The sequence below is a fragment of the Nymphaea colorata genome, chromosome 12 (genome assembly GCF_008831285.2).
Source record: "Nymphaea colorata isolate Beijing-Zhang1983 chromosome 12, ASM883128v2, whole genome shotgun sequence".
Taxonomy (NCBI): domain Eukaryota; kingdom Viridiplantae; phylum Streptophyta; class Magnoliopsida; order Nymphaeales; family Nymphaeaceae; genus Nymphaea; species Nymphaea colorata.
This window is the reverse complement of record NC_045149.1, coordinates 1,578,046-1,650,134: the sequence shown is the minus strand read 5'-3', so window position 1 is coordinate 1,650,134 and position 72,089 is coordinate 1,578,046. Positions and strand designations below refer to the sequence as shown.

Here is a 72,089-nt window from a genome sequence, read left to right as displayed (position 1 = left end):
GTTCTATCAAACTGCCCATCTGTCTGGTGATGGAATGTTGTGCTCAAATTAAGCTTAGTACCCAATGTTTTTTTACTGTTGCTCCTAAAAACCTAGATGTAAAACATAGATCTCGATCTATAATAATAAAGTTTGGTACCCTGTACAACCTCACTATATCAATAATATACAACTCTGTAGGGCTTTCTAGTAGTAGACTAATCTTAATTGACAAAAAATGCTTAATTTTTAAGTGGACCAACAATCACCACATAGCATCATGTTGTCTTCTAATGTGAGACAAACCTACTATAAAATGCATCATGTTATCTTACCATTTCTACAACACAATGTCTATCTTCTATGACAATCCACCCAATGTTGATATTCTACTTTGATCTGGTGGCAATTTAAATATTTTTTCACATATTTTGTAGCTTCACAAATCATTCTAGACCACTAATGATTGTGTTTCATATCTCAAACATCTTCATACTGCCAGGGTGTGGAAAATTTAGATATATGAGCTTCATCTGGTAACTATCATTTCATATCTTCATCTCTAAGTTCCCGCAATCTTTGTTGAAACCACAAAGAACCATCATCATCCTGATACCAAGGGAAATCTGTCTTCTTACTCTCTTCTATATTCTGACTAAGTATTCTTAGCATACTTACTTTGTTCCCATCACTTAGGTGAGATTGCCTTGCTATTACATCGTGCAACAATGTCTATGAGTGATTTAACATATTGCATGTGTTAGCGTATGGGGATCGGGTCTGTTCAGACCCGATCCATTCTCCTTATATCCACACGCCTAAAGTTACTAGGCGGTGGCTCTCTTGTAATATTTTATAATTTTATGTACAAATCTGTTGTAACCAATTAGGGTTATTCTTTTAATTAAAAGATCAAGGAACGCAGGGTCGTGTAAGGCCGGCTGCTCCCTTTCCTCCATCGTCTTCTTTCATCCTCTTCTCTCAATATATCTGTTTTGCATACGGAGAGACGAGTACTTTGTGAAGATTCTTACATGGTATCAGAGCCAGGTTGCATCGTCCTCCGCTGAGTGATTTCAGTTTGATGTGATTAGCCCTAATCTGCCTTAAATTCTTTCTTTTCTGGCGTGGTCATCCCTCTTTTCAGTTTCTGCCCTAAATCTTGCATGATTTGCCCTAATCCTTGTGCCCTAATTTTCTCATCGTTTTGCCCTAATTTCTGTCGTTGCCCTAAATCAATTATGGATCAGCCGACTCCCTCTCTTCTATCTTCTAGCTTTCTCTCCCAACTTATTTCTCAAAAGTTGAATCATAGTAACTATTTGACTTGGAAACGTCAAATAGTCCCTTTTATTAAAAGTCATAGACTCTATGGGCATATCGATGGGAACACTCCAGCACCTCCTATGTATATTGACCGTGAAGTGAAGAAGACCGTAGTGGGAGATCAAGCTACTGGGGCTGCGGCTGTGAGTGAAATCAGATTTGAATATGAAACCATTACTGAAAATAGTCCTGAGTATGAAGTTTGGCTGGAAGTTTGGCTGGCTCACGACCAGTCCCTTGTTGCCTATATTACTTCTACTTTGTCAGAGGAAGTATTAGGAGGTATTGATGATGATTTAATAGCCTTAGAGTTGTGGTCTACCCTTGCCACCACGTATTCTCAAGTATCCGAAGCACGTTTTCTGCAGTTAAGAAGGCAATTTCAGGACATCAAGCATGAGACACGTACTGTCTTGGAATATTTGAAAAATTAAAAGTGTAAGTGATCAACTTGCTGCCATTGGACATCCCGTCAGCGGCAAGGACAAAGTGCAACAAGCCTTGAGTGGACTGGGAACAGATTTTGATATTTTTTGCACAGCCTTGGAAGTCCTACCTGTTCTTCCATCTTTCCAAGATCTCAAGGCTAAGTTATTCCAACACGAAGCTAGTCGTGTTCAGCGACAGAATTTGATTCCTTCCAACAGTCACAATGTACTGATCACAGGGACACATGCATTGCAAGGGAATTGCACTCGTACTTGGATTCCTCAGGCAGGAATGGGAAGAGGGATTCTCCCAACACCACAGGGCATGAACACTACTTCTGCCACATCTAGAAGGGTTCCGACTTGTTTCTATTGCAACAAGAGGGGGCATGTAAAGTCAGAATGTTGGCACAATCTGCAGAACAAAAATAATCAGATTAGATGTGAGAACAAGGCAGCAGCGGGGTCAGCTTCATCATCATCTGGATCTAATGTTTCAGCAGACGTACAACAACTCCTCATGACAGCCCTGTCTAAGCTTCATTTGAAACAAAACGAGCAAGGAGAATGGTATGTGGACTCTGGAGCAGCAGCTCATGTTACTGGTGACGCAGGTAATCTCTCTAGTGCTCTCCCTTATTTAGATAAAGGCTCAGTTGTCACGGGAGATGGTTCCCATCACACAATATCACACATTGAAAATATATAAATTTCTATGGGCTCTTCTTCGATTCCATTAAAGAATGTTCTTGTTGTTCCGTGTCAAGAAAAATATTATCTCAGTGTCCAAGCTTATTGATGATACTCAATCCTCTGTTGAATTCACACCCTCTTCTATTTATGTCAAGGATGCTCGAACCAAGAAGACATTCGCTGAGGGCACTCGCAAAGGAGATATGTATGTCCTTGAAGGAGCTCCACAGATGTCAAAATCTCACCCTTCCAATTCATGTTTTCCAAGTCACAGTGAAGTCAATGTCACAGAGTATAATAAGCCATCCATTTGGCATGGTCGGTTAGCTCATTGTAGTCAATCTTTTGTTCGAAATCTTGTTGCAGTCGGGCTCTTAGATAAGTCCAGTCTGAGTTCTGTCAGTGAGTCCAGCATGTGCTCGAGTTGTCATATCTGTAAGAGCCATGCCCTTCCCTTTCAATTAATAAATAAAAGACCTTCAAAGGTTTTTGACACCATATATTCTGATGTTTGGGGGACTGCTCCAGTTCCTTCTTCTTCTGGGAGTAGATACTATGTCATTTTTGTTGATTCATATTCCCAATATACTTGGATCCATTTCATGAAACACAAATCAGAACTTTTTTGCTTATTCACTCAATTTCATGCCTTGGTGCGAAATAAATACTCCAGTAATATTGTGCATTTTCAATGTGATGGTAGTGGTGAATTTATTTCTAATGAATTTACTGAGTACTTACTAGATAATGGGATCACTAGACAAATTTCATGTCCGCATATACCTCAGCAAAACGGAATTGCTGAAAGGAAACATAGGCATATTGTTGAAAGTGCACTCAGCATGATGCATGAAACAGACTTACCTATGACATTGTGGACCGAGGCTTTCCATACGGCTGTACATGTTATAAATCGATTGCCATTGGCTTTGCTTGATGGAAAATCACCATTTTTTCTTTTACACAAGAACAGCCACGTTATGAGGAGTTGCGTGTTTTTGGATGTGTGTGCTATGTGCATGTTGATGTTTCCTTGCGAAACAAATTTTAAGATCGTGCTGTTTTATGTAGATTTATAGGGTATACAGAAAATTACAAGGGTTATAGGTGTTGCAACCCTAAAACTGGGCGTGTACATATTTCACGGCATGTTGTCTTTGATGAAAACAGGTTACAGGATCCCAAGGCTACTTCTGTGACACTCAAGGACAAAAATGAAGTTTATGATACTTGGCTTCATGCTGAAATCTTAAGACAAGGGGCAGAAAAGTTGATTGAGCACAATGAGCAAGTTGTTAATGAGCCCGAGACATCTGTAAGTAGTTCCTTGAGCAGCACTACTTCTTTGGACAGCATGCCTTCATCTTTTCAGCCCAATGAGCCACCTATACATAATCGGTTCTCAGGCCTGGTGTATTCTAGGCAATCAGTTCCTACTGCAGTTCCACGCCAATCACAACGCGTGCGACATCCTATTGATAGATGGGTGAGCTATAACAATTTTTCTTTGGATTTTCAGCTGTTTATGACAGAAGTCAGCAAAAAGGTGGAACCAACATCTTATCACAATGCGAGTAAGGAAAAATGTTGGGTTGAAGCTATGAACGAGGAAATGGCAGCCTTGCATGAATGTCAGACTTGGCAGATTGTCCCTCGTCCAGCTGATAAGAATGTTGTGGGATCCAAATGGGTTTATAAACTGAAATATAAACCAGATGGTAGCATTGATCGGTATAAAGCACGACTTGTGGCGCGCGGTTTCACTTAGCAATATGGGGAAGATTATGATGAAACATTCAATCCAGTCATCAAGATGGGAACAATCCATGTGATTATTTCTCTTGCAGTCTCGTATGGATGGCCTCTCTATCAGTTAGATGTCAAAAATGCTTTTCTTCATGGAATTCTTAAGGAAGAGGTATACATGGAGCAACCTCCCGGCTACACTACTCATGATTCTCAAAAATGGGTTTGCAAATTACACAAGTCTCTATATGGGTTGAAGCGAGCTTCTAGGTCATGGTTTGATCGTTTTTCTCATCATATACAACAAGTTGGTTTTCTCCAAAGCTCTCTCGATCACTCTTTGTTTATTTATCGCACTGGAGAAGCTACCACCTGGTTACTTATCTATGTTGATGATATTGTTATAACTGGGAATTCGTCTTCAAGAATTCAAGATGATGGATCTGAGAGAATTACGATACTTTTTGGGTGTTGAACTTGACAGGACAAATGATAGTTTGACTCTTACACAGTATACCCTTGATGTTTTGGACAGGGCAGGTATGACTAATTGCAAACACATCACTACCCCCAGTGTTCTGAATACTAAATTGACTGCATCTGATGGAACTGCTGCATATTCCAATCCCACATTTTATCGCAGCATTGTTGGTATGTTACAATACTTTACCTTTACTTGCCCAAACATAGTATATGCTATAAATCAGATCTCTCAGTTCATGCATGCACCCACTGAAGGACATATGGATGCCGCTAAGCGGATCCTACGGTATCTCAAAGCTACTCTTGGAGATGGACTAGTCTACACGAAATGTTCCAATGTTTCTCTTGGACATAGCATATATACATATACTGATGCCGACTGGGCAGGCGATCCCGATGACCGACGATCAGTTTCAGGTTTCTGTCTCTTTCTTGATTCTAATCTCATTTGTTGGAGCAGTAAAAAGCAGCGTGCTGTTGCACGATCTAGCACTGAGGCAGAGTATAGAGCAATGGCTGCAGGGACGGCTGAAGCATCATGGTTACGTCATTTACTTGGGGAGCTCAATCTTCCTATTGTTCGGTCATCATTACTATGTGACAATCAAAGTGCAATAAAAATTACTTTCAATCCCATTTTGCATAATCACACCAAACATATAGAGATTGATCAACATTTCATTCGTCAGAAGGTTGAAGAAGCCGAGATCTTGCCTACTTATATATCCACCAATGAACAGATAGCTGATCTTTTTACCAAAGATCTCACAGGGCAGCATTTTTGGGATTTGAAGAACAAGTTGTGCATGATCAAATCTCATGCACAACTTGAGGGGAGCTGTTAGCGTATGGAGATCGAGTTTGGTCAGACCCGATCCATTCTCCTTATATCCACACGCCTAAAGTTACTAGGCGGTGGCTCTCTTGTAATATTTTATAATTTTATGTACAAATCTGTTGTAACCTATTAGGGTTATTCTTTTAATTAAAAGATCAAGGAACGCAGGGTCGTTTAAGGCCGGCTTGCTCCCTTTCCTCCATCGTCTTCTTTCATCCTCTTCTCTCAATATATCTCTTTTGCATACTGAGAGACGAGTACTTTGTGAAGATTCTTACAGCATGTTGTCATCTCAATGTGTCTACTCAAAGCATCAACTACTACATTTGCCATTCATTGATGATATGATATTTTGAAGTCATAATATATAAATGTTTAATCTACCTTTTCTATCTTAGATTTAGGTTGTTCTAGGAGAATATGTATTTCAGTGACTTGTAGTCTGTTAATATTTCAAATATTATTCTATAAAAGTAGTTTCTCTACATTTTTAGTGCAAATATGACCACTCCCTATTCTAGATCATTGGCAAAATAATGCTTCTTTTGATTCTTCAATTGCCTAGATGCATAGATCACCACCTACCTATGTTGCATTGGTACACAACCATAGCAGGTTTCTGACGCATCAGTGTATAACAAAATCTTGAATTCCAAATGAAAACATCAGGATAGGTAAGGAGGTAAGTCTTTTAGAGTTTAGATACTGATCTCACACTCACTATTCCATATGAACTTCTCTCCCATCATCATAGCTTGATCATAAGCATAGCAATTTTTAAAAATCGTATATAAACCTGCGATAATAGCCTACTAATACAACTAAGCTTCAAACCTCAGTCATATCCCATAGTGTTCTCCAATCCTGCATGGCTAACAACTTTGCAGGATCCACCAAAATACCATCCTTTGACATGACATGGTCAAGAAAATTTACATGTTCTAGCCAAAACTCACATTTCGAGTGCTTGGCATACAACTTATGCTTGTGTAATGTTTCCAATACACTCCTTAGATGGTCCATGTGTTTTGCCTTGCTACCTGAATACACCAAAATGCCATCAATAAAAACAATAACAAATCGATCTAAGTATTCTCAAAATACCCAATTTATTAAGTCCATAAATTTCATGGGAGCATTGGTCAATCAAAAAGGCATAACCTTAAATTTGTAGTGCCCATATCTAGTTCGAAAAATCATCTTATCTGCATTTTCCTTATGAAACAAAAGCTGATGATAGCCTATCCTTAGATCAATCTTACATAACCCTTCACAGTTTTGTGCTGATCGAACAAGCCACTAAATTGAAGTGAAAATTTATTCTATATGGTAACATAGTTCAATATGTAGTAACCAAAGCATGTATATGGTTCCATCATTTTCCTCAATAAACAACATAGGTGCTCCCCAAAATGATACATTGTGTCGTATGAAACCTTTATCTAAGAGCTCATATAGTTGCTTCTTCAATTCTTCTGGCTTGGTCAACGCCATATGATTTGGTGTTTTAGAGATAGGGGTTGCTCCTGTAACAACTCTATCTTAAACTCAACTTTGATTGTTGGAGGCAACCTTGGCAACTCTTAAGGAAACACATCAAGATACTCACTTACAATGGCTACATCTTCAAATTTCAATGACATGACATAGTCTCACTGATCAAAACATTGAGCAAGAATATAACGCTCCCTTTTTCCAATAGTTGTTTGGCCTTTATGGTAGACACCATTTTCTTTCTTGTCTAACTAACTTTTCGATCTTGGACTTCTATAAGTTGCAGCCTATGTTAGCATAATGTGTATAAAATCAATCATATCCAAAATAACATCAAACCCACTAAGGCTTATGTTCACTAACTATGTAGGCAAGTGATGCTCGAGAATCTCTTTATCCACATCGCATAAGTACTGACTACAAGTATCTTAGGCATGCATAGGATTGACCACCTTCAAAATATAGGGTATCGCCCTCACAAGCACTTACAATAAAGTGGTGAATTGACTTGAGATAAAAGAATGAATTGTCCCTACAACAAAAACACTAGAGCAATAAGGGAATGCACAAGCAATGTACGTTCCAATGAGATCATGGATCTATAGCTCCTCCATGGTAGTCACGTATATATGTTCAAGAGTCTTCTGTACTCTTAAGGGATCGGCCTTGAGCTTCTTTAATTCGTTTTCTCGCAATCGAGGATCATCTTTGATAAAGTGTTCCATCTGGCACAGTGTAAACACAATTCGGTCTCCCGATAGCATGGCTTTTTGGGGTGCACTCACGAGCAGATGAGACATTTAGGTGGTAGAGTTGAAGTTGTCATTGCTTTGTATGTGGTATCACTCATTGTAGTCTTGTTCTGCTTGCATGCTTAATCATCTTGCTTTCCATGAGGCCTTGTCCTTCCCATGAAACCACTTTGCTTAGTCCACATTTGACTGCTTTACATGTGTTAACTCGACTTCTAATGGTAATCTTTTTGTATCCAGGCCCTATCCTCTTCCATGTGCCTCGCCATTGTGACAGCCACATCCAAATCATGAGGTCTTTTGGACATCACCATGCTTTGTAGGCCATCTCCCAGCCTATGGACAAATTTGTCAACATGGGCCTCATCGCTAGTGTAGACATGTGGATGGTACATCTACAAGTGTTACTACTTTGTTATGTACTCCTCCAAGTGTTAATACTTTGTTATGTACATCTCCAAACGTTAATACTTTGTTATATACTCCTCCAAGTCCACATTTGACAGTTGTACATGTGTTAACTCGACTTCTTATGGTGATCTTTTTGTATCCAGGCCCTATCCTCTTCCATGTGCCTTGCCATTGTGACAGCCACATCCAAATCATGATGTCTTTTGGACATCACCATGCTTTGTAGGCCATCTCACAGCCTATGCACAAATTTGTCAACCTGGGCCTCATCGCTAGAGTAGACATGTGGATGGTACATCTCCAAGTGTTGATACTTTGTTATGTACTCCTCCAAGTCCACGTTATTTTGCTGCAACTCCAAAAAATCTTGTATCTTCTTGTTACTTACATGCACTAGAAAATAGGTACTAAAGAAGGCATCTTGAAACTACTTCCATGAGATTGGCCATTGATTGTGAATTGGATCTCATGAGTTGATTGCCACCTTTGCTTTGCAATTACCTTCAGTAAATATGAGTCATAATTCACATTGTCTTCTTTTGGCTTCTTAAAAAGCTCCAAGCTGTGTTCCACCTCTTTGCTTCACTTCTCCACTGCATTCAGGTTGCCATCCCTAGTAAAATGGTGGCTTTGTCAACATGAACTATTTATAAGACACTTGAGTCAGCTTCTCTTTGGGCGGTGCACTAGACTCTCCAATGAGTGGTCCTTGACTTGTTTGATTGCTCACCATTGTCTGAAGTCTGAACTAAGGAGGTGAAGATCTAAAAGGGGAAGCAGTTGGAGACTTGGTGTAGATCAACATGCCGATGAGCGTTGATCGAAGAGAATGTCCTGGTGACTCAATACAATCTATGAAGTGCCAAGGGCAAGGGAGTGGCCCAGTTCGATGAGATGGGCACATCCCATGGTCAGGAGGACCTGGCTGAAGTTGTGAACAAGCTGGTTGCCAATGTAGCCACTCAAGAGGAAGCGTCGGGCAGTGCAGCCGAGTCCTTCGAGGATTTGAGGGACGAAATGAAGACCATGCGGGAATAGATGGCCGACCTTATGGCCACAAATCGGTCACTTGTTGATACAGTGACCACAATCCAAGCTAAAGTCAAGGAACTTCAGGCAAAGAACCACACGCTACAACGACAAGTTTTTATAGGTGGAGGTGACGATCGACCAACAAGGGTCAACATTCAATGGCCAGCAAAATATAACAAAAATAGGGATAATCGAGTGATGACAACTTTTTGTTTCAAGTGAAATACTACTTGGACCTTCAGAGCATTGTGGGAGATGACCTTCAGGTCAAGACCGCCGCCATGTTACTTGAGGGAGACACTGTTGCTTGGTGGAGAAGGAAACGACTTGACATTCAAAAGGGGATCTGTAAAATAAACACTTTCGATGACTTTCAGCGAGAATTGAGGAATTACTTCATGCCCCCGAATGCAATACGACGTGCCTATCGGATGGTCGGTGAATTGAAACACACAGGATCTTTGCGAGACTACATGAGGACCTACCAAAGGCTCATGTTGGATGTACCAGATATGCCAAAATAAAATAAATTTGACTGGTTTATTTTGGGACTTCAGCCATGGGCACAATCTGAAGTGGAAAGAGGTAATCCAAAGACCTTGGAGGATGCTTATGTGACAGATGAGCGCCTGGCTGACACCCAGCGCAAGAGCTACATTAATACCTTCAAACCATCAAAGAAGCTTGACCATGGAGGAAAGAAGGAGGATCGACAGGATCATAAAGGTGAATCATCGACTCAGCATCAAGTCGAGAAGAAACCTTTCTTTCGTAAGAACATTACCAAAATAAAATGGTAACTTGTTGGTTTTGCAAAGAGAGGAATCATAAAAAACAACGAGCACGTTAATGTTGTAGTTGCAGAGGCCAATGCTAAAGGAGCGTCGCGCATGGGCGTTCAGATGCACAATGCTGTACAAAGTCGAGTTGCATCAAATATGATGGTAAATACATAATTGATGTGCTTGGATATTACTATGAAGGGTAAGTCTATTACGGCCATGGTAGACTTTGGGGAAACGCACAACTTCATTTCGAAAGAAGAGGAGGAGAGATTGGAATTGAAGCTTGAGCCTAGACAGAGAACCTTGAAGACGGTGAACTCTGTGGCCAGGCCCATCCTGGGAGAAACAAAGGGTGTAGCCATCTACATTGAGAGTTGAGCTGACACTACAAACTTCTCAGTTGTTCCTCTAGATGACTTCAAAGTAATCCTTGGTATAGAGTTCCTTCGAAGCCAGAATGTTATGATGTTGCCAAAGTTCAACCATTGACATTGATGGAACCAGATTGTACACACACAATTCATTGTTATTCTACTAGTGGTAAGTCACATTCTATGTTGCTTGCTATGCAACTAAAGAAGGGTGTAAGACATGGAGAACAGACGTTTCCTGTGTCTATCTACACAGAGGAAGAAGCCAAGTCTATTTCCATCCCACCGGCCCTAACTCCTTTGTTGAAAGAGTTTCAGGAAGTAATGCCACCTGAACTGCCAAGGCAATTATCACCGAGATGGGAAGTTGATCATCAGATTGAACTAGTCACTGGAGCTAAACCCCCAGCCATGGTTCCTTATCGTATGGGACTGGCTGAATTGAAGGAACTGTGAAGACAACTCAATGAGATGTTAGAGACAGCCTCATTCGACCATCAAAAGGCATCGTTTGAAGTGCTAGTGTTATTCCAAACGAAATAAGATGGCTCAAAGCATCTATGTATAGACTGCCATGCATTGAACAAGGTAACAGTCAAGAACAAGTACCCGTTACCACTTATCCTGACTTGCCAATAACCTGATCGAAAGTCCAATTTGGAAACAAGTGACAAAAGCATCTTTGATTGCTGAATAAGAACACAGCTTGGGCTTGGACGCAGTCTACTCAGGATACTTTTGAAGGATTAAAGAGAGCTCTTGTGAAAGAGCAGTTGCCCGACTACTTGAAGCCTTTTGAGGTTCATACTAATGCTTTTGACTCTGTATCGATGGAGTATTGATGCAGGAGGGTCATCCAATCGCTTATGAGAGCCAAAAGTTGAAGGAAGCGAAAAGGTGCTATATTGTGCAAGAATGTGAAATGACTGCAATCGTGCACTACCTTCACGTATGGCGACATTATCTACTAGGAACGCAGTTCATTGTAAAGACTGATAATGTAGCTATAAGCTACTTCCACACGCAAAAGAAGTTATCTCCGAAGCAAGCCTATTGGCAAGAATTCTTGGCCGAGTTTGACTTTTCTTTAGAGTACAAGGTGGAGAAGACCAATGTCGTTGCTGATGCATTGAATCGAAAGGCAGAACTTGCAGCAACTCGGGCAGAGTCCTCTAAAGTATGACTTGAGGGTGCTCTTCTCGATCGCTTTCGCAAAGGGATGCGGCAGGACCCGACGACACAACACTTGGTGGCCTTAACTGGAGTAGGGAAGACTTGAAGTGGCTATGAGACAGACTCCTCCTCACCAAAGGTGGGCATGTATTCGTGCCATGATGGGGCAACCTTCGACCTGTCCATCCTGGCCAGGAGCAGACCTTACTCCTTGAACATGGATATTATTGGCCACAAATGTGGGACGATGTCGAGGCCTACGTGAAGACGTGCCTCATCTGCCAGCAAGATAAGGGAACAAATCAGAAGCTTTCTGACCTACTAGAACCATCGCTTGTTCCAGAACGCTCGTGGGAAAGCCTCTCCATGGACTTCATCGTGAGGTACCAAAAGTAGATGGCTATAGCTCTATCCTTGTCGTTGTTGATAGGTTTTCAAAGTATGCTACATTTATCCCGACTTCAAAGGAATGTCCCATAGAGAAGACGGTGGAGTTCTTCGTGAAGAACATAGCCAAGTATTGGGGTGTGCCGAACAGCATTGTGAGTGAGCATGATGCTCACTAAACGGGTAAGTTTTGGCATGAAGTATTTCATTACATGCTCAGCTCAGACTTGTTGTTTTACAAGTTTCCACCCACAGATATATGGCTAGACGGAGCGTATCAATGTTTTGTTGGAACAGTACTTGCGACACTTCGTCAGCGCAAACTAGTACTTGCGGCACTTCGTCAGCACAAACCAGAAAAATTGGGTGAAGCTGCTCGACGTCGCCCAATTCTGCTACAACTTGCGAAAAAGCGAGTCTTCTGGGCACAGTCCATTTGGAATAGCTACGAGACAACAACCTCTGATGCCACATACTCTTGCTGCTCAGGTAAAAGGAAGGCCTACATTTGCCTACCAGTTTCAGGAACAGACAGAACTCACCAAGGCATTCTTGCATAAGGCTGCCAATAAGATGAAAAAGTGGGCTGACAAAGATCGAAGACCGGCCAAATTTTGAGTTGGAGACCAAGTCATCATGAAGCTACAACCTGCCTAGGAGCATGCATTTCGGTTGAAGTCACGCTACCTAGAAGAAGTCCATGCCTACCAAGATGCAGTTGGCACCGATGACAGTACATGATTTGATGGGGGGAGCATGTTTCCTTGTGTCTAGAGTCTGTACAATTCTTTGCTTGCTATATATTTCCTTTGCTTATGTTGAGTCTTTGCTATGCTTGTTCACTTGTAAGGAAGTACCCTCCCACCGGTCTAAGTGTCTTGTTTGGGGATTCAGTGTTTTGGGTGGTCGGCATTTGAGTCTTTGTATGCGGGTTCGACCAACCCTATGTAAGCAAGTTGAGATTATTCTCCTTTCTTACCTCCCTCGTGATGTACAAGTTTTTCAAGATGAATACATTGTGACTTTTCTTTATTCACACTCTGTTTTCTTTATGCACTTTGCTTTTTGAAATGATCTTTACGCCCCTTTAGATAGTTTGAAGGCTGACGGCAAATAGGTTTTTGAAGTGCTGCATGGACTGAAAGAGTCAGCCCATGACACAAGGAGTCCCCAAGTAAAATGGCCATTTTACCATCATAGTCGGATGTGGCTGGCAGGCAGTGGCCATGGCTAGTTTGCAGACATGACCAGCCAACACATGGCCGCATCTGGCTGCATGTTGTTAGCATGGTAATTGTGCCCGGTGCACAGTCTGGCCTATGACGACCACTGCGTGGGATTTTTTTCAAAAGTTTTATTTTAAATTTTATTTTTTGAAAAAGAAAACTGTATTGTCGAAAAGACATAGGTAGTTTGGTAATTATTTTAAGTATTTTGAACAAGTGTATTTTAGAAATTGACTATATTTTATGTAGCAAGGGTATTTTGAGTATTTTAAAGTGAAAACATTGGGTATTTTAGCAAATGTATGGTGTATTAGGTTCTGTGCCATCAAAGATCTGGCTTATGAATTTTGTATCTTGATTAGGAGCTTTGGAACTAACTTTGGGATTTTGGATCTGCATGTGAATATTTGGATTCTAGAACACATTCAAAAGTGTTGTTTGGATGTGAAATGTAACAGCTAACGAATTACTTACATGAGTTTGTTGGTGGATCCAGATCTAACCTACAAGCTCTCATGTGTGATAAGTGAACCCCGATACATTGGGACAACTTTGGCGTCCAAGTGTAAAACAAAAAAAAAGGTTGGAAAAAGATGAAAGAGAGAAGGAAGCCTGAGGGAGAAAAAGGAGGTAGAAGAAGAGGAGGAGGAAGAGGAGATGGACAATGTGTAATAAGAGCGAGCGGATGAAGGAGGAGCGGGGAAGGTAGCAGTGAGTCTAACTCGTGTATGTCTCTTCCTCCTCCTCCTGCGTCTGCCACCGCCACTGCCACGTGTGCCGGTGCTTTGGCTGGCCTTTGCTTGTTCAGTGCCGTCGTCTCCCTCATCGCTGTCATTGATTCCTGTTACACCTTGGCATCTCATCTGCAGTGAACGTCATGCAGTCATGTAACACCCTCTTACACATTTCACACAAAGACAGAGGCTCACCCACCCACCCAGCACTATTTTGTGTTGTTTCTTTTTTTATCATAAATCTTCCTCATCCTTTTTCCCCCAAAAATCCTCTTCTCTCTCTCTCTCTCTCTCATCCTCGGTCGTTTGCCCATTCTCCACTTCCCTCCGGGCCACTTGCCCATTCTCCACTACCCTCCGGGCCACTGTCATTTTATGAGTGAGTCTTAGCCTGGTCCCGAAACACTGATCTTTCCTCTAGTTAGAACCTGTAGTAACCACAGAGGATTCAATCTGTGCTTAGGTGGGGTTGGACAGCTCGAGCCTTGTCCACTATACCTTGATATGGATGGGCTAGTTTTGCTGCATTCCATTCTTGACTTTGTTCTCAAGTGGCCCGCAACCCAATCCATCTTTTTGATGGTGTGGGACAAAAAAAAAAGAATTGGGAAAAAATTTTCACCGTCATTTCTTTGATGGGAAACATTTTTCATTCGTGAAGGTGGGAGAACATGCGATGGAGGGAGAACATGCAACGAAGACATCTACTTTTGTACTTAAAAACTTATCTACGATGTTGGCATGCCACCTCTTTGAAATCTCCAAATTAATCCAACAATCCAAGGCGTTGTGCTTCTTGATCAATTCCCATGTGGTACTTCAACATAATGGGCACTCTTGTTTGAATATGCATCTTATTTCCGTTCTCATCTCATTTACTCTCAAACGACGATGAAGTCAACCCTAAATAGGACCATCAGGTTCAAGCCCAAAATCTACAAAGAAGTTTGGATTCAGCTTCAATCCACCCTTCTCTGTGTCCATGTCAATCTACAGCATATGTGAGCCCTCCTCCAAGATCTCTGGAGGGAATTGCCAATCCCATCTGCTAAAGAGTGAGTTAGTCACCTACAATCTCTTACCATCCAAGCTCAACCGGATCATTTGTGGCCCACCTCTCAGTCTGTTTCCCTGAGGAAAGCAAGAAAAGGTAACAACAACAATGACTTAAACACACACTTTTACTTCAGGAACATCAAACTGAGACTCCAGCCCATCTTTAGATACTGCAACTATCTGGCTTCCCTTCTGAATGAGTCCACCAACCCATAGATGTCCAGTCAAAAATAAGCTTTGAAGGGTCCTCAATGTTGTATTGCCTGACATCACCATGCAACCAGTTTGAGAGGTGGTTTACTGAGTTGAACGTGGCTCTGATACCAGTTGTCATGGGCTGACTCTTTCAGTCCACTTAAGACTCCTCCATTGAATGGCATGGCAGAAAGGATGAACAAGACACTCATGGAGAGAGTTAGATGTCTCCTATCTGAAGCAAAGTTATCAGCTTCTTTTTGGTGTGAAGCTTTACATACTGCTGCTTATGTGATTAACTTGTCTCCATATGTTCCTTTGGATGGTGATGTTCCTAACAGAGTTTGGTATGGAAAGGATGTATCCTATGAGCACTTACGTGTATTTGGATGCAGGGCATTTGTGCATATACCAAAGGATGAGAGATCGAAGTTAGAATAAAAAAGCAGGCAATGCGTGTTTTTGGGTTATGGCCATGATGAATTTGGTTATAGATTGTATGATCCAGTTGAGAAGAAGCTTGTCAGAAAGCAGGGATATTGTATTTGCTGAAGATCAGAATATTGAGGATATTCAGAAAACAGGAAAGGATTCCTCTCATAGCAGCTATTTGCCAGTTGATGTGGACCATATTCCCTTGCAGAATACTTCAAGAGCAGTGCCAGATGATGCTGTTGGGCAGATACATGATAGAGAATGACAAGTAGACATGCCATATATTCCTAATTCAGATGACGAAGGTGACGATCATAATTTGGAGGGCTCTTCCTCAGATGTAGATCGGCAGCGAAGATCCACGAGGGAGCGGCGTCCCTCAACTAGATATCCCGCACATGACTATATTTTGTTGACTGACAGTGGTGAGCCTGAATGCTATGAAGAAGCTATGCATGATGTGCACAAGAAAAAGTGGATGGAAGCCATGAAAGATGAGATACAGTCACTTTACGACAACCACACCTTCGAGCTTGTGGAGTTGCCCCAAGGGAAGAGGGCATTGAGAAACAAATGGGTTTTTAGAGTAAAGCATGATGAAAACTCTCTAAACCCAAGATACAAAGCTAGGTTGGTTGTGAAGGGGTTGAATCAGAAGAAAGGAGTTGACTTTGACGAGATATTCTCACCGGTGGTCAAGATGTCATCTATCAGAGTTGTTCTTAGTTTGGCAGTCAGTCTTGATTTGGAGATCGAGCAGATGGATGTGAAGACAGCTTTTATTCATGGTGATCTTGATGAGGAAATTTACATGATGCAGCCAGAAGGTTTTCTTGTGAAAGGTAAAGAAAACCATGTTTGCAGATCAAAGAAAAGCTTGTATGGTCTGAAGCAGGCACCTAGGCAGTGGTACAAGAAGTTCGAGTCATTTATGGGGGAGTATGGCTACACCAAGACTACTTCAGATCACTGCGTTTTTGTGAAGAAATTCTCAGGTGATGACTTTGTCATTTTGTTGATTTATGTTGATGACATGCTTATTGTTGGCAATAATATCTCGAGAATTTCAAGCTTGAAAAAGGAGTTAAGCAAGTCTTTTGCTATGAAAGACTTGGGACCTGCTAGTCAGATTTTGGGTATGAAGATCACGCGAGATAGGAAGTCGAAGAAGCTATAGCTATGTCAAGAGAAGTACATTGAGAAGGTACTTCAAAGATTTCACATGGACAAGGCAAAGCCTGTTAGCACACCTCTTGCAGCGCATTTCAAGTTGAGCACCAAGCAGAGTCCAAGGACAGATTCAGAAAAAGAAGATATGGAGAAGATTCCCTATGCCTCAGTCACAGGTAGTCTGATGTATGCTATGGTATGTACTAGACCTGATATTGCTCATTCAGTTGGAGTTGTTAGTCGGTTTGTCTCAAATCCAAGAAAGAAACACTGGGAAACAGTTAAATGGATTTTGAGATACCTTCGTGGAACTAGCAGTTTTTCACTTTGTTTTGGGGCAGAAAAATCTATTCTTGTTGGCTATACAGATTCAGACATGGCAGGAGACATTGACGGGAGAAGATCTATATCTGGTTTTTTATTGACATATGCAGGTGGTGCAGTTTCTTGACAATCCAGACTTCAGAAATGTGTAGCATTATCTACTACTGAAGCAGAGTTTATTGCAGCTACAGAGACGAGCAAGGAGCTCCTATGGATGAAGAGGTTCATGCAGGAACTTCAGTTCAGTCAAGACGAGTACGTGCTTTACTGTGACAGTCAGAGTGCTATTCACCTTGGAAAGAATTCTACTTTTCATGCAAGGTCAAAGCATATAGACGTGAGGTATCATTGGATACGTGATGTTCTAGAGTCGAAGCAGCTTGTTCTTGATAAGATCCATACAGATGATAATCCTGCAGATATGATGACGAAGTCTCTACCTAAAGAGAAACATGATATGTGTAGAAACTTAGTTGGGATGACTGCCTTTAAGGCAATATATTAATTTTGTTCTTTTTGCAGGAATGTTCCCTTACTTGAGGCTGGAGGGGGAGTTTGTTGGGTCGGGTCCAGTCTCAATGGGACCCGATCCAGCCCGTCACTTAAGTGACGGGCGGAAGGAAAAGGAGGGCACCCGATGGTGCCCCCCTCTCTCTCGTTCTTTCTCACGTCTCCTCTCTCTTAGGTTTTCTTTTTGGGGGAAAAAGAGAGTTGTGCTCTCTCTTGGTGGCTGCACACCAAGGAGAAGAAGAGAGGAGAGAAGGAGAAGAGGAAAGGAGAGAAGGAGAAGAGGAAGAGGAAGAGAAGGTTGCGAACTTGGCTTGAGCAAGATTCAATTCCAACGAGGAGGCGGAACGCATCTCCTCCTAATCCACATTTTGGGCATTCAATCGGTGATATTTTTCCCTTGTTTTTCTCATATAGCTTTGGTGATATATTATTGTTGGAGGGTTGGCTTTGTGTAGCCCCTCATGGGACAACTTATATCATTGATTATAGTGGATTGAGTTTGGGTCGTAGTACCCCGTGGTTTTTACCCTCATTGTTTGGAGGGGTTTTCCACGTAAAAATCTTCTCGTGCATTTGTGATTGCTTGGTCGTCGTTTTGTTGCTTCTTGCATGATCGGTTTGGGCTATACTTCGTTGTTGAATCTTTTTTAGTAGATTCGTGTTTATCCGCATTTTGTCTCTCACTTGGCATTGATGGGGAAGGAGGAGAGGAGAGGGATCATCCCTCCAGCCATCCGATGGTGGTGCCCAGCCCGTTGGACAGTGCCACCTGAGGAGGTCGTCGCTGTCAGGCAGCGGAGGAGAGTCTGCCCTTTTCTCCTGAAGATAAAATAGGGAAGATGGGAAAGGGGGGGTTTCCTTTCCTACGGCCAGGGTGGGGTGGTGAGGGCTCTTTTCCCGACAAAGGGTGCAGCCAAACAGTCGACCGTTGGGTGATGCTGCCCGTCGGCCTAACGCCTCCGAGTAGAGGGGAAATTTCCCCCTTCCTTGCACGATAAAAAAAATAATAAATAATAAATTTAAAAAAAAATTAAATAAGTCACATCCAATAAAAAAGATGGATAGGTCTTCATTTGATGTCTCAAAATGTCACCTAAATAAAGAGTCACCATTCAGCCAATATATATATATATATATATATATATATAATGGCAGATAGTTATTGGACAGCTAAAATTTAAAAAAAAACATTGTTAAATAATTATAAATCTTTAATAAGAGCACTAAAAACGGCCAACACATTAAAAAACATCACTTCAACCTATAATGACATTTTTAACAACAAATTTTCAAGTTCTAGCCAACATCCGGCACTGATCAGGATATAGACATATATACGTCTGCTTGATTAAAGCTCACCCTACGAAATGCATTGGACGGCTTTGAGAAAAGAGGATCCCTCTTGGCTGGAAGGATCTACCTTCTCTCCCTCTCTCTCTCTCTCTCTATATATATATATATATATATATATATATATATACACACACACACACACCAAACTACTTGGTTAAAGGATAAAAAAAACCTTTAAATTGATGTTAAAAGGCATTTTAAACAAACCTTGTGCTATGTTTATAAACACTAATTTAATATAAATCATGCTTAGTTCAAGTTATTTTTGTAAAAGTAATTGATCTTTTATACTATCAAAATTTTGATGTTACAAGAGCCGTTCATGTTTTTAATATTGAAAAAACATTATTTAAGTAGGGAAATGACTAACTTAATATATGTTTCTCATCAAATCACTCTTAAATTGTAGAAAAAAAATATTTTAATAATTAATTTTAATAAATGTGGTTTTTGTCTCTTATTATCCAAGTGTTCTACTTTTTACCATTTTCTTTTATATATATATATATATATATATATATATATAAAAGAAATCTGATGTTGAAAGCACCATAAATATAAAATGTCGTTAATACTCTTATGATGACTGTTTTTCAGCAACAGATTTTTTTATTTTAAGTATCCTACAACATCTGGGATCTGACAAATTTTAGCTCCCTTACATATATATCTACACTCCATTGATTCCTGTCATCACATTGGAATAACTTTGAGCACCTATTGATGCTTATGTTCCTCAAAATCCTAACAACACAGTTCAAATTAAACATGCACTTTTATAGTCTGGAAACATAAAATATTAAATGGAACATGCCATAAATTGATATTTGTAAAGACCAGAGATGGAAATACATATGACAAAAGGAACTGTCTGGTTTACCAGCATATTTATGTACAAAACGAGCCTGTTGGCTAATTGAAGGTCGACATAGAGTGTCCCTGTGACTGTTCAATTGGTCATGTTTCAGGCTAAATTGTGGCCTCATGGTGAGGTATCCGTGCCCTTGGGCTACCCACAAAACACCAATGTCCGCCAACTTAAAGGTTTGGATTTTCCTTCAAGCAAATTGAAATCCACCTGACAACCATGTATTCGTATTCGGGACGGTTCAATGTTGATGCAGTTGCTTCTTCAATATAACCGAGTCAGAAAAATATAATGCAGTCAAATGGCGAAAAGGTTCATGTGATGACAAGCTATAGATGCCAGAGGTATAGAAGCGGCAATCGATGAATAATTAATTGCGCAACATGGGCATCATTCATCTAAAACCTGTTGGAGGAGGAATTAAGACATTTATTTAGTATTATTTAATTTTTTCACTTCGAGAGATTGAGAAATGAAAAATAATACCAGAATTAAAAAATCTTTTAAATGATTGAGTTGGGGTTCACATGATATTAGACCAAATGACAAACCAAGGTCACAATAGGAAAAAATCCACAAAATTTTCTGTTAATTTGGTTGAGAGCTAAACTAAAGACACCAGTCTGAATATAGAAAAACAGAAAGATCACTACTTCCCTTTTATGGAGCTTCTGCCTATTATGTAACTAGGTGAAAAACTCATTAAAGAATTAGTCTGCAGCAATTTCACTTAGATTTTTATGAATACATTGAATAAAGATAATTCCAAGTTAGTAAAAACATAAGGTACAACACAGCAACCACAAACATGTGCTCCATTCCCCAATCAAACTTCTTGCAGAAGATATCCAGTAAGCAGATAAAATGGGTCCTGCAACAATTTGGGAACCATATTGTTCATTTGGAAGACATCCCTGCTGCAGAGCTTATACGCCCTACAGTTTCTGTTCATCCTGACAGTCTGAGCTCCTTGTTCAAACTGGCTTTTGAAACTTTCCATGAATCCAAACTCTGGACATGGACTTGCCATTTTTCCTATTTAGCAATTTGACACAACAGAATTCGAGCTCCAGCTGTGTGCGAAGAACAAATAAATGCATAAAATAAAAATTTGAAGAGAAAAAGAAACAGCATAATTGAGATGAGCACAAAGAATAGAAGGGATGAAAAGGCTTAGTGAGCTTGCAGAAAACGATAAAACCCATATTAGGAAACCTTATGTCCAAGAAAAAAGAAGAAACAAAAGAGAGGAAATGTCAAGTAAACCGTAGAGAAAGTTACCACAATGAAGCCAGCATTGCAGAAAAGTTCTTTCGCTTGCTCAAGAGAAAAAAAATATGAAAGAGTACCATCAGCCCTCATGTATGCACGATGTCCTACTCTTTGACTTGGTAGAAGTCTCAGCATGGTCATATCATAAAGGCCTGAAACCAAAAATGCACTTCAAGTTACTGCCTTGAAAGGAAAATTAAAAGGGAAAGACAAGTTGATTAGCAGGTGACGCTTAAGTGTCAAAAAAATTTATTGTAGTTTGTACAAATCCCTTAATAATAGAGCCAATAATCTCATAGTTCAGCTCATAGTTTAGGCCAACTCACCGTAGTCCCTGAAGCAGAGGAGTCCCCCAGGCTTTAAGGCTGAATAGCATTCCTTAATAACAAACGGCATTCGTTGGAATGGGATAGATGATAAAGTGAATATCTAACAATGACAAATAAAAGATGAATATGTATTTCCGCACATATCAAAAACTGGATAAATTTATTAGATTAAATAAGCTGATTATGATGTTGAAACCAAGGCCAAACCTGGCGGGTTAATCAGAAATGGAAGAGCAAAACCCAGAGGAAATATGAGGGCTCCATTTTTTTTTCTTCACCAGGGCTAGCGTTTATATAACATATGCTACTGTTTACATACAAATAACAATTGTACCAACAGAGTTTCTTATGTAGAATTGAATTGAAAATTTTCCATCATCAGTGGTGTCAACAACATCAAGTGATTGTCCACAGATTTGACGAACCACTGTAACAAATATTGTTCTCGAATTTTTATCAGCAACATTTTTCTCAATTATTAATGAGGATGATTTTTCCTCTAGAAAATCTGGTGAAATTTTTGAAGAATAAAAAAAGTAAAAATTATACAAGAAATAATAGAGAAAATTACGAACTACGAATTTTCTACTAATTTCCTTACAAAACTATTGACAAAATTAAAAATAGTAATTAAAACGTTAAAGGAAATCCACAGAAAGTTTAAATATATTAAGGCTTATATTTTTTTAAAAACTTGCTAAAATATTGTGATACTTTCACTCAGCGATACCTTTCACAAATCAGGATAACTTCCTCCTTCTCTTTTCACTTGCCTTTGGGTATTTTTGTGACTAATATTTGCAAAAATGCAAAGAATTGGAAGTTAAAGACCATAATAAATGAGATAAAATTAAAGTCAACATTTGCAAAGAATGCTTCTTGCATCAAGAAATATTGCAGCTTCAATTAACAAATCTAATTCATCAGGAAACCCTTCCTATTCTGCAACATGGCTGTTGGATAAGAAAGGTAGAAGAGGCCCATGATATTGCTACAGTTTTTTTTCTTTATTCTCAATATTATGCAGTTCAGTACCATTCCATATTTTCCCTGCAATATTTTGTCATTTAAAATTTCTTTTTCATCTTGTTAGGTGTTGTCACATGGAAGTTGATGTAGGAATTGAATCCAGTGCCATACAACATGACAACTATCCAGAATTTGGACATAAGGACATGGCTATATAAACACATATAATGTTAAAAGCCCTCACAAGTGTAACAAAGTCAACCCCATCAAGGAAACTATGTGATTCATCTGAGCATGCACACTTAATTGTGCTAGTCATATCAAGCACTTCAGTGTCTTGGAATCTGCCCAAGAATGATCCAGAGCTGCCCATGTTTCCTGTGAAGATCAAATCCAAGTTATTTGATGTACAATCGGAGTCACATTAAATCAAAATGTATAAACTGTGGGTTCTATGAAGAGAACAGAATGCTTCACACAACAGTCCTCCAGGCACGACCCTGTCAATCAACTAACCAGGTAAACCGCTCAGAGAGATGTCACACAAAAATGGATGGAACTGGTTGTCAGCTGAAATATCTTCTGAAGACTCTACCATGTCTCTTGCTCTTTGTAGCGCTAACATGCTACAGTCACAAGCATACACTATGATTTTCTTGTTTGCACTGCACATGGAGTTGTTTAGACAATGAGCACAGTAACTAGAAAGCAATACCAAATAATAGGAGAAAAGATCTCCAAAAAAGAGAAAGTAGGTAACAATTGCTAAAGCTGCTCAGAGTAATGTATATGGGCCGATATATAAACTAAACTAGTTCGACCAATATCATATTACATTCAACAAACAGGGCCATGAAGCCCTCAAACGTGTGAAATTTTTTTAAAATAAATGGTTACTTTTAAATGAAAGGTCAGTATTATTTGAAAAAGTCAATTCTTTGTATGACAACATTAACTAGCAGCTTTGTCTTCTGGTTTCTCCCCATGCCAAGAGGTGTTGGCCATCACCTTGAAGAAATCATTTGCCCATTTCTCAAACAGCTCTTAGCTTACCTGGGCAACCTCACTTGACCCTGCAGCAGAGGATGCCCTCTTCACCTAATTTAATCCACGCAGATGAGAGCTTCAGTCACATGGAATAGTATTCTCCTTGCCATTTTTCACATACTGAATTTGGGTTCAACTACATTAACCCCACCACTATCTTAGCCAATTTTTCTCCCCTTTGTCCTTCACTGCTATGCTTCTCACTGCTTGTAGTGTGACATGTCCAGGCACTTGATCATCTTCAATGCACTTATCTCGTCCTCGCGAATCTTTGCACCCTTTGCCTCAAGCTAAAGAAAGAGTGCTTCATTTGTTTAGATTGTTTCTTTTTTCACCAAAATGCCAATATCTGCATAGTCAATGCATAGCTACTGGGGATTTTATTTCCAACCTCAGCCACCTTGTCTTGTGCTTCACTGGCAGGCCTTAAGAAACACTTCATTTGAATCACTGGCACCTAAGAAGCACTTCATTTGAAAATCTTGGACCAATTCAGCACAGAGGGATCGATGGAAGGACATGAAATAATCATGTCCCCATGTACCTTCACCTTGATATATGTTTGGAGATGTGCTGTATGTAGTTTAATCCAATGTTATCCGTATCGTACGATACGGACGCGTATCGTACGATACGTATCGTATAGGTTCAGAAAACCTATACGATACACTATTTAAATACGATATGCGTACGTATCGTACGCGTATCGTGCGATATGGTGACCGTATCGCACGATACGGGTGTGAAGTTAAAAAAGGGGCCCGAGGGCCCTTTTTTTGCGTCTTATTTTGAAACGGACGCTCCTCTCTCTCTTTTCTTGTTTCTCAACGCTGCTAGAGACGTGGGAGGGAGAGATTTTCTCCATTGCATCAAGATTTGCCGGTGAAGAAGCTTCCTTTGTCGTTGTGGGGAGTCTTGGGACGGTGGGAAGCTTGGAGAAAGAGGGTTTTTTGGTTTTTAATACCAAGAAGGTAAAAAACAAGTCATTTTTGCCGTTGAATTGTTCATTTGTCTTATTTCCTACATTTATTTGTATGTTTTTACTTGTTTTGTGAAGATATAATGTCGGATCCTGCATGGCAGTGGTGTACAAGGGTGAATCCCAAAGATAGATTAAGAGTTAAATGCAATTATTGTCAGGAGGGATCTCTCGCTTTAAACACCATATTGCTGGTACACACAGCGATGTGGCTCAATGCAATGGCTCCCAAGAGAACCCATTGCCAGCATATGTAAAGCACCAGCGTCAGGAGCTTCTTGATGCAGTGAAAGCAAGTAGGATTGAAAAGGAAATGGAAGATGCAGAGGAAGGATATGGGGACCCACATGAAGAGGAAGAAAGTGAAGGTGAAGATGTTCAGCTTGAAGAAGAAGATGTTGGTGTCAGTTTGGGAACAACTAAAGGGAAAGGCATCATGCGTGGAGGTGGTTCTTCTGCAACTGCAACCAGAAAAAGAAGAGGTGCAAATATAAGTTCAGTTTCACGAGGACGTGGCAGGAGTCATAGTGGTTGTACTGGTGGTGGTAGAGTACCTACTATGAGGTCGAGCAATATGTCTGGTTCGATCAAGAATTTTTTTCCCAATTATACTGCTGCTGGTGCTCAGCCTGAGATTCATATAGCCATGCAATCAAAAGATATCGTTGAAGCAGCAGATGAAACCATAGGAAGGTGGTTCTATGATGCATCCATTCCCTTCAATGCAGCAAACTCTTATCATTATCAGCCTATAGCAGATGCGATTGCTAGTGTAGGGCGAGGATATAAAATGCCCTCTTTTCATAAATTGCGAGGTAAAATTCTCAACAATATAGTTAGAGATGTGAAGATATATTGTGCTGAACTCAAATTGAGCTGGAAAGCTACAGGATGCAGTGTAATGACAGATGGGTGGACAGACATCAAGAACAGAACATTGGTAAACTTCCTTGTATATTGCCCTCTTGGTACTATGTTCTTAAAATCTGTTGATTTGTCTGATACTCCTAAGACTGCTGATGTGTTGTTTGGGATTTTTGATAAAGTTATAGAAGAAGTTGGGCCTGAAAATGTCGTACAATTTATCACTGATAATGCAGCAAATTATAGAGCTGCAGGTGAAATGTTAGCAGCACGATATGGGACATTTTATTGGAGTCAATGTGCTGCTCACTGTGTAAATCTTATGCTTCAGGATCTTCGTTCATAGATGCCAAGAAATCACGAAGTTTATTTATAATCATGCTTATGTCTTGAATTTGATGAGGAAATTCACAAATGGGGCTGAATTGATTCGACCTGCACAAACACGGTTTGCTACAAATGTTTTGACTGTGCAGGGTATAGTCAAGCAAAGAACTTCTCTCAGGTAGATGTTTTCAAGTGATGATTGGGCTGCATATCCACATGCCTATAAAAGAAAGGCAACGACAGTTGTGGATACCATCTTCGATGCTGACTTTTGGGAATCATGTGTGCACTTATTGAAGATTTGTATACCTCTAGTGAAAGTCCTCAAATTAGTTGATACTGAAGATAGACCTTCTATTGAATATTTATATGAGTCTATGGACAGAGCCAAGGAGGCCATTAGAGATAATATGAAAGGAAAAAAGAAGTTGTACATGCCTATATGGAAGATTATAGATGAAAGGTGGTCAGGACAACTTCATCGCCCACTTCATGCAGCAGCCTACTACCTAAATCCTGCTATTAGATATCTTCCCACTTTTAAGAAGGACAGAGAGGTCGAGTATGGCATGTTGGATTGTATTGATGTATTAGTAAGTGATAGTAAAGAACAAGATGCTATCCATATGTCGATCAACAAATATGCTACAGCTTCTGGTACCATGGCGAGAGACACAGCAGTTCGATGCAGGACAACTATGCGTCCAGGTATTGGAAAAAGAGACTTTATACTTTTTTTTTTGTTGTTTAGCTTTTATTCTACCTTCTCACATATTTATTCTGACAACATTTTTACTTTCCATCTGTTATTAGATTTGTGGTGGGAAAGGTTTGGGCCTCATTGCCCAAAATTAAGGAAACTTGCAATTAGAATCCTCAGCCAAACATGTAGTGCAACTGGATGTGAAAGAAATTGGAGTGTATTTCAACACATCCACAGTAAGAAGAGGAACAGGCTGGAACATAAAAGGTTGAATGACCTTGTTTACGTTCGTTACAATATGAAGTTGAGACAAAGGAAATCATTTGTTATACAAAATAGCAAATTCTAATATATATTTTAATCTCTAACAATTTGTTAAATTTTTCTCTTGTTAGGCAACTACAAACAATATCTATGAGGAAGCATCACAATCAATATGATCCTATCTTCATTGACCATTTTGATATATTAGATTCTTGGGTTGAAGAAGAACCATCTGCAATACTTGATGAGGACGATCTTGATTTTTTGAACGTTGAAGGAGCAGCAGAGATTATTGATGAAGGAGAGGCTGGGGGAGAGCAATGGAATGTTGGTGACATTCCATTTGCAACAGAGGGGATAGAAGAAGCAGTTAATGAAGAAAATGAAGATGATAATGAAGAATGAAGATGATGATGCAAATGACGATTGACGATGCTTTTTGTTTTGAGTTTTGAAAACTATGTCAATATGTTCTGAGTTTTGACTTCTGAACTTATGAATTGTGATGTAATTGAATACTCTTAGGTTGCTTAGTATGTTATTTTGTTTTTTGAATGTTTGATTTCTTATTTTGGAATGTCTTGTTCATATGCATACTTCATAGGTCATACTTCATATACATGAATGATGAATGTTCCTTTAAATACATTTTTCTTGAATTTTTCTGATTTTTACTAGTTTTTTCGGATTTTTTTAGAATTTTTCTGATTTTTTTTCTATTTTTTATAAATTTTTAATATTTTTTACAAATTAAAAAATTACGTTACGATACATTTACGATACGTTACGATACGGCGTATAGGTCGGCCCGACCGATACACGATACGGCAGTGATAACATTGGTTTAATCACTTAATGTACCAAAACATGTCAGTTCCACTGGCTTGAGTCAGGAACTTGGTTTAGGTTTTTACCAAGATACTGCAAACTTGACATCTCATTGCCCTTCTCTTTCCAATATGTGCCCTTCTCTTCTCTATTTCACATTTTTGTTTCCACCCTTTTGAGCACTAATAGTGTTCGCTAACTGGATCAATGAAGTTCAGATGGCACAGAATGTTCCAATAACTTAATGCCAAGTTCCCTGTAACAAAGGGCAGCAATCCTAAACCTTCTTGTCTCCCTGATTTATAAGTCACAGCACTTAAATGAAGATATGCTGCTTTGCAAAGAAAATTAAAAATGTGGTCTAAGTTCCACATCCGTAACAAAAAAAGAAAAGGTTCCTTCTGAAATTTAGAGCCTCCGAAAAGTAAATAGATCTCCAGTTACTCAACCCCCCCACCACCCCCCCCCCCCCAACGCACACAAAAACAACCCTCTTTCCCCCACTCCACCCCAAACTAAAAAGAATAAAGAAAAAAAAATGACAAAGCTGTCACTAAAGTAGGGTTACTTTAAAGATGGCATCACCATGTTCTGGAATATTTGAAGGAGAAGCCGTTACCGCAGTATGGGAAGAACAGTACTCCCATTCCCACATCCAACTTCTAAAACTTTGGAATAGTCATGCGCACTCAGCAACTCAGGGAATTCCTTTAACAAGTACCTCCTCTCCTGCATGTAAGTAAAGTTCTTGAATCAGAAACAGAAAGCACTCTTTCTTGTGATTTTTAAAAGTAAAACCAAATTAATAACAGGAATAAACAATTGTATCGTGATCTTAACTCCTGGACTTCTAGAAAGTCATCATCCATTAAGCATAGAATTGTAAAATTGGAATATCTGTGAGATTGTAGAATGAGTATATGAAGAAGAGCCTTAGAAATTTACCATATTAAGGACGCTAAGAAGGCTCCGTTGGATGAAAAGGCTTCAGTGCAATGCCATAGGACGTTTGGTATTCTAAACCCTCATGCCTTCCTTTCCTTATGAATCTGATTTTCAGTGTACAAACCATGCTGGAGAGGCAAGAATCACTACTTATATTTTGAAACTTCTAACTATAGGCAGAAATACCATTTCAGGTTCTCATTGACGACGTTCTTCTCTGGTATTAATTGGGAAGTCTGTTTTCAAAGGAAAATTTCTGAATTCAAAAACATTGAGAATATATAAAAAGAAGTTGAGAAATTTATGAAATTAAAAGTTTCTGATTAATTTTCTTAGAAAGGCATTCACAAGCAACTCAAAATAGTTATTAAAATGATAAAAGAAACCGAACAAGCCAGAAAGTATTTCTAAAATGATCTTTTGAAAAATCTCCTGAAAAACAGAGTGTGATATTTTTGTATTGTTTCCATTTTGGCAACGTTTCGAAACTAACATTATAAATAAATGTTTCTTCAATTTGCTTGTTTTTGTTTATTGTGATATTTTGAAAATATTATTGATATTTGTAACTGTGCTTCTGATAATGTTCCAGCTTAGTTGTCAAAAACCCAACCAGTCGATCAACCATCCAACTAGTTGGTTTAGTGGGTTATTGACTGACCTGTGTCTCAAGTGAGCAACTAGTTGGTCGGAGAGTCTGCTCATTGGTTAACTAATTCCTAACCTCTAAATATGTGCATACATTCTGTGTGTGTGTGTGTGTGCGTATATATGTGTTTCTGTATTTATTTCCACTTAAATATATTATATATGTATTTAATTATTTATAGTCAATCAGCTAAGCCGACTAGTCTCAACAAGTCTTTTTAGCATCTTGGTTGACGTATGTCTGACTTTGATTTTGGCAACTTAGTTTTCCAAAGCGGCGAAAGTCAGAAGTTACTTCTTAAAGCTTTCTAATCATTTTTGTCAGACCTTTCTTCAAATTGTTTATTCCAATGTGTGGGGGACAGCCCCAATTTTGATTCATCGAGGTCTCAATTTGATGGGTAACCAAGTCACATAGCTGCAGATATGAAAGCAGGTGCAATTAGAGGTTCAGAGAGTTAAACATAGCACTTTTGGAAAACACTGGTAAGGCTACACCTACAAACATGATATATACAGAGAGAGACAGAGAGAAAGAGCGATTAACAGGTATCTTCCAGACAAATATTCGCAGATATGAATTGGATAATATGGGCCGTCTTATCTGAAAATTGGATGGCCTAGATGAATGGCACCCTTTTCCATCTTCTTGTCCCCATTTTTCCCATGCTTAAAACTTAAAAGAGATTTTCAAAAGGTCAATGCTCTCTTCCACCCCCAGCTCATCGCAGTGCCTCTCTGCCCTTGATGCGAGGAACCACAGCCATCTAGATATGTCCAAGTAAAACCTCTCTCTTTCTCTCTCTCTCTCTCTTTCTCTCACGATGGTGTTGTATCGGCCATGGCCAGCAGCCCCATTTCTTTTTTTTTTTCTCTCTCTCAAAATCTCTCTATGACTCTCTCCCTCTCTTCCGCTCTCTCATTTCCTTTTTGTTGCCATTTTCAAGGTAAGACGAAGCACAAGGGTGCCAAAGATCAATATTTAGCTGATCTAGAAATGAAGAAGTTATTAACTTTCCTCAATGAAGTCTGTGCTCAAAGAGTTGTCTAACTTTTATTATAAAGATAGTTCACTGTAATTGTCATAAATTCTTTTTTTTTTTAAGTTTCCTACTATGATGAGTAGCACATACATTGTGTGTTTTCGGTGTCCAAGTTTGAAGGTCAAAAATGGATCGAAAAAAGCCACTGATAACAAGAAATGAATAGAGTTCAACCATTTCATGACCTGCAACCTTGCAAGTTATGTTCAACACTTAGCACCACCATACACAGGTGGATAATTTTTGCATGTATAATTCCATCCACTCATATAGAGAAACAGTTATCTCCCATTACGTATGCCAAAATTGTCCACCTGCGAAAGGTGGAAGGATGGATAGCATTGCTGGCGAACAGTGATTAGTATGGTTTTCATCAAAAGCTTTACCTTCTTTGAAGTTTGAATTTGTCACGTGAAAAAAGAAAAAGAGATGAGAGGAATAAGGGAAAAAAGGAAAAGGGAGAGAGAAAAAAAATGAAAGGAAAGAAAGAGGGAGGGAGAAGAGAAAAAGAAAGAGGATGCCACGTGAAAAGAGGGGCAGCTGTGGTCAGAAGTACCTGGCTTAGTCAAGCCGAGTCGATGCCATGTCGGTGCTGCACCTGCATTTCTACCTGTACCAACTTCGACACAACACGAGCGCAGATGCAAAAATGGCATGTCCATGCGACTTAGTTGCTAGTCCTACAATCTAAGTCACATGGGTACTTCAGTAACGTCCACATACCCGTGTCGCCGTACCCATTACCCAAAATGGGTACTTGGACACATGTAGGTACTTTTTGGATTGAAACTAATCCAAACTGCTAAATTTTACTTGATTTAATTTTTTCCAACACAGTTGTCGTTTTGCTTTTAGAGTTATTGTTCATCAATAAACAATGTTATTATTTGTATCACATGTTTATTTAAATGTTGTTTTTATTGTGTTATTTTGCATATATATATATATATATATATATATATATATATATATATATATATATCCTGTCGTACCCCCATATCCTCATTTTTTAAAGTTATTGTATTTGTACCCGTACCCGTACTCATGTGACCTAGCATACAATTTGTCAAAGTAGATGCCAGCACATAGAAAATGACCTGTATATTATAAGAGAAAAATTGGCCAGTATTTGGTATATTCTATAAAAACCAGATTATGGACATCTTTACGAAAGCCTTACTAGCAAGCATCTTTTCTTTCCTCCCTAGCAAGTATAGGATAAACTATATCTAGCTTGAGGGGCCATATTTGTAAATCTCAGTGCAGTACAGTAATCACAACGACAGCACATCTACCATGCAAGCAATGTTAAATCTGAAGAATTGGCAATTTATCTCATGTGCAAGGCAAGTCCGATAAGGCAGGTCAACTAAAGGATGAGCAAGGTAAGATTGTGGGGAGTCCTACAAAGCAGATTGCTCTTATCCAAGGAATCTGCTTGTTCTTAACAAACAAATGAAGGATTTCAGGAAATAGGAGTTGACACACAACTCAATTCTCAAAGGAAAAATGTTTTGCAATGTAATCTTGCCCATTGCCTAGAAGGATTTAAATGCAACAATAAGAAAGAAGGCCAGCCATCAAGTGTGGTGGAAGCCCATGAACGAAGGTCTAAAAATGTCTTGCAATGCAATCTTGCCAGTGACTGGAAAGTTTACTGGATTATACCACAGCTTATAACTGCTCCCCTACTCCTTACGATTCAAAGAACAGTTTCCAGTGAACAACCTACTGATTCCTTCAGATCCAACTCAAATCCGAGTTGCTAGATAGAAACCAGCTTCTTTTGATAATCAAGAACAGAATGAACTATTTAATGTGATGCTTTCAAAACCTTGAATTTCTGTTGAGCTAAAACGAAAGGAAACCACCTAAACATTAAGGATGAGGCGAAATTGAACGAAATGTGCAACCTCATCATCTCCACGTTTTAGACCATTTGTTCCTCCAATCTATACAGAAGCACTCAAGGACTACATAGAAGTCAAAATCTCTTTGCATAGCAGAAAACCCAACAAGCACTAGACTAAGCATTCTGAAATGTAGCTAAAAAGAAGAAAAGAAGGGGAAAAGGAAAAGAGACAGGAACTAGGGAACTAACATGAAAGACAGGAAGGGCGGAAGCAAATGACGAAAAGGAAAAGGGACAGGAACTAGGGAAATAACATGAAAGACAGGAAGGACGGAAGCAAATGACATGAACTAAGTACCTTGAAAAATCTTCCCATCGAATGACGATTATGAAATCTTTTCCATGCTTCTGAAGTGTCATCCATGGAAGGCGGGTATGATGATGATGCAGAAGAAGAGGAACATGGCGATTGTTCGGATTCTTGGAAAGGCAGAAGATGATAGTGGAGGGAGACGTCCTTCTCGACTTCATCCCTGTGGTCGTTCCAATCGAAGTCATGGCAAAAGTATTGCGCCTCTTCTCCGTCCATCCCAGCGTTCTCTCTTTGGCCCGCCCCGGGTTTTGTATCAAAATCTCATGATTCCCTTTTTTTGCATGCCCGATTCGGGTCGGACATCCGCAAGGTTCGCTCCACGTTTGCTTTTAATTTTTAACGTACTTGAACTCATGTTCTTCAAAGTAGAGTTTCTTTTATGACTCATACAGTAAACTATGAAGTCTTCACCTAACCTTTCATCTTTCATCTCTTCTTTTCAAGGTATAAGGTCTAAGGTCTGCTTTTAATATTTCACTTGTATGTCTGCAGTCTGCGGTTCTTTTTTTACAACACAGAGTTGGTGTTAAGACTTTAAAACAAATATGGTAGCCTACTAGTCCCTATTTGGTTCTGTTGCAATTCCTTTGGGAACTATAACAGATCTACTCTCAAATTTTGAAGGCCAAGAAAGAGGCCCTCAACTTTTACTCATTACTCACAAATCACCACCTACAATGATGGATGGAGAATGTTGTATTTTTCATTACAAAATTATCTTGTGAGAATAAGACGGCAGTCGCCTCAAGGGACATAGTATAGTTGGTTGCAGTGAAGTACACATAGACAGTACATCCTTATTTTGATTCATATAAGTACTATTCCTCTAGATTGTAAAAAGTGAGACTTGGGAGTGTTTCGTCAAATTAAAAGAAGTCTGCTGTCCACTCAGGCCTCAATGCAGCCCAAAACCCTATAGAGAGGGGTTATGGGTAGGCCTTGGAGCCTCATTTTCAAATGATAGGTTCACCTTAGAATAGAGAGACGGTCACCCTCCTCTCTTTCTCTCCCCCTCTCCTACCGCACGCCCCGCCCCTTTGCCCTCAAACTCTTTATCTCCACATCCCTTCCCCACACCACCCCTTCGTCGCCCCCTTGTCTTCTACGCATCCCCCCTCCCAACCTAGTCAATTCATGCAACACTTGGCTACTACTTACCAAGGCAACCTTCAATACCTATTTGATTTATGGTTTCATTGGTACCTAACAATTGTCATTATCATAAAAACATCGTTTCACTCTGAAGTATCTTTCGTAATAGAAGGATAGGGAGCCCTACTCTTAGTGCATTCCAATTGCTAAGAGAAATAGAAAAAAATTTACTAGCAAATGCATAGTAATGTTTACACTGCCCATTGGATGCAGCAACAACTAATACAGTTCCAAAAAGTTTGTGCGAAAGAATCTGTCTGATCATGGCCCATAGTGTTAGGCCTCCTTTCCTTGCTTTATATCAACAAACTTTAATTTTCATGAGCATCTCTTTTACATGTAATTTAAATCTACAGTTATTGAACATATGATGGTTAATATACACTACAACGTTCCCTGACAGTATAACGCTGAGCAAAATTTCTTAACGAAACACCAATACAATATTACATATTACCATGACTATGCAGTTGTATTTGAGAAATTGTAGCTAATATACATTTTTTTTGCGAAAAAGTCACATTTATAATGACAAATTCCGGAAAAATCAGACAGTGTGTCAAAGTCCCAACCAACAAAATCACATCTAGGATGATTTGCGACAAAAATAATCACATTTACAATGTGAACTCTTAAAAAAATCCATTTACTGTTTCGCTCCAAAAACTCTTACATTTATTGTTGTTTTCCTCTTAAAAAATGCAAAAAAAAAACTGCTCTAAAATACTATCTCCACTTTTCTTACTTATAGAGTTGTGGCTGCCATGAGATCTAACTTCTGACCCACTTGTTGACTGGCTTGTTTTACCACCCCTTGGTATAGGTAACCTTTTGTGTCGTGTCATTGTATCCAAGATTTTAGTCACTATTGTACAAAAAAAAAAAGAAAGGCCTTGTATGATCAGTACAACCATGCTAAAGCAAATGAATACATGACCTACTGTCTCGAGATACTAATTCAATACCATTGTGTAAAATGATGCTTAATTGACCACGAATAAGCTGCTGATGTTGAGCCACTAGGCCCACTACCTGCAACAAGTGCAGGATTTGCGACCCCTGTAGTTCAACATAAATTACTATTAGTACATGACTAGATTTCAGATCAATGATGAACTATTTTCAGTGGCAGACTTGGGCGCGTTAGACATGGTGTGCTACTTGAAAGGAGAGACACATGCATTAGTAGGAAATGCATGTCCTTCTCAGATATATCTATGCACACACACACACACACACACACACACACACACACATACATATATATATATATCTAGAATAAAGAAAAATACTCTTGATTTTTATAGCACTAAGATCCTTCATGACAAATTCAATAACATAATTTTCAAGGCATTTATTTGAAGAAAACTATTCGTAGTGTTCTCCATAGCATTAACTTAAAGTGGTAACACAATTATAGAACCATGAACAAACTTGTAGTAAATGGAAGAATTATACTTCCTATGCAAATAATCATGGAAAATCACGTAAATATCAAAACTTTTGTACTGCTGTATTTGGAGATAGCTTAAGTCCATACAATGACTTTTTTGACCTTCATACATAATTTTCATGATTTTTTTCTTCATCGCCTTATCATTTTATATAAATATCTTATTCCAAGTCACTATGAGGAAAAAAACTCATGACTATCAATCAGTGTTATTAGACACATCATGTATGATGCATGTGCATCACTATGCCTCACCCCTGAAAGCACATTAAAGCATTGAGGTGAATCATATTTGACATGATGCGCATGGATCAGACCGATGCTGATGTGCATGCATCCAATGAAAACATTTTTTGTTTTAATTTTTTTTAGTACATCGTTGTTACAATTTATTTGTGTGATATGTCGACTGCCCTTTCTGAATTCATCTCCCGTAAGCCCTTCCCTTTTCTCCCTTTCTCTTAGTTTTCACTCCTCAGCAAGAGGGCAATCAAGTTTCACGACATCAACTTCTACTACCGGCCGGTTGCTGAATCATATTCCCACTTTCATGGTAACTTGCCTCGGTAATTGAAGTGGGTTATATATGCCCCATGGTGCATGAAAATTTCATGCATAGGCCTGTGATGTTGCCACATGGTGACAGAAGGTTTTGGGATTTGTCAATAGAATCAAGATTGGAAGCCAATGAATTTACTTAGTCATGAATACCTCGATGGCGAAGGCGAGAATGATTGTGCCAGTCCCTATATGCAGGTCGTTAAGACCAATATACCACTCTGAGTAGCAAATAATTGCCTTCTTTTTTTCGTCCTGCCCCTTTCGTTAACTCATACCCTTCTCGTTATCTCATACCCCCACCATGATCTCTGATCCCTTTCGTTATCTCAGATGCTGTAGGATCTGTTTCGTTATCATATACCCTTCTTGTTATCTCAGACGTTATAAAACATATTTCATTATCTCTTACCCATGTTGTTGTCTCAAACACTATAAAGACCCAATTCATTATCTCAGATTCTATAAGCCTCATTTTGTTATCTCATACCTCTGTCGTTATCATAGACGTTATAGGACCCAGTTCATTATTTCATACCTATGTCATTATTTCATATGATATGGGATGCATTATTTGGTCTCACCCCTTTCATTATCTTATACCTATTTTGTTGTCTCAAATGCTATAGGGCATCCTACCGGTTCCTTACCTCATATGTTATAGAATGTATTATTTGGTCTCACTCCTTTCGTTATCTAAGGTGCCATAGGACACATGATTTGGTCCCGCCCGTTTTGTTATCTCAACATTATAAGACATATGTAAAGAATGTTCGTTGTGCTTGTGCAATGTTAGAGCATTGAAGTAAATACACACATTGTACCTTCTCTGTTACAAAGGTCAATATTGAAAGTTGATTTATTGGTGTTAGGGTCCTCCCCCATCGTATTTTTGACATTATTTTTGTGGATATTATATACTAGACAGTTTTTGGCATGAAACTTACCCTTCACTACACATCACTTGGCAATGCATTGCTTCACAGGCTTAGTGCATTGCTTTGCCTCATCACACTTGACAAGATTGCAGTCAACCCTAATTCAAAATTATAGAAAGCTACTAAATCAAGTAATAAACAAAGTGAAGTATGCTTAAGAACAAGGAATTAGAAATCAATCCTTTCTCTTTGCGAAAACCATTTTGCAACTAAACTTTCCTTCAATAGTTGGAGCCTTCTTTCATGAGGTATCCTTTCTGAAAACACCCATCTACATGAAATAAATTTCTTTCACTCGGGTTATTATACTAAAGTACAGGTTCTGGCTTTGTGTACTTAATTCTATTTGAAGTTCCATGCCTTTCATCTAATTCACATTATTTTCTACTTCAATTGCTTTTTCATAAGAATATGACTATCAAATACCACTAAAATTGCAAAGGCCATTGTATCATCACCTTGGTAGTGAATTGGCTCGTGAACTCTTTCTTCTTGGTCATTCCTCCTACAATTAAGTATCTGCTCTAAAGTCTCAGTTGCAAAACATCTTGGGGAAGCTTTGACCTGGTTGTTTCTTCTATTTCTTTTGCTCGATCTTTAAGTCTATTTGTAATGAATTTTTCTAGTCTATCTTAAGATTATCATAGCAGTCTCATCAAAGATGATATCACAAATCAAGAGAACCTTTTTGTCCATAAGAATCCCAAAACTTGTAGTCTTTTTAACCCCAAAAGTAGGCTAGTGAGACTTGGAATCTAGACTGGTGCACTTTGAATCATGTGCATGAACATATGAAAGCTGTCATATATTTTTAAGCTAAAATTATTCACAAGTTTACTATACACAAATTTTAGATTTGGTGATCTACATTTTTAAGGATGTCACTATGAAAATGTGCTTGTCTCATTGGTGGTTGGCACGGGAAACAAAAACTTATTTGCTGTTCTCTTGCTCTCCTCTCCCTCTCCTTCTCTCTCATGTATGATGTATTTCTCTAGCGTGATCTATCTTTCCTCTCTCTCTCTCCTTCACATCTACTCTCTCCATCATATCCTTTGTATTTCACTATCATCTGCCCTCTCTATCGTCTCCTCTCACTAGTGGGTATGGACTCTACTGCAAGAGGGGGCTGTGGAGGGTTCAATATGCCCTCAGCTACATCCAGAATGCTACCAAGGAGCTCCTAATTATTGAGGAGAAGAATGAGCACCAGATCTTCGAGGGTCATGCCCTCTTCAAGCAGATGAACCAGAATGGGCTTCTCATTGAGAGTCAAAACAAGCTTGATTATGTCTTAGTGCCCACAATAAAAAACTTTCTTGACTATTGCCTCTAGATGCTCATGTGCAAGTTGCGATAGCTAAGTTGATCCAATGCAGATGTGCCTCATTGGGCATAGGTAGATTAGGATCGATAAACATGTGTTTTCACTATTGTTCATAGTCTGTGGATTCACAAAAACACATTAGCTTCTCCCTGATAAGCCCCTAGGCAGTGGGCACCCTACCTATGCCAAAAGAAAAAAATCTCAAGGCTGCATATGATGGATTATAAATATAGTGAAAAATATACATACGTTCATATCATAACACCTGTGCATTGAGATAGATTGACTTACTCCTTTGTTTAATAGAAGATTCCAATGATGATGATCGTTGCATGACTTTGTGCTCGATAGGAACAAGGTTCTCACACCATTTCAGAGCAATCTACAATGTTCCATAACCTTGATCACTTCAAGGATCATCATTCACTCTTGCCTCTATTTTTACTCTACCTTTGTATATCCATTTCTATAACCACCACATTAGTGGTTGTTTATGCAGGCAATACACCAAAAATGGTCTCTCCATGCTTTTCTAAAATGATGAGAAAAGTCTTTCTTGACACACGCCTACCATCGGGCACGCAAATGTTGGGACACTCCAGGCTCCGTGTTTGGAAGCACTGGCTAAAACAATAACAAATTTTGGCCAAAGTCTGTTTTTACAAGACCGCTGATGTATGCATAATATACAAATGTATCTCTGTTTACCAGCGTATATACATTTATTTCTAATAATAACAAGAATATTTTCCTCAAATTCAAATTTCTTTATTAATTACACAATTTATTGATGAAAAAATTATATTAGACAATAGTTCATCACCATGCACTGACAAAATACCCCAAAAAATAACATCACAACAACCTAACCCACAAACCAAGGCCTTAGAAATCCTTTCATTGGCAGTAGGCCTGCAATTAACCCATAACTTGCTGTTGATCCTCCCTTGGCTTCTATGTTCTGAAAGCTGCAGTCAATGGTGGTGTTCCCCACAGTCAGGATTTGTTCAAGGGTATGCCACCATCAGCTCTTGTTGTTGGTTCAGCTGTTAATTCATCATAAGAACATCCTACACCATTGATTTCTATTAGTCCTTCCTCCCCTCGACGACTTTAGGCTTGCAAGGGGCCACCATTTTTTTTCTGTTGGGGCTGTTGTAGTATGATCTTCTTGGATAGATGAATCTTCTAGTAGTGCTTCATTGATTATCTGTCCTCCCACAAAGTCTTCCTGCAATCAGGGCCCATCTGTAGCATTCAACGAGCAAAACTAGCTATTAAGTAATACACCACCACTTGAGAAATACTGCAACAATAGTGTTGTTGCCTAGGAGCCTGTGAAGTCTAATAATCAAATCTTCCTCATCCTCTATAATATTTCCTAGCTTGATGTTTAGTTTCAAGTAGTTAAACCATCTCAACCTACGACTCCTCTGGCGCCGGTTGAGTCCTGTAACCACCAAAGGTGCAAGTTTCACCAACCACCAAAATGGAATTCAAATATGAAATCAAAACAGTCTTGACCTAATGGATTAATTATTATACTCTCCTTAATCATAAGTAAGTATTGCCCAATCATCAAATGTGGAAAATGGAAAACAATTTTGGGAAAACAATCACAAACTTTATAGTCTCAACTCAAATAGAATTACTCATTTGTATCAGCAGGTTGCTACATATGCCACTAATTTTTTTATAGATGGATCTTTTAAATGAGTCTTGTAGGTGCATGTGGAAGTCAAACCATCAAAAACTGAAATGCCAAGAAAGTGTAAATTGTAATGTTCATGTTGAGTGTTTGTCTAACTATAGCTCTTGATGACATTTCTTGCCTTTGTATGTGTCTATTTATGTGTTTATATGCAATAAAAGAAATTACAAGTTTTGAACCCTTGACATGCATGAAAGATCATTTGAGACTATGTGTTTTAGGAGTTCTGAATGCCTCTAGGTCAATTTTCATCTTAGATATATGCAAAGGGGATGCTTTGGGACTTGTATCACAACTTCCTTTATGAGAATGCACTTCATGAGATTTCTCCAAAGAAAACTCTTGGTTCTCCAAAAGAAATAACACATATAAGCTTGGACAACATAATAAGAATGATCTCAAGTTCGCTGCCAGACATAAGCAGTTCAAATCATTAAGCCTAGTAAATAAAAGCTAAATAATATTAGTTTTGGCTGTGATGCAAATCAAGCATACCTTGCTATGATCCGAATCAAGCATACCTTGCTATGATGCTTTCATGCAGAGACTACAGATACTCCATTTCACATGCTTTATCACATGTCAGAGCAGTAATCTCTTCTTCCAAATCTCGTCTCCAGTGCTTACAAATCAACAAGAGACCAATAAATCAACTCAAGGATCTGCCATAGCAAGAAGACTTTTCTCTCTTGTCTATAGAAAATTATTGTGAAAATTAGAGGCACATAGGTATCATAGTGTATTGTGCATATGTTGGTAAATGGAATATTTCAACTCCACACACCTGAAAATCATTGCACATTTTTAAAGCTCCTCAAGTTTCTGATTCAACTATGAAATAATGAATATCAATAGTGATACAAGAAATCACCGTATTTATGGGATGAGTAACTATATATTTGCACCTGAATATGCACTACAAACCAAAGGTAATAATATGAAAATTCAACTTTATTGATGACAGGATTCAAGTTTTAACTTGATATGTTCAAAGGGGAATCTAGTGGTCCTCCTATAGGTTATTGAATATTGATGCAATAAACTCAATACATAACATGTATGTTCTAGAACAAGCTTCTATAAACAGTTTATACGATTACCATAACTGAATCATAACTCCTTGATGTGCTTCATACTTCTGCAATCTCTAGTTTTGCTTTTTTGTAATGTGATATTCATTTGATATAGTGACCAGAAAAAGATGCTCCTTCAAATTTGAAGTCAAACATTTCAAGTCAACTTGAAGGGGCTTCAAGCTTTAGGTAACAAGTTGTCATTGAGAAAAAAAAATTGATGCAATAGAAAATTCAGGTTACGTTAGACATTCAAAGTTAAGAAGAAAGTTGGTTGTTAGTGTTACTTGAGAAAAATAGAGGGAGAAAATGTAGATATTAGAAATTAGAAGGGACGTGCTGCCCAAATAGTGCACTCAACATAGTGTTGTAGAGAAACACAACATCCTATGACCTTATCATCTTCCTCCTCCTTCTTCTAGCAGCAATGGACTAGTTTATGTAAAGAGAAACAGGAAATTGTGCCTATAAGTTATTCTTAAACAACAAAAAAGGAGTCATGAGAGATCCATTGATGATTAGAAGTCGTTGGATACATGCAGAAAAAAGAAAAAACAATGGCATTGAGGTTGGGGGGGGGGGGGGGGCGAATATGAATTATTCTTGAATAATGAAAAAACAAGGACGTAATGCTTTTATTTTAGCAAGAAATTGAAATTAAATGTATACAGCTTGTATAGAAGGCAAGAAAAAAGGAAGAAGTTAGAGATGTAAGAAAAACTACATGAAAAATGGAAGAAAATGTTATTGCAACACATAGGTAGCAAAGGTTGATCCTTTAGGCTGAAGAAGGAACTTTGAACCTATGATTAGATAATGAAAACAACATCATTTGAAGTACTTTTACATCCACTGAGAAGGGGAAGGGAAAATAAGATGCTCTATCCAAACTTCAGAAAACATGATCTAATAAAATACATTGATTATATAACCCCCTATCATTAGTGCTACTAAGAAAGAGTAGAGAAAAGACATTACAAGCTTAGGGTAGAATATTGGCAGCTCATCCCAGCTATAATGGTTTCATATGTCAGCCATATGGGACATTTTTTTCATGGCCTTGAGGCAAATGATCAAGTTAACTGGCTTACCAATGGTGAATCTCTACATAAGGATTGCATGTCATTCAATAATTGACTTATAACAATTAAGCTATAACTTAATTTCGAAAAAGCTTAAGTGATGACTAGATGGTGCTTGTGTCATTCCATGCATTTCTTCTTTTAACCGTGACACACCTACTCTAGCATCAACTTTTACCTTAATTTCTAAAAAGCTTAAGTGATGACTATATGATGCTTGTGTCATTCCATGCATTTTTTCTTTTAACCATGACACACCTACTCTAGCATCAACTTTTATTTTTCCCCTTTTCACTTTGGGTTTCTTGTGATGGCCACATTTCTTGTGTCCTGAGACTTGTCTGATTCTATACAACAAAACCATTTCTAGAGGCTTTTCTTTGTTTTCAGCTTTAACAAAGATAGCATGGAGGAACATTTTCTCCAAGCAATTGAACCGTATTAAAGCCCAGCCAGGGTTGGTTGTAGTCAGATGCACACTGCTGTCCTCAAAGGGAAAAATAGTTGTTCATGTGTATCCCACCGATATACAACCAGTCTCTCATGTGGATTCCCACATGGTTACTGGATAAGGATTTCATTCCGTACCTTAATAAGTTCAAGAGATCATGTCAGCAATGCCTTTGAGTAAGGTAAATCAAAGGCTGCCTTGGGTTCAAGGCTCTGCCCCGGGCTTGCCTGCCAATTGCAAATCATTGTGCTTCCATATGTTGGAACACATATGCTTTTCAAATTTAGAACTCTGAACCCCACAAGTGTTCCTTGAAGCTCATCTTGCTTCCAAGGCCAGTCTTTGACCCCATTGTGCATTTTTTGATAAATAAATAAATAACACAATAGTTCATCTGATGTTGGTATTGTGTCCTAAATAGTAATTTATGCCTAGAAATTTGTCGAAAGGCTGATTGAGCAGTTAATTACATATTTAAAACTGTGATACCCAAATAAGGGCCTAAGGCCAGCAGTTTTTTCTTTTTTTTTGTTTCGATTGATTTTGTAGGTTCTCAAAAAAATTACTTTGTTATCCAAACTAAAAGGAGCTCTTATGAAGCCACTAAAGAAGGAAGAGCAGTGTGTGTGTGTGTGTGTGTATATATATAGATAGAGAGAGAGAGAGAGAGAGAGGGTGAGAGAGTACCAAGAAATCAAGAGAAGGGTGCACGTAGGGCTGAATCTTCTTATTCTGCTTTAGAGAGAGAGGTAGACTAGGACTGAGGAGTGTGTTGACAAGGCACTTCAACCCTGTTTCAAAGAAAGAAAGCGATCCATCAACTCTAGCTCCATTTCATCATCTCCACTGAAGAGGACCAACAAGGATTTCTGCAAAAATTTCTAAGAAACCAGATGGAAATTGCCTTGTTCAAGTTAAAACATCTCACATCCTTAGTAGCTTCTTTGAGATTATCAATTAACACAAGGAGTTTGAAGAAACTAGCAAGGCCAGCTTTTGGATTCCAGTTCCCCCGATTTTAAATACAAAATCATGGAAAGAACATAATCATGAACATAGAACAAAACTTTGAAGCTCCAAATGGAATTTCACTTGGAACATAGAGGAAGAAATACAGAAATGTAATGGAAAGAATTTAGAGAAATCGCTCATACTTTCTTTGTCTAAGAGTTTCACGACTTCATATCAAAAATTTTCTACATAATCCATGCCCATAAGCAAAATCAAGAAGAAGAAGGATGAAGCAAAGGAGAGCCTCAAAGTATCATCATCGTTGCTAGTTCCCTCCATGTCTTCGCTTTTTGTTCATGATTCATCGACTTCCTCAATAAAATCAAAAGAATTGATCCTCTCTATCTCTTTGAGAATTTCAATTAACTGGAAAAATTTTTAATTGGAGAAAGAGAAACCCTCAGGATGTCAACACACCTTGCCAGACAACTTGTGGTGGGCACTCCATTGCCGAATCTTCATTCCTACGACACCTCCTTGTCTCTAACCAGCAAGGTGAGAGATCAGAGACCGACAAAATGTGTGCGTGGAATAGAGGAAGGGAGATCCGATCCTCCTTCATGACCTTTCATGAAAAAGGAAAAGACACAAATATTTTTTATATCAAATCTTCAAGCAACGGGTTGCATAGTGAGTTAAGCAACTCATTTGAGTTTCTATGTCGGTTTCGGATCCTTCCCATCGTGGGTGGATCTAGATCTAGAAGATTGAACATTGTCTCATTCACACATGATGGGTATACTATTTATTACACTATCAGATAATATCAAGCATTTGTCCTTGAATAGCATATTGATGATAGAATCATGAGACCCATAAGCATAGATGTAAATAGCCAACTATGTACCAGTTAGTGTAATACAGTGGTTTAACCTGCAAAAATAAAATATTAGTTATATTTTAGCTATACACATAGCTAATTGTACCCTATATCGAATTTCACATTCACAAGTCTCAATGCATTTAATCCCTCTGCACATGATGATGTTAAATGAGTTGGACTGAAGCTTCCCACTATACTTATTTATTTATTATTTGAATCTAGCCTTTCTCTGTAGCTATTCAATTTATCAGTGGTAATAATAAGCATATGTGAAGTGATCAACAATCTTCGTCTTTTACATATATTCATTAAATCAGAGCCAAATGCTTTCCTAGATATGTCCCCATTTGATTGAATCATTCATAGTCATTAGGAAACACATTAAAGTAGCATCATTAATTCATCATTGCAGACTTCAGTTAAGAGCCTATAAGGGTTCAAAAATGTATACATGTATGGATATTAAATGTGGTATCTATGGGACCACAATGAAGGAGCAATGGCTATAATTCATATCTCATTTATGGCCAACTTTGTTTATCACTACTAACATATGTGGTATGTCTCATATACTACGACAGAGCTCTCTCACCATTGTGAGATTTGTACATGTACTGAATAACTAAATTTTTGCCATACATATCATCAAAATTCTCAACATCTCCTAGAGAGTTGACTTGAGCTTTCAAAGATATCTATCTCAGTTCGACTAAGACAACTTGATCCATCAGATCTGGTTACTAAGTTTAGATGATATTGGAAGATTATATCACCCTTATGATTTTTTAGTGTCAGACTTTATCTTGAGCCAGTCAAACCGATATTTTAATATACATACATGCAAGATGCCTTCAATACACTCTGTACTTTAATATCCGTATCTTTTTTGGACAACATCTCATAGGTACCTACATTCAACATCAGTGCGTTCGGTTCTACTATGAAGCTTTGGATTCTTTGCATATGTGATCAGCACTCGAGTGTCACAATAAATAGTTATTGAGACATTTACCTCTGAGACAATCTTAATATATTTAAATAATCTTTTCAACCAAACGCCTTCTTGCACTGCTATAGATCCAGCTACAAATTCAACTTTCATGGTTGATAGACTGCTTTTTTTTATTGGAGTATCAACTGAACGTTTTTTATGTATGACCTCTATAAGAAAGCAAGAAGTTGTTTTGAGTGATCTCTTTTAATTTCAAATGAATGTTGTATCACCGATGTCCTTCATCTCAAAATGAATGGACAACCAAACTTTGGTTGATTTCAGTAATTCCATGTCATTACTAGCTAATAACATATCATCAACATATAATGAGAGAGTCACAATTTTTTTTGTCATTTTCATCAATCATATCAAAATCATTCGAAAGGTCAGATGAAATTTTAAGTACCATTGCTTGAATGATTGTTTAAGCTCACAAATGGACTGCTTAAGCATTTGGCAACAAACCCCTTAGGTTGTTCAATGTTCAATTTCTTCATCCAATTCTCCATTAAAGAATGTTGTCTTCACATCTATATGATATAATTCCAAATTCATATATAAGACAATAGTTAGTATGATGTGAACAAAAGTCAACTTGACTATTGGAAAAAAAAGTTCTGTCATAGTTTATGTCTTATTTCTGTGTGCATCCTTTTGCAATTAGTGAGGTTTGAATCTCTGAATAAAGCTTTGAACAATTCTCTTTATATTCAAAACTCATTTGTTCCCAATAGCCCTTTTTCCTAGAGGAAGTTCAACATGTTCATAGACTTTTATTGGTGTCCATAGAACCTTTCTTGTCTTCTATTGCATCCTTCCACTTTTCTTTTCTAGGATAGAGAGAACTTCTCGCTAGGATTTTAGAATGTCAATGACATCTATACCTACTATCATAGCTTCTCTTATTATATCCAATATGTATCATGGAATCCACTTCCTCATACTTTGACAAGTTACTATTACTACACTAGCAACATGTTCTATATGAGGTTTACTGCTACTATCTAGGAGTGACTGACACATCTTATGTTATGTCTCAGTTTCGTGAATAATATTATTTACTTCTTCAGGATCATATAGCTCATATTAAATCTCTTTCTATATCACCCTTTTTAGGAAATTCATTTTTCAAAAATGTAACACCTCAAGAATATAATTTAGTAATACTCTCATCAATATTTTTTCCTAGGAGTATATTTCCCTTGGAGTACTAACAAGTATATAATAAAGATACATTTTTTTCCCCTCGAACTCAATTTTTCATGTAGATGAGAAGGATCGTCAGCATATGCTGCTAAGCCCTAAGGTCTTCATTGCCTATCCAAAATTCATAAGGAGTTAATAGATTTAGTAGAGACAATGTTAAGAACATGTATTGCAGTCAATAAACAATCATTTCGAGAGAAGATAAGCAATTGTGTTTGTGCAACATAGATTTGAACATTTCCATTAAGGTTCTATTTCTCCTTTCTGCAGCTCCATTCTATTGTGGAGTGTGGATAGTGGTCAATTGTCTATCCATTCATTATTTAATGCATAGTTCCATGAACCATATAGACAAATATTCTTTACGTCAGTCTGTTCTATGAGCTCCAATTATATGGTCATGTTAATTGTCAACCAAATCCGTAAAGCATCTAAAACAATCTATTACTTTATATTCATAAAGCATGTAAATCAATGGGTTTCTTATCATCTTTCCTACTAAGAAGTGTTCTCAGACATGCATATTGGATTTCATAAAGGGTCCTACTAATCTCATTGCAAGTTTGTCTATCATTTTTTGTCCAATATAACACATGCACATGTACATGCATATTGAAATATTCACCATTCATGTCAAATAAGGCAGACACTTGTAGTACATCATGCAGTAAAAAACTTCATCCATTATATAGATCTAACTTATAGGTTCCTATTTCATGAACCTCTATACAACTATTGTTCCCCAAGAACAACCATATTCTTTCAGCTGAGATTTTTTGATGTTTGACAAATGCACTATGATCACACAGTGCATGGTACATTGCTCTTGAGTCTACAATCCATAAAGGATTAGGTTTGACAGTAAGAGCACAACCAAAAACAAATAAATAAGAATACTGGGTCATTGAGATGCAAACCTTCTATGGTTCGTGCACCTTCTTAGGTTCGATGTGTTCTCTTACGAAGTGATCAAGTTGACTAAAATTAAAACATTTTATTTTTCTCTTGTCCTTTTTCCTACTGCACTTTTCATGGTGGCTCAGTTTTTCTTCATGCTTCTTTGTGCCCTGTGATTTATTACAAAGGCCCCCCAAACTTCTTTAGACCAAACCATCTTTTTGCTTGCAATTGAGAACATTCTTGTAATGCTCAGCTACATAAGCTAATTGATGGACTTAGTACCCTCAAGGCATTCATATTCCAGCTCCAGGTGGTGAGCAATGCCATCTATGGTCATTATGCTCTCTTTATGAGTCATATTAATTTTTATGTGTTCCCAACTATTTGGCAGTGGCCTTATCACTGCATGAATTTGTTGTTCATCTGTGAGAATATGTCTATCAAATGTGCTCCTAATCATGTTAGTCATCTCCTTGAGATGCTGACTCATTGTGTGTTGGTTTTGCTTCTTATATGGGACAAATTTAATTGCAAGTTTTTTAAGTTTAAGGTCTGAAGTACCTTCAAACTTGCCGGGGATATCCACATATTGTGAATAATTTCACAATATTCATATTGACGTGTTATGTCTTCCTATATAAATCATAGCATTGTGACATAGGCAACAGTGTTCATGCACTTTCATTTATTATAAGCTTCAATGTCTCTCTATGTTTGTGAACCATTTCCCTCCTATCTAGACATAGCATGGTTCAAGGCTTTGAAGGCTTCTACTTCCTTTAAGGCAAATTGGATCTTACAATACCAAATGTCATAATTATCTTCATTCAGTTGTTCATTGCAGGTTAAGTCTAATATGGTCTTACTTTGACTAATCGTCTCCTATGTCAATATGAAATCAATGTTCTTAATGTGTTGTCTAAGCATGTTCCCAAAACTTAAAATACTTTCTCATTCGTGATGTCATCCATATAACATTTAAATAAAAAAACATAACATACACAAGTAAACATGAAAACATAAACGAACAAATGTCAACATCCATATATATGAATCTTATGAGCATTAAGTCTAAAAACAAAATATGTCCATCGTTATTGACAAAAGTAAAGTCATAATGAAATCAAGTCAGACATATAGTTAACAACTGGTCAGTAATAACTATATCCAAGACATGATTGTATAGCTCTGAAAACAGATGAGTAGTTTCATGAAAAGTTTGTCTGTAATCAAATACTCTCCAACGCTAGAGTTTTTTGCAATTCTTGCTTATGTAGTGAAAATTATGCCATCCTATCATTTCTCAAAGGTAGGTGTCACACCTTCCCATTCTGAAGAACAGAGCAATCCATATCATCATCTTGAAGTCGAGTTAATATTTTATTTATCTGGCATTCAACATCGTACTCAATATCGATCAATACCCTGCAGCTAGTAATTTATTTTCCATATCTCAACAAACAATTTTCTCTAAAATGGACCCAATCATTTTGGATAAGAACTAAAGATGGCTTTTCATTCCTGTTCTGGGGTCAAAAAATCCCATTCTCTATCCAATTTTGTCATCCATAATACCAAGGTGATCACACATAAAATGTGTAACACACTTTTTATAGTTTAAAAATGATAAGCACATGCTTTTGGGGAGATTTATTTTCTAATGCAATTCACTGATGTTGTTAACTAACTACAGTGATGCTAGAGGCTAGAGATATCATCACTATTATACTAGCCATCTATAGAACCTGACCTGGTTACCAACACATGTCATAACAAAAATATATTAGACATGGACAGATACATGTATTTTATATTATGGAAAAATATGAATTATGCAGTATTGACCTTTATTATGCATAAGTATGCTTTAAAAAATATGTGGATGCACATAGTCAGGTAAAGTGTCCAATACAAATAAGTCTAAAATTGTACATCCAACAAAACGTGAACATGGATCTCATATCTTTGCAATAAAATTGGTAGAGGCAGCAAGAGAGTTACCTATGTTGAATGAGCTGGAAGCAGATGGACCATATTTTGCATTCCTTGGTGGATGAGACATAGGTGGTGGTGGTGGCATATGTGGAGGCAGAGTTGGCACCCATGGTGGAGGAGGTGGAGGTGCATCTATGTGCTGTGGAAGTGGAAGAGATCACATAGAGGTGCCCACTACCTCTACACTTATCCTAGGCATGGGCTCTTCCATAGGCTGCATAAGATGAAAATGTGATACAAATTTTAAGATTTAGATAAATAAAATTCATAGTTTGGATGTGAAAATGCATAAAAAATTAAAAGCATGAAATTAAAGGGCTCACACATGATGAAGGCTATGGAAACATGCAAGTATGCATGCAAAGATAAACTAAGTCATGCATGAATGACAATTTTCAGCTCGCTAAGTAAGATGAGCCCCTTTACTTTAGTTTGTGATTTGATCAGCATAAACTCTCCAAATTTTTTAATTTATCCAAATGACCATTTTATCCCTTCATGGTAAAGATTTTGGATTAAGTTTTCCAAAAGTATTTCAAAAGGAATGGTCATCCATTTTGAACTTGGGTTAGACCCAACCCTTTTAAGTACTAAACACCTAAAGCCCATGGCATCTAGAGCCAGCTAGCTACTGCCACCTCGCCAAATGATATTTTACCCTTGAACTTTACCATTTGTCCCATGAACTTTGAAAAACCTCCAAAAATTCTGAGAATTGCCTATGACCAGTTCGATTAGAGTAATTCTCACCTTTACAAGTCTTCAGGAACTGTTAGAGTCAACTCACCAACTTTCTTTTACCTTAAAATAGTTCACTCTAATTGAAAATAGCTCATTAAACTAGATCATTTGCCATAGACATGGCCAAGCTCAAGTTAGGATCCTCATGGTGCAACATTAATAAATCTGGGTTGCTTTCAACTTTAGAATTCATATTTTTGTTATAAAATGAGATGTCCGATTTCACTAGACTATTATCACCCTTATTTGGTAGGATTGGAGTTCAATTTGAGCTCAACCAGAACTAGTCAACTCATACAAAACAAGGATCATATTTTTTATTGTTGAATCTAGGTATGCATAGCTCAATGCGAGCTCATTCTTTTCAAATTAAACTCAATTGCATTTTTACAAATTCAGTAAGGGTTTTTAGTTCCAGACATGTCACTTAGTGTGCAACTCATCTTTTGAGCTCATTTTTTTATCATTTAAGAAATCAATTTTCTAGTTTCTCTACTAATTTGTGATCAGATATAGTGCACTAGAGTATCTCTAAGCTCAATTTGGGTTTGCCTACCCTAAATAATGTTTTCTCATATTGCCCTTTATGATCACTCTTAAATGAGTCATTTTGATACCCATGATTTTAAAAAATACATTCTAGAGGGGCAAGCAATGAAGTTTGAAATTTTGGCATGCACTTAGACTTGGCCTGACCGGCAATGTGGTGTGATCAGTTTGCCTGCACAACATCCAAAACATAGTTTTGTGCTAGGGTAAAAGCTGTCATTTTTCTATACAAAGATTATTTCGACATAAAACTAAGTTAGGAGCCACATGAAACTAAGTTAGGGTTATGGAAGAACCCATAGCCTAGCCTAGTAAGCCCCCAACTATACTAAGCTTGCTTCAAATTTAGAACTCAATCTAGCCTAGTCCAATTTGACTCGGTCTCAGTAGGGTCTATATCCAGCTCAGTTTGGGCTGAGCCCACCTAACCAAGATTAAGGCTGGAAAGAGCACGCCCCAATCCTAGATCTCCAACCCCGATCTTTTTATCAATTTCGAGATCTATGGTCTGTATTTATTTAGATTCATATCCCATTTCCAGATCTTTGGTCTTAGATCGTAGATCCATATCAAATATCATACCCATATCTATTTTCTAGAATCATCTTTGGATTTAGATCTTGATTTAGATCTCAGAATTAGATATCTAACCTTGGAGCCTTTCATAATAATCCCAAATATATGTACATGATACATGTATATTCTATTGTGCCAAAATATGTCTCTTGATTTCTCATTTTCAACCTATTAGCAGAAACTGTCTTTCATGAACTCTTTAGAACTCCCTAGAGATCAAGCTACTTCTACCATGATCGATTTTTATACATGATTAAGTCAAAAATGAGCAAAATACTGATTGATGTCTGAATTGTGTAGGATATAATATAAAGTTTGGACCTGAAATTGTGCAACATGAGGAGGGCATGATCATCCATGCCAAAATTTAATCATATTTTGCAAATCCTAAAGAGTTTTTTTTTTCTCTCTCTCTCCAGGCATCAGGGAGCTCATCTCACATCCCAAGGCACAACTCCATGAGCTTCTCAACTAGCACTATAAATTTGGAGTAAATCCAAACAAGTGCTTAGGTAGTTGGGCTTAATAGAAAATTTCAAATTTTCAAGGGCCTCCTACAATCTGCTTTAAAGCTTGAGGATGAGCCACAATAATGATTAACCAAAGACTCAAAGAGTTAGTTGGGGTCCTTGTCCAGGCTCAGGTCCAAGTCTACGGTTCAGGTAGATTTTCTTTTCCATCTTTTCTTCTTTATTTCTTATTTAGTTCTTTTTTAGTTCTTTAGTTTTCTTAGCATCATGTCTTCAATTTTCATTTCTATCTTTAACATGCAGAGTTTAGTTTAATTTTTTCTTAAGGCAGTTTATATGTTGTGCCTTGGAATAATTTAAATTTTCATATAGTAGATTAGTATATTTCCTACCTTACTATGTAGAATTTACACTCAGTATGTAGACCAGATATTAAAGTGCACAACATGAATTGCAAATTAAGCTTACGTTAAGACTTTGGTTCATATTAATCATGAAAGCATGAACTTGCAAGGATGGTGGTTGTACCTGAATTGGACCATTCATTAGATAATAAACCTTAGACCTAGAGCCCAGTCTCAATAATTTTGGATTCACAATTACAACCTTGATTATATTGGATTTTGATTGCAAACCTTAGATATTGGGATATGATGTTGGATTATGAATTCAAATATTAACTAAAATGAGAACATGGTTGGATTTAGATCTCATCTTGAGTTCAAGTATTGAACTTCGATCTCAAACAAGTTCAAATCATGGTTTTTGCAATCTCTAAACCCTAGATCTCTAGCCTTGAACTCAAACCTAGATCTGGTTTCTAAAGTTAGGTTGTGAAATTATATACTTCTGAATTGGATCACAATTTGGGATCAGATCGTCCAAATTATTGGATTGGATTCAAATCAAATCTTTGGATCATGATCATAAATTTTGATATCTGAATTTGAATTAGATTTCTAGGGTCATGCCCCATGACTCAAATCCTAGACTGGATCTTGATTATGCATGTCTTAGCTGCATGTGTCATGGTAGTTTAGGATTGTTTCTCATGAACCTGTGATGAATCAGGGTATGGATTGAAGACATCCTTGAGCTCTGTAGTTCACAAACCTTTAGATTTTAAACCATATCTTTTCTCAAAACTATGACACATTTGCTTCTGCTTTATTAGGATTTGGATGTAAAGAAAACCTTTAAACGTTAGATCATAGAGCTTAGTCTTCGGTCTGATTGTCTTGTTAAGGGCACCAGGATCTGTCAAACCTCATACCAATAGGACAGTACCATCTTTCATGGATCCCTATGTGATTTACAGGTAATGTTTTTCCCTTTTATTGTGTATATGCAAAATTGAAAAATTTTACATATAAACAAAAGTAGTGACTAAAATGAGGCATGTCAGTGTTCAAATAATATTTATGTGGCCTGAATGTCGAAGTCCTAAATCCAAGCCATACAGCCTTCAAGGTGATCCCATATAAAACCAGGTATATATGTGTCTGCATTTGGACCAGAATTGAGGGAGAACATTCCATGCTCACTTATAACAAGGATCCAATTGCTGGATTCTCCATATTAAGCAATAGCTTCAGCTGGGGGAGGGGGTCCAATGGCCAGACATCATGTAGAACATAGTAAAAGGTTTCCCTTACTAGTACTGAGATAATAGTCATGTATATCGGTAAGTAACCATATAGAACAATGAAACTCGAGCCATAGAACCCATATGGATGAGTCTATGTCACATACATTAGACTTTGTCCAAGTATATAAAAATATCATGCTATGAATCTATTGCTAATCTAAAACCCTTTGTGACTTGATCTACGAATTCAAACCATTTCAAAAGTGCATGATAGATCCTTGTCTACTACGGTGTTTTGTTAGTAAATTTGTATGTGAATTTATGTTTGTATATGCCTTGCACACATGCATTCAGTAAGTCTTCTTTAAAAGGTTGATCTGGGTTTCAAAATCTTTTTTTTTTTCTTAACAAAACCATCCAAATACTTTAAGGGTCTTATCCAACCTTTAGAGAGCCCACCCCATAAGATATCTCCTTTGCCTAACCTATGATAAACATGTTGTCAGTTTTCCTCCCTATTGGGTGGATGAAGTTAGGATATTTTTTTTCACTTAGTCTGGCCACCATTCTGTTTTGCTTCAATCCATTATGTGTATATCTTAACCCCACCTGCTTGTTTCTAGTCAAAATGTTTAGGATACAAACCCAGGGCCATAGTGTTTACTCTGTTATCCTTGGGAACCCAAACATTGGGTTCATCCTTATTGATTATCTGGTGCAAATTGGCACCTGTGCTGGTTGGAGGAGTTTCATATAACTTATCCTGGATACCTAGATGACTACGGATTGGAGACTATGGCAGTGGCAACTTCACACGAGGTGAACATGAATTTGATTCAGGCCTTAGCGGAGCGATGGAACCCATCCACATCACCTTCTGGATCCCATGGGGCAAGATGGTGCCTTTGATGGACAAGTTTATTGATATTATAGGCCTTTTTGAGCCCACGGAATAGCCCCAAGACATTGTAGACAAACAGTTTTTGACCAACATGGGTGTACTCAACTGCAAGGAGATGCTATACAAGTTGATAGAAAATAGGACTTGTGATCCCAAGAAGGAAGGTAACACTTACCATATTTATTTAGAGGATTTTCACGTCCATCAAGGAGGATCAATAGAAGAGATGTTGGCTCTAATTCAACAAAGTACATGACACAATGGTTGATACTCATCTGCATTGTAAAACTCTTGATCTTCACCAATGGATAGGACACTATGGACCTTCACATTGTGCAACTCTTTATGATGTGAGGCCGCATACAAACCAAGCACCTCTCCATAGCCATGATTGGCCTGACCTTCTCATATAGAGCGGTCACCTGTTCCATCATGCTGATGTTATCACCCCAAATGTTTTCAAAAGGTGGTATTCCATCGCAGCCAATCATGGAATGCATGCCAAGGCAGGGCATACACATCACGCAGACCCCCTTTTGGGTTAAAAACTGCCCCCTTGGGGGCTGTTTTGGCCTGATGGGTGGGCATTACCCAGCCCACACCCCCAAAGGTGTGTTCGCAGGGCTAAGGCCAATCACATTTGGTTAAAACCTTTTTTTTTTTAAAAAAATGAAGTTGTTCAAAAATACTTGGGATTTGCATGAAAATGTTGTTAAATTTAAAACAAATCAAATTTTGAGCTTTGACTCCAAAACTCCCCATAAATACCCCCAAAATTTTCTCTTTTGGGCATGAGGTAACCCTTGGAGAATCTCTAGTACTTTGTCATTTGAAGACTTAGAATTTTTCCCTTAGGTTAGGATTTTTCCCGTAGGTCTCTCTCTATTTCTCTCCTCTTTTCTTCTTTTTCTTGTTCTCCAACCTTGGAAGTAAGCTTCTCCAACTTCCGCTCTTCAAGAGAGCACACGGAAACCTCTTGGAGAGACATTCTCAACATCTTGAAGCTTCACTGGAGAAAACCTTAGGACCATCTAGAGAAAGAGTCTCATTTTCTAAAAAATCACTTTCATTAGAGGTACGTAGTCATTCACTCATTTTATTTCTTTTCATTTTCCTTTACCATCTCCCTATGACTATGCAAGATAGCTCTAAATATCTCATATTCAAAGTCGATAGCTACTATTGAGTGAATCAAGAGTATGAGCAAGGTGAAATAAATCATTCCATTTATTCTCAAAATATGCTTCTTTCATTTCTTTGCTCTTTAAATGTGTGGATTGTTCATGTTTGAGATAATATTCATGAATAGTAGACTAATTTTTCTTATGAATATATGAATGAGTGCTTGGATTGAGATTTCCTTATTATTATGTTGTTTTTTGAGGTTAAGATTTGTCCAACCCAGAAAAACCCTTCACAAATGTGGACATGATAAAATGCATCTTCATGACATTCTTACGTTTAGCTTTTGTCTTAATCACTCGATTAGGGATCTCAATGAGAGTTTTCTTATGTTGTTCTCTATTTCTTGTGTGTTTGATTTTTTTTCATACCAAATGGTGGGAGAAATAGTTTTTCTTGTAATAGATGAAATGATCATTGCTTTATGCCTATATGAAACTATTTGGAATCATGTTTTCAAAAGAATTTTGAAAATGAGGCCTTAGAGACTTAGCCTGGGCTCTTGCATGAGCCCAAGTTCATCTTCGGCATACAAAAAAAAAGCTTGAAGTTAGATATGCTCTAAGCTACCTCTTGATTTCAATTTCTCATAAATGTAGATGTGTATATATATGTTACAAGTGTGTACATGCATATGATTACCTCTCTTTATCTTCATCTCTATATGATTTAACATATTTCTTTATAGATTTTCATATACATATTTGTCTAAATAAATATATATGTGTATTCTATTTTCTCTCTATAGAATCTTCTCTCTCCCCTCGAGTTAATGCTTTCTTTTACAAACTTTAATATACATACATATATGTACGTTTCTCTATCACTGTCTAAAATCTCTGTCTCTCTCTCTCTTAGATTTAAGACCCTCATTTTATAATTTTTCATATTCGTATGTTAATACAACTATACACACACACACATATACACCCCTTTCTCTCTTTAATATTTTTTTTTCTTTTGATACCTTCTTTTACAAACTTTAATATATGTACATATATATTTGTTTCTCTATCACTCTCTCAAATCTCTCTCTCTCTCTCTCTCTCCCTCTTAGATTTAAGACCCTCATTTTATAAATTTTCATATGTGTATGTTAAAACAACTATATACACACACACACGCATATACACCCCCTTCTCTCTTTAAAATTTTTTCTTTCTTCCTTCTCAAAATCTCTTTCTCTTTCTCCCTATTCCTCTTGGCTTAAATTCTTTATTTTCCTTTCTTTCATTCTTTTGAACATTCTTTTCTCAAGATCTATGATTTTAAATTTTCATTTACCAACTTCACTAAGACCAAAACTCAAGTAATGGCTCAATATTGGAATCATGCTTGATGGCCTACAACCCTATTCCACTTTCAATTTTTTCCTCTTGATGATTAAATCTAGGATAAGTGTGCAAATAAATCTACATGTATGTGATATCATGAGATGAATGATATGGTAGAAATGAATAATTTGCTTTCAATTATATAAAGTTAATGTATTCATGAATTCACATTCACTTGTGGAATTCACGAATTATCACAAGCACCTCTATAAAAGAACTTAAGCAAGATGAGATGAAGCTCTAGCTAGGCAGTAACCGAATTAGAGCAAAATCTTAAACCTATTTAAGTTCATAATAGAACATTAAATTGACTTAGAAAAGTGATATTCAAAGTACCATGTTATCTTTCAAATGTTTCTAAATGATTTTTGTAAAGATTTCTCAATTCAAAATATCCCAAATCAAAATGGTTAATACTCTCAAATGATTCTTCAAAGCTTTCTAAAAAATTTGAAACATCAAATCTTTAACATTGTTTTCAAACACCACACCACATTTAAAATGAAAAAGATGTTTAAGCAAAAAAAAAATGCACCAAGAATAAACATAGTCCTTGGATTGGTTATCTCGGGACACTCTGGAAATCGGTACTTATCTGGACTCTACTAATCAAAGGCATTTCCTCTCTAGGCGAATAAATCCTCCATAAAGGCACCAGAAATGGTCAATCCTCGTATCGATGGATGAGTCCCTTTCTCTCTCATTTCAAATATAAAATTTTATGTTTCTGAAGCACTCTAAAAATCAAAGTAAATTTTAGAGATGCAAATAGCCAAACTCACCTATAGTTAAGGGGTTGTACTTGGTTCCTATAGGAATGGTTCTATAGGCAAGTGATCCAACAAAGACAGGCTTTCAGACCCAATTGAGGCACATTCTTTTCCTGCAAGCATACAATCAAATGTTAGATGAAATTACAAAAGGCCATATATTTTGAGACTACTTTAACATGAAGGAGCAGAAAGTCCAACACTTGAATTGACAAGCTCTTCACTCAACTTGAAACTATCCTATAAGAAGAGGCAAAGAATGATACTTTGATGGAGGAGAAATTTGACATCATCTAGATTGGTCTTCAGCTTACAAGTGAGATTTTCTACATGACTTGAATTGACAAGCTATGGCCTTGAAGGTTGCAACAAAACCCATAGAAGAAGGCGATGAGGTGAAAGCAGTCCCTTAAACACCCCAAGGGAGGTAGGACAATGAGAAACTCCATTGTGCCTAAGATTCCTCCTATTTTTTGCAACAAACTTGCAAAAAGCAAACAGCTGAACAAGAACATAAAAATATACCAAAAATGAAGAGAAAAGAAATGAAGAAATGAATTATCCAGTTCTGAGAAACCCCAACCATACTAGTTGGAGAAGCACAACATGAGGGAAGTCCGATTGTCACGTTCTTAAAAGAGAAAGAAGAAAAATTCTAAAGCAAGAAGCCCTGAACAAGATTAACCCATGGAGAACCCTCTTATGAAGGGGAAAATTTAGATTTATGTTTTCCTCAATTCAAATCACCTCATAAATTCTTGAAAATTATGCATATAGCCTACATTGGGCTATGTTTTGGTCCATATTGCAATGATAAAAAATTCACATTAGATGGATTTAGATCATGGAGAAATAGGAGAGATCTAATATGATCAAATATCTAACAACAGTTCTAGATTTGATTCACTCTTGAAATTTGTTCCAAAGCACCAAAAATGTCTTGTTCATTCTAACTTTATTAGACATGAAATTTGAAACAAAAGTTAACATAGAAAACAACTTAAACATAAGATCTAATCAATGAGAATGTAGATAAATGCATGAAAAATAGGCTAAAAAAGTGGTGCATTTCATGCATCATCAAACTTTCCTATGATTAACATTACTCATCATTGACCAAGTAAAAAAAAAAAGGAACTAACGAAGCAAAAGTATACATAGTAAAGAAATACAAAACCTAATATACAATAGTCATAACTAGCTTAACTCATTTTTATATGAATTGAACAATGAAATTTTGAACCCTAGGTTTCACCCTAATGGATGAGTAAGGGCTCATGGTGATTTCAGATGGTGATACCTACAAACATCATTATCATGCACTTATATATTTTTAAAAATTAGTAGGGATAAAGAAATCAATCTCAACACGACTACTTCATATCTCTATAGAAAATGACATATTAAAAAAAACTCTACCATTGTGTACAAAAACTCTAAAACTCATACCTATTTACACTTCATTTTCAGAAATTTAAATACATTCATGTTCTATCTCTTATTGTACATTTTTTTCTTTCATGATGTATTTTCAATTTTACTTTTTTTGTTTCCGTATTGTCTCTTATTCTACATTTTTTTATTTCATGAAGTAGTTTCACTTTTACTTTTTTTTTTTGCTCCGTTTAAGCTATCATTTACTTTGAGACATAATATCTATTCAACTTATGTTGCCAGCTTGAAAGCTATTACAGAACTTCATTGCTTTGTTGGTTGTGTATAATTTTGTCATGTATAATGTCATCATTTCTTGGGTGAAGCCCTCATCAGACTTACATTGATGACATTGACTTGGAACATGGAAGCTCGGATGCTTGAGATGATCCAAGGTTAACGGTTGATCTTCTTAGGCAAAGGAGTGTTGGAACACAATAGTATACTTCTCTACTTTTCTATATATTTCTTAAGGCATATGAGATCATAGATTTCTTCAGTCTAAAGAAAAAGCAGCTACCTGCGGCCCTACATTGTGTCAGGCATAATATTTCTTTTAAGATCCATGAGAATATGTCGATCCAATGGCAGTCCACTAAACTTGAGATAGATTGTGAGAGAGCCATAATAAGAGTGACACGTGGGTGCAATGCATGGTCCACGTAGCCATAACATTCCTGTGATAGTAAGAAATGGATGATGCCAATGCCCCAAAATTTCATCTAAAATTGAATAGGATGGTTATTGCTTATATTGTCCATCAGGAAGTGGAAATACTCCTCCTATATGTTACCTATGAAAAGAAGTAGACCAAGATATGCTATGGGATGGTCGTTAGTGCTCCAATGAAGACATAATAACATGAAGTGTTGAAAAATGTACTCCGAAGGGAGTAATAAAAGATTCATTAGAATTATTCTTCATTTTGCTTTCTGTTAAAAATGTCCAAGTATCTATTGTAACTGAATTAGTCTTCATTTTGATTTTTGTTAAAATTCACCAAGTATCTATTGCAACTGCACCATTATAGGAATGTTGGCCTTATAGAAAATAATAAATGTTATTGTCAAAAGATAGATTAGGGTGAAGGTACTCCAAACCTATGGATCTAGAGATCTGGTTATTACTTATAGATTTTTCTAGCATTAGTTTTTCACTAAACATTTTAACAATAATAAGAAATAAGTAAGGAGATAAGGGATTACCCTGTCTCAATCATCACTAACTAGTGAATATCTTAATAACCACTACATAATACGCCATAATAACATATCACATAATCCTATCAATCCACCGTTCATTCCAAATAAGAAACAGACTTGACCGGGAACATCCAATTTACCTATTGTAAGCTTTTGAGATACCAAATGTTAGAAAAAGGTAAGTCTTTACATCCTTTGGCATGCTATTGAAAAGTTCATGAACTAATCAGATCTGATCATGGATCTACACAGAAGAGAGAAATGGTTCCACTCATGGCTAACAAGTCTTCTAAGGAAGGCCTTCATACAATTTACCATTATCTTGTTGAAAAGATTATAGAGATAGTTGCAAAGTGCAATAGGCCAAAAATCTTGGATATTGGTTGTACCTCGAAATCTACAAATAAGAGCAAGTGGGTCCTATTAACTTTTTTTTTATCAGCTTTCTAGTTTCGGAAGATTCATTTCTTGTGGTATAGACATATTATCCTTCAATGTGCTTTATAAATGCTCGATGAAAAAACATTTGATCATAAGGCCTAACTTCAATACCAATTTTTTTTATTATCATGGAGCAGTTTCCTAAGCAACTTTATGTCCATATCTATGAGGTGGGACCATATAATGTGTTATTAAACATCAATCTAATTGATGCATCAACTTTGAAGAAGGTTTCAAAAAATCTAGAGCATTATTTAAATTGGAGTCAGGAATATCTAGTTTAATATTATCAATCATTATGAGAATGACACTTTTTTTTTTCTTAGGATAGCTTTGAAATCAGTATTGTACTTGCCTTTTTCCACCAGAAAAGAAAATCCTCCTCAAGCACACATCCAAACATCTTGCAAAAAAATTACTCCAGTTTAGCATGAATTGCAAGACCCTTCTAATCAACTACTTGCATAGCATCAAAGTCTGATGATGGAAGGGCACATGATCATATCAGAGGTTTGACCATACATATTCTTGTTTCGCTACACTATAACAAAATATAATCGTAGGCATAGTTTCATAGCTGTCACTGCCTAAGACAATAGGTTCAGGCCCTTCCTAATCCATTGGTCTTATAAAAAAAAGAAGCAACGGGCAACAAGTATAAATTTTCTTTCATACCTCATTTGCTTGTTTTCTACTCATTGTTTTCCCTCACTACACTACAACATCTAATGCTTGTTTCTCGTTTTTTCATTGTTTGAACACAATTTCTAAAACTTTTCCATTATTTCCTGTATTTATCCAACCATATCTCATCATCTATGGATCTATATACCCCTTATCTCAATGTTGTAGAGGTATTTAAGATGTTGCTCACGTTTTTTCTGGATTTTTTTCTCTTTGTTTAACCATGTCAGAAAGTAGTTTTTTCATTATTATCATAGAATTTCTAGAATTGGCTTCTCCGTTTTGCATCCAATAGATAAGTGTAGAATAATACCAACTAACAACTTGTAATTGTAGGAATCCAACAGGAAAAAGGTGCGAGCTTTGAATGTTGCATATATGGTGTAAGTATGATCTATTTTTCGTTGTATTAGTTCTTATCCAACTGAGAGCGTATCTCCTGACATAGTAGACATTTTCCATTCTAATATTTGTTTCAGATTTTTCATTTGTTTTTCTCAAAAAATTATTAACTCTTGATAGACTTTAGATACCATTAATGTGAAAACTAGAAAAATAGCAGTCTCTCAGCTTTCCACTGTCAATTTTGAGAAATCACTGGTTTATCCTTAGCATTTTCTATCACAAACCTATCATCATGTAACATTTAGGGAGAGAGTGACTATGACATATCTATCTTGGAGATGAATAGAGTCATTCCATAATGAGTGTAACTGATGTTTTTTATGGTTTTAGGACTAAACTATCCTCATTTTTAATTTTATTTTTTTGTTCCGGAAAGTTGCTACTCTAGGTTTTATTGATTCTTGAATAACATATTGCTCCAGAAAACCTTACATGATAAGGCTTTGAGCATCAGTTTGCTTCATATTGCTTCATTTGTTTAATCACTGCCCAATTCATAAGACTATAAATGTATGGTTATATTGCACATGTAGCAAAAGCATATTATTTTAGGCATCATTCTAAATGGCTTGATGTTCGACTCATGATACATATGTTTGTTGTTCAAGAATTTTTTTCAAGAAACTGTTCCAAATGCATGTGAGCTTTGAATCTCGATATGGCATGTGAGCATTCTTCTTTCCATCGCAGAACAACTAAAGAGAAACACTATTTGACACCAAAAAAACTATAATAAAGTGAAATGGAATGTTGAACATGAAGGACCTTTCAATGGATGAGAAACTAGCCTTTGAAATTTGTTATTTAAATGATATTTGTCAATGTTGCTCATAATAATCTTTATTGTACAACTCCTAAGCAATTAATTACCTTTGTTGTCAATGTAAGGTCTTTTAAGTCAGAGGAACTAGTCTATAGTATCCCAACTTCTTGCCACATGTTGTGCATCCTTTGTTTGTGCATGTCTCTGCCTCTATTGTTTTTATCTACAATGTTAAAATGACCATATGCATATCCACACTTTTTCTTGACTGCTCTTGGTGACCTCATTTTCATATGAGTCCTTGTACAAACCAGATGCAAAGAATTGTGAAAGCTTAGAGCATTAATCTAAACATTTAGAAAATTATGATAATTTATGATGTTAAGTGATATAAGCATCATGTTGTTCTTACATATTTGGAAGCCGGTCAATATTGAAGCATTCTCAACTTAAACCAGCAATCTTCAAGTTTGGTAGCTTTCTAGAATTAGAGTCTTCTTTGGTCATTTTATATATTTGTATGTCTCTCATTTGTAAGAAGATCTGCTGACCCCCAATCTCTCTTTAATTAGAGATTAGGGTTAGCTAATGTTAGATGGATTGTATATTCCCTCTCTCTCTCTCTCTCTCTTCCTCCATCATGTTCAACATGGTATCAGAGCGGTGAACGTCTGATTTGCTAAGGTGGTGGTGCTCTTCTCAACACCTCTTTTTCTCTACTCTCACGTCTGGTTTGCTAGAGCAGTCCCTTCTACAAGCATGTCTGAACACTTTGGGCAGCCTTTTTAGCCCAACCTAGGGTTTCTTAAAACCCTAGGTCAATGCACTCTTGAAGTCGTATGGAGGAGTAGCACAGTTGAAGTCGTGTTGTGTAGGCAAGTTAGAAATCCTAAGACGATGCACTCTTAAAGTCATGTGGTATAACAACACAGTTGAAGTCGTGTCATGCAGATGCCACGCCTGCAAATAGGTATTTTTCTTTTTGCTAGGTTAAAACTGTGCAACGTTGTTGGTTTTCCTACTCATGTCTGACTTAAAGAAGTATATACAAGATATTGGCAAAATTAGACTTGAGACTCTCTATATCTGACTTACTGCTGATGTGAATGTAAATGACGAGGAGTAGGAAGAAGTTTTCTGTTTTTTCTTGTGGAATGTTGTTGTGACATTGGTGACGTGTGGAACTGGTGCTGCATGTGATATAGTTGATTTTTGTTTTTGTTGATCAGCCTGTTGCATAATTGATTAATTACAAGTTGGACATTCTTTGTGTTCAATCTACTGCAAAATTTTTTGGTGGTCTCCTTTTCTATCACACTACTTCCTACTGTGTTTCATTATGATTGAGAACAGCAAACCAAATGGTGGCAATGAATATAAAGTAACTAGCAACCCTTTCTCCGATGAATCTACAGTCAAGTTAGATGGACATAACTATGAATTATGGTCTGGATCCTTTATGATATTAGTGACAAGATATTGAAAGAGACATATAATTGAAGAGGATGAACCTATTGTCAAGTTAGGGAAGTACATGACCTGAGAAGAGGACGACAACATGGTTATGTCTTCGATTATGAACAACATCCAACCACAGATTGCTCCCACTATTGCATACTATACCATTGGTAAAGAGATGTGGGAATTCCTTAAGCAGAGATATTCAGAAGACAAAAATGTAAGTAAAATTCTTCAAATTGAAGAGGATTTGCACAATCTTTGAGAGTGAGATGAGAATCTATCACAGTACTTTGCATTTGTCAAAGGCACCTATGAGAGACTGAAATTCCTGCATCCTCCATGTAGTTATAAGTCGCACTTTGAACCTACCATGGTTGCAAAGTTTCTTGTTAGTCTGTCACCTGAGTATGCAGTTGCCAAGGCTGAGATGCTCACTAGGAGTGAAATCCATGATCTCTCTGACACATACAATAGACTTGGTCGTCTTGTTATTAGCTTGTCCCAACCAACTAGTGTGGCTCCAGCTTCTACTCTTGCAGCGGGAGGTGGTTGTGGTTAGGGCATCACTTACAATGTTAAAGGAAGAGGTACAAGTCATGAAACTAGTGGTCGTATGAGGTTCTATTGCCTCTATTGTGGGAAAATGGGACACTTGAAGGATCGTTGTTGGGACAAACATGGACGTCCATCCACTATATCACAGGGTAGTGGTACTGTGACCAAACAAGGCATGAGTGTTACTCATCCTCCTATGGGCTCTGCTCAGGTAGCCACTCCTACTGCGTACAGCTTTTCTAGCTCAGTACGAGAGACTGTTACAGTTAGCAATGACAGATCTGAGTATGAGTAGTTTTTGAGACACAAAGCCTCATAGTTTCATCTTCCACAACTTTGATTGATCGAGCTCTTTCAGTGGGTACATCCACGCCTGATTCAGGTATCTCTTGGATTATTGACTCAAGTGCATTAAGACATTTCTATAGTAGATCTGGTTCTTTCACCTCTTTGCATAGATTCTCTCAGCCACGATATGTCAAAATTACTAATGGTAGAATGTCTCCTATATTAGGTTATGGAGATGTAAAGCTTTCTCAGTCCATGACCATTCCACATGTCTTATATGTTCCTGAGTTTCCATCCCATTTGTTATCTATTAAATAGTTGGCTAAAGATTTACACTTCGAGTTATTTTTTTACTGTGGTTCACGCTCATTTTAGGACTTACAAACTAGGAGGACGATTGGTGGCAACTATGGGAAAGGGGGCATCAAAATCCCGCCGGATCCTATGGGGTTTGCTGCTACCTCTTCTACATCATAGTCTACATCCTTTCAGTGGCATCTCAGGCTTATTCATCCTTTAGGATCCAAGCTTTATTACATCATACCTTATCTTTTAATCCCAGAGTCTTTTCAAGGAGAGGCCAGTCAACTTGGCAAGCACACTCATAGTAGTTTTCTTTCGAGTCTTAGTCCATCTAGTCAAGGGTTGTTTGATCTTATTTATGTTGATGTATGGGGGCCAAGTAGGGTTACTAGCTGATCTAAAATTAGTATTTTATGGTCGTTGTCGATGATTACTCTCGAGCTAGTTGGGTATTTCTTTTGAAAGATATGCCTGAAGTAGTTTGCATTATCAAAAACCTGATTATTGAAATAAAAACTCAGTTTGGTTTTTTGGTTAAGTGTATTTGCACTAATAATGCTCAAGTTCAAATCATCAATCTTAATGACCTTTTATGCTTAAAATGGTATATCTCTCTAATTTACATGCCCTCATACCTCACAACAAAATGGAGTTGTCGAACGAAAACATAGGCAACTTCTGACTGTTGCTCATACCCTAATGCCTCACAATCATATACGTACATACTTATGGGGCAATGCCATACTCATGGCTTGTTACCTGACTAATCGTTTATATTAAACTTGTTTATCTCAATCGACCCTTATTTTCCATTGCACCCAAAGTATTTGGTTGTACTATGTTGTTCACATCCTTGGGCCTAAACATTAACTTATTGCTTAAGCCATTAAGTGTGTGTTCATTGACTATCCTCGAAACCAAAAAGGTTGCAAGTGCTTTGATCTGTTAACTCTCAAAGAGTATATCAGTACAAATGTCACTTTCTTCGAGTCTCAGTCCTACTTTAGTCCTACTTCTATATCCACTGAGGTGTCTCATCCTATTCCTCCAGTCCCATTACAGTCTTTTCCTTCGTCTACTCCAACTATGAATAGGTTCCAAGACTCTCCATTGGTCTACACACACCAACATGATCTCTCTCATGATCGACCATCAGAGTCTTCTCAGAGTATGAGCTCCACTGAAGTAAGTATACCTGACATTGATCCATCTCAGGACCTACCTATAGCCCTGCTTGAAGGCAAGAGATAGTGTGTCACGCATCATATCTTACATTTTATTTACACTGACCACCTTGGTGACAACTTATAGTAGTTCTTTTATGCTATGTCAGTTCATACTGTATCGACTAGTCATCAATAGGCATTACTAGACTATAAATGGCAACAAGCTATGCAAGATGAGATGGATGCCCTCTTACAACATGGTACCTAGGAGTTGGTTGATCCTCCTTCAAATTATGCTATTGTTGGCTCCAAATGAGTCTTTACAATCAAGTACCATTCAGATGGATCTATAGAAATATATAAGCCCTCAATTAGTGGCCAAGGGATACACTGAGACATATAGAATCGACTTCATTGAGACTTTCTCTCTCGTGGCCAGATTGGCTACTATCGGCTCATTAACTCTATTGCGGTACACTCTGATTGGCTTATGTATCAGTTACATGTAAGGAATTCTTTTCTATATGGTGATCTTGAGGAGACCATAAATATGCAACAACCCCCAAGGTTTGAGTGATAGGAGGAGTGTAGGAAAGTGTGTCATTTGAAGAAGGCAATTTATAGACTCAAACAAAGTTCTAGGTTGTGGTTCCACAAATTATTTGAAGTTGTTTGACAATGTGGATTTGAAAAATCTCCTTTGAACCATTCTCTATTTATCAAGAAGACTTCCAAATGTATAGTTGTTATGGTAGTGTATGTTGATGACATTATCCTAACAGGTGATTGTGATCAAGAAATTTTGGTTATAAAGACTTACCTTTAGAAGCACTTTGTCACAAAAGATCTTGGTCACTTGCAATATTTTCTTGGATTAAGGCTGCTCATAACAAAGAAGGTATAGTTTTGTCTCATAGGAAATATGTACTTAACCCACTACAGGACACAGGGATTTTAGGAACCAAACTAGCTAATCTTCCTATGAACCCATGTCTTCATCTTCATGGTAATCTACTGGAGCTAGTAGATTCACGATCTTAAAGGTTTCTCATTGGAAAACTTTTTTATGTCACTGTGACTAGACCTGACATTAGCTTTGTAGTTGAGAAACTAAGTTAGTTTATGAAAAATTCTAGAAAAGTCCACTGGGCTGCTGCGTTGATGGTTTTGAAATATCTAAAATCATCCCCGAGCAGAAGCCGTCTATTCAAGAAAGGTGCATCTCTAGAAATTGTTGCTTACAATGACACTGACTATGCATGGTGTGTTGACGACAGAAAATCTACTGCATATTTCTGTATCTTTGTTGGAGGCAAGCTCATATCATAGAGAAGCTGGAAACAAAATGTAGTTTCTAGATCAAGTGCAGAATCTGAATATAGAGCAATGGAGCAATGGCTCAAATGGCTACTAAGATTACTTGAATTAAATCTATGCTAACAAATATGAGTGTTTGTGTTTCTTTTCCTAGGAAAATGTATTGTGATAACAAGGTTGCCACTTACATTGCAAATAATCAAGTATTTCATGATAGAACAAAGCACATAGAGGTGTATTGACATTATGTTCAGGATCTTATACAAGGAGGTGTTGTGTCTATGATTCATGTAGTTTATGAAGATCAGGCAACAGATATGTTTACAAAGCCCTTCTTATTGGTGACTTTTCTAGATGTTGTAACAAGCTGAGCATGGTTGATATCTATGCTCCAGCTTGAGGGGGAGTGTTGAAATTAGAAAGTTTATGTTCAAGTTTGGTAGCTTTCTAAAATTAGAGTCTTCTTTTGTCATTTTATATATTTGTATCTCTCATATGTAAGAAGATCTGCCAACTCCTAATCTCTCTTCAATTAGAGATTAGGGTTAGCTAATGTTAGATAGATTGTACCTTCTCTCTCTCTCTCTCTCTCTCTCTCCTCCATCGTGTTCAACACATTTGTTTGGCAATGTGTGACAAAATTGAAATTTGCATTAGGGAGAGCATGAGTATTGAAACTACTACTTTTATAAAAGGCAGATTCTACATGAAGGCAAGCTGAAATAGAAACTAATGGGAATGCTTTGGTGTGGAGAATTTTTTTTGCATGTATACGTATGTCTAATTTGAGCTAATTATCTAAAAAATATATTATTCAGATAATGAAAATGTGCATGTTTTAATTAGTATTTATATATATGTATGGATATATCATATTTTTTTTAAATAAATAAATAAATATATATATATATATATATATGTAATTTTTTACATACAGAAAAACCGTTGCCAAGAGAAGGCAAACCGCAGCTAAAAATTTTAGGCACAGTGCTAATAGGTATGGTTTGCACCATCTTTAGCAATGGTTTTGAGTGGCTGCTAAACTTTTTTAATGATAGTTTTTAAGCCTTTTAACAACGGTTCGTGCCGTTGCTAAAAAAGAATTTGCTTGTAGTGCTAGGGTATGAATGTCATGTTTGCCCTAGTCTTTGCAATGAGTTAATTATTTCCTTACATCTTCTTGGCTCCATACATGTCTAACCACTTCCCAACACCTTTTAGTTATCAGCATTAATAACATTTAAAGATGATTCTGCTCAACATTGTAAGCTCACACCAAGTTGCAGAAAGGTGAAGAAGGATATGTTTGTAGAGTCTTACTAGAACAATGCAAAGAGTAGCCACAAAACCTAGATGAGTTACCATGGCCTAATCTAGCTTACAGTTTATTTTTCTGTTTGACTCATGATAATTTTCACCAAGTAGTGTTTATCATCTTCAATAGCCAAAAGTTATAGTTCCTTGATAAAGTCATTAATGGTTTGACAACTAGTTCAACTAGTAATTTTTTCCTCTTCTCCAAGGCACTCTACAAAGCATTTAGATCACATATCAAGCAAAAAAGAACTTGAGTGTGCACAAGTCCATTTGCGTATAACTTTGCACCAATAGCAATAAATTGGATCGCAGTATTTTGGTGCAGCTTCTCCATATTTTGTACAACACCATTTAGGTGTAACTTTACACCGAAATAAATAAATTATAGCCATATATTTAGACACAAGTAACATAGGCTCACCCTAAATTTATTTGGCTCTATAATCGATATCTCTAGGTTACGAAGTTTTTAGCACATGACAGTTTTAGTATCATTATTATTTAGCTAGGTGTTTGAATTTCACGAAAAGTCACTATAACTCTTCTACCAATCTATAATGTTTTCATCAGAGAGAAGCATGCTAAAGGAAATAACCATATCTGGTTTGATGTATTGAATGATAAGATATAATAAATATTTTCATGCCACAGTTACACAGTATACATAAGTCTTCTAGCATTCAATAAAAAAAAAATTGGGAGGTGAGGGAGAGGAAAAGACCAAACCCCATACCATAGGCTTGATAGTCCTGCTCATTGTCCAAATATCCCTTTAAGTCTCTTAAACTTGCTGCCTAAGTAGCGATGCTTGCTTCAAGTTAGAGACTCACATTTTATTTAGGTAAGAAATCCTTACTAATCTCCTTCAGAGGTGGCATAATTAAAGAGTCAAAATCTGCACAACTCCTCTTGATCCCCCCCACCAAAAAAAAAAAAAAAAAACTCTTATTCCACCACCATGATGAATGCACCTAAACAATCTTTAAGGATTCTTCCATTACTTTGCATAGAATTAGAAACCAAGATATTCATGTAGTTCAATGAGACACTTTCTAGCTGGTGGGCTCCGCTTTGTCTAATGTAGGCATAAGCCCATGTCTTTACAACACTTTTCAGCAAGGCCACCAGCCCACATGCTTATCTTCAAGCTTTTTAATGTTTGGAATTTAGTAGTAAGAAAAATTGAACCTCACAAATCATCATCAATTATTTGTTTTTCCAATAGGATGAAACACAATGAGGATTAGGGTTGGGGAGAAATGTATACTTTTCACCAAAGTAAAATTAAATATAACGAAGTCAATAGTAATAGAATCACCAATATGAAGTTCATACTATGACAAGGTTCCTCAGATAAATGTCTACCAATCCTTAATGATGTCCACAAAGGTATTGGCTTGAACAAATACAGTTCCCTTCATCATTTTAGCGCTTATCTACTGACCCTTCATAACACTAAAATTATTTTCCTTTAAAACATCAAAATGAGGATCCCTAGTCAAAGGAACTAGGTGGTTCTTTAGGTCATTGGATTTGCAAGATCTTAACCTCCATCCATCCTTCCCTTGGTTCATACTTCTCACACTTAAGAAGTTGAACAGGTGGAGGCCCCTACAATTTTCATGAAATATGTGTTAATGTCAAAATTTTCTCGTACTATACCTCTTCTACCAGCATTTCTACATTATCTAATTGGAGTGCAATCAAAAATTTGGGCATAAAACTAAGGAGAATACCAACAGAAATCCTTGGGAACATCCCTGAATGCACTATCATGTTTTGTAAAGGAGTCCAGCTCCAGCAAATTGCTACCAATAACCATGGACACAATATTGATACCATGGTATTCCAATTGATAGAGGGGGAACCAGTCAAATCATATAGAATCTTACTGTACGTAGTTTTTTTAATGGGCTGCACAAACTTGACACTAGCACCCTTTTGCTGAGTTTCTATGCCTGCAGGCAAAGAACAATATCCAGTTTAGCTTCAGTCTTCTATTCTAACCAAGATGAATCCACTAATAATAAAGGTGAAACATGTTTTTTTGCATAATTTCATGAAGCCCTAAACCCTATCATGATATATCTATATTCCATTCTCCTATTACAGCTGCCTCTAAAAACAAAAAAAGGACCTTGTTAAACACAATAAGGGTTTCGTTTAGGAATGGAGATCCTTAAATATGAATTAGCTCCTTGCATGGTCTAACAAAGAAGTGTAAGTCTCCGCTTCTTCTGTCTCCCAAAGGTTTGGTCTCGCCATAGTAGAAGGGGGCAATCAGGGCATGTGCACTGCCTATAGGTGAATGGCAGCAATAAGCTAGGTCCTTTGTGGTAAGGGGTATTCCATCATGACACCAATCAAATGAAGACAACATCAAGATTTGGGAGATATTGATGCACTGATAGAAGCCTTGTTTCTTTCATGGGAAGAAGGTGACATCCCACTTTTTTTTTTTTTGGTCTAACCCCACAGCCATCTGAATGAATACTAATCACATCTCTTAGCACATCTCTTAACACCATTCTAAGTAATAACTAAATTAAGGATCAAAACTATGTATGACTCTAAATGAGGACCTTCATGAAGAAAAAACAACTTTTTTCATCCTTCTAAAATTTTTTGCCACTATGATAGAGGATTAGGTCATGGCTTTCTTAATCAAAACATCTTTTATACCTCTATGAGTCTTAATTGAGTCCAAGGGAAAGGGTGAGAGAATTTGAATTTAATAGGAAAAGTAAATAACACTACTAATGTTCATATGCATGATTGTGAAACAATGTATGAATTATTAAAGTCTTCTCATCCTCAAGTTCATTCCATTCAAAATGGGCATGAGTTGGAATGAGAACAGAGCTAACTATATCTCCAATAAAATGATAGGGTTGAGACATATCTCCTATGACAGGTGCTTTAGTCCTCAACCAATTAATAGACTCAAGGCTTAAATGGTAAAATTCTATAAGTTAGCCTATTTTGCCTAGTGACTAATAGAACATCCTTAAATCATTAGATCGCTATATTCTAATTAAGTTGACGTCATTGGGAAGAAAGATTACAAGCGAAACTGTTAAAACTGACAAGATGATTGTCAAGCCTTCTTGGCCTTAGTCAAGGCAAGGGAGCATTCTACAACATTTTACCTTTTAAGAATGTTAGTGTTGAAAAGTTGAATGGCTGAACATGTTAGTTACTCATGTAAACTCAACTCGAATCCCTATGGCAAAAACCGGTTTAATCGCAACAAACCGGCTCATTTTTTTTAAACTGGTTCACCCGTTTAGGATAAAATTTTGTTGTTCACCAGACCACACCACACTTGGAATCCATGAGACCTTCCTTTCGATTTCCTGCTCTCAGTCTCTTCCATTGACGTATCATGGTTGACCAGACCACCTCACGGCGGCATCTCCATCTAGCCACTGGCCCACCAGCATCTACAGTTGCTTGCCTCTGCTTGCTTCCAAGTCTGTCGGACCACCTTCTGCTTAATGGCTTCTGACCTTCTAGGTCAGCCAAACCACCATTGGGCCACTATCTCTCTACTTCTTCTAGGTATCTGCTAGACCGGCGTCCTCTCTCTCTCTCTCTCTCTCTCTCTCTCTCTCTCTCTCTCATCTCACAAACCTCGCCACATCTGTTGCACATCCACCATTGTAGTCACCCCTTTCAGAAAGACTCAGCAGCATGGCCAACACCCTTTGCGGCTCCGCCTTTTTCAAAAAAGACCCAACCAACACCCTGCACCTA

The 72,089-nt window shown here is 37.4% G+C and overlaps 1 protein-coding gene across 1 annotated transcript; it reads right to left on the bottom strand.

Moving 5' to 3' along the window:
- Positions 1–19,757: 19,757 nt before the first annotated feature.
- On the bottom strand, positions 19,758–32,442 carry LOC116265956 (uncharacterized). Its single transcript, XM_031646975.2, has 7 exons — positions 32,198–32,442; positions 27,971–28,080; positions 22,856–23,004; positions 22,584–22,717; positions 21,368–21,470; positions 21,051–21,193; positions 19,758–20,174 (listed from the first exon to the last, which is right to left on the bottom strand). Exons 1-7 carry the CDS (start codon positions 32,426–32,428, stop codon positions 20,160–20,162), a joined length of 885 nt encoding a protein of 294 aa, XP_031502835.1. The 5' UTR covers positions 32,429–32,442; the 3' UTR covers positions 19,758–20,159.
- Positions 32,443–72,089: the final 39,647 nt, after the last annotated feature.

What these genes read in the sequence shown, in the direction of transcription:
- LOC116265956 (XM_031646975.2), bottom strand. Translation starts at nt 32,428, where the DNA reads ATGGACGGAGAAGAGGCGCAATACTTTTGCCATGACTTCGATTGGAAC. An exon ending in CGATGGGAAGATTTTTCAAG is followed by an intron (nt 28,081 to 32,197) that starts GTACTTAGTTCA and finishes ACTTACATGCAG; the next exon opens with GAGAGGAGGTACTTGTTAAA. An exon ending in CCTCTGCTTCAGGGACTACG is followed by an intron (nt 21,194 to 21,367) that starts GTGAGTTGGCCT and finishes TTTTGGTTTCAG; the next exon opens with GCCTTTATGATATGACCATG.